Source organism: Arachis hypogaea, chromosome 18 (genome assembly GCF_003086295.3).
Source record: "Arachis hypogaea cultivar Tifrunner chromosome 18, arahy.Tifrunner.gnm2.J5K5, whole genome shotgun sequence".
Taxonomy (NCBI): domain Eukaryota; kingdom Viridiplantae; phylum Streptophyta; class Magnoliopsida; order Fabales; family Fabaceae; genus Arachis; species Arachis hypogaea.
This window is the reverse complement of record NC_092053.1, coordinates 133693915-133765315: the sequence shown is the minus strand read 5'-3', so window position 1 is coordinate 133765315 and position 71401 is coordinate 133693915. Positions and strand designations below refer to the sequence as shown.

The 71401-nt window shown below is 33.8% G+C and overlaps 8 protein-coding genes across 10 annotated transcripts in view; 5 read left to right on the top strand and 3 right to left on the bottom strand.

The window, feature by feature from the left end:
* Window positions 1-5184, top strand: part of LOC112773095 (ADP-ribosylation factor GTPase-activating protein AGD1) — a 10343-nt gene extending 5159 nt beyond the window's left edge. Inside the window, exons 13-20 of the mRNA XM_025818136.2 lie at window positions 155-370; window positions 466-552; window positions 1060-1395; window positions 1812-1951; window positions 2025-2118; window positions 3360-3528; window positions 3636-3885; window positions 4600-5184. Coding sequence (XP_025673921.1) covers window positions 155-370; window positions 466-552; window positions 1060-1395; window positions 1812-1951; window positions 2025-2118; window positions 3360-3528; window positions 3636-3885; window positions 4600-4699 — 1392 coding nt within the window. The 3' untranslated portion in view covers window positions 4700-5184. The remainder of the gene's footprint in view (window positions 1-154; window positions 371-465; window positions 553-1059; window positions 1396-1811; window positions 1952-2024; window positions 2119-3359; window positions 3529-3635; window positions 3886-4599) is intronic.
* Window positions 5185-23732: 18548 nt separating this feature from the next.
* Window positions 23733-24891, bottom strand: LOC112770613 (zinc finger BED domain-containing protein RICESLEEPER 1-like). Its single transcript, XM_025814943.3, has 3 exons — window positions 24331-24891; window positions 23927-24245; window positions 23733-23836 (listed from the first exon to the last, which is right to left on the bottom strand). The coding sequence occupies exons 1-3, from the start codon at window positions 24889-24891 to the stop codon at window positions 23733-23735; spliced, it is 984 nt and encodes a 327-aa protein (XP_025670728.1).
* A 14295-nt stretch (window positions 24892-39186) lies between these two features.
* Window positions 39187-41066, top strand: LOC112772530 (auxin response factor 2B). 2 transcript variants are annotated; one of them, XR_011876113.1, is made up of 6 exons: window positions 39187-39491; window positions 39561-39725; window positions 39824-39943; window positions 40040-40115; window positions 40201-40516; window positions 40700-41066. XR_011876113.1 is itself a non-coding variant. In XM_025817501.3 (5 exons), exons 2-5 carry the CDS (start codon window positions 39601-39603, stop codon window positions 40342-40344), a joined length of 465 nt encoding a protein of 154 aa, XP_025673286.1. In that variant the 5' UTR covers window positions 39187-39491; window positions 39561-39600; the 3' UTR covers window positions 40345-40924. The 2 variants fall into 2 exon arrangements, 1 of the variants encoding a protein (XP_025673286.1); XM_025817501.3 differs by having other exon boundaries at window positions 40201-40924.
* Window positions 41067-49565: 8499 nt separating this feature from the next.
* Window positions 49566-50351, bottom strand: LOC112770612 (protein MAIN-LIKE 1-like). The gene is made up of 2 exons (XM_025814942.1): window positions 49795-50351; window positions 49566-49677 (listed from the first exon to the last, which is right to left on the bottom strand). The coding sequence occupies exons 1-2, from the start codon at window positions 50349-50351 to the stop codon at window positions 49566-49568; spliced, it is 669 nt and encodes a 222-aa protein (XP_025670727.1).
* Window positions 50352-52008: 1657 nt separating this feature from the next.
* LOC112772238 (xylose isomerase-like) lies at window positions 52009-54152 on the top strand. The gene has a single exon (XM_025817141.3). It carries the CDS (start codon window positions 52426-52428, stop codon window positions 53854-53856), a length of 1431 nt encoding a protein of 476 aa, XP_025672926.1. The 5' UTR covers window positions 52009-52425; the 3' UTR covers window positions 53857-54152.
* Window positions 54153-54650: 498 nt separating this feature from the next.
* LOC112771471 (protein MHF1 homolog) lies at window positions 54651-56215 on the bottom strand. The gene is made up of 4 exons (XM_025816237.3): window positions 55935-56215; window positions 55741-55812; window positions 55022-55102; window positions 54651-54940 (listed from the first exon to the last, which is right to left on the bottom strand). Exons 1-4 carry the CDS (start codon window positions 56083-56085, stop codon window positions 54816-54818), a joined length of 429 nt encoding a protein of 142 aa, XP_025672022.1. The 5' UTR covers window positions 56086-56215; the 3' UTR covers window positions 54651-54815.
* Window positions 56216-62817: 6602 nt separating this feature from the next.
* Window positions 62818-66888, top strand: LOC112772526 (rhodanese-like domain-containing protein 8, chloroplastic). The gene is made up of 9 exons (XM_025817497.2): window positions 62818-63239; window positions 63459-63518; window positions 64141-64290; window positions 64561-64723; window positions 64875-64966; window positions 65580-65683; window positions 65971-66243; window positions 66362-66586; window positions 66729-66888. The coding sequence occupies exons 1-8, from the start codon at window positions 62925-62927 to the stop codon at window positions 66519-66521; spliced, it is 1317 nt and encodes a 438-aa protein (XP_025673282.1). The 5' UTR covers window positions 62818-62924; the 3' UTR covers window positions 66522-66586; window positions 66729-66888.
* Window positions 66889-68577: 1689 nt separating this feature from the next.
* On the top strand, window positions 68578-70276 carry LOC112771548 (protein MHF1 homolog). 2 transcript variants are annotated; one of them, XM_025816318.3, is made up of 5 exons: window positions 68594-68767; window positions 68891-68962; window positions 69592-69672; window positions 69794-69926; window positions 70139-70276. In XM_025816318.3, exons 1-4 carry the CDS (start codon window positions 68632-68634, stop codon window positions 69910-69912), a joined length of 408 nt encoding a protein of 135 aa, XP_025672103.1. In that variant the 5' UTR covers window positions 68594-68631; the 3' UTR covers window positions 69913-69926; window positions 70139-70276. The 2 variants fall into 2 exon arrangements, with proteins under 2 accessions (XP_025672104.1, XP_025672103.1); XM_025816319.3 differs by lacking the exon at window positions 70139-70276 and having other exon boundaries at window positions 68578-68767; window positions 69756-69888.
* Window positions 70277-71401: the final 1125 nt, after the last annotated feature.

Genomic DNA, 71401 nt, shown 5'->3' with positions numbered 1-71401 from the left:
AGATACATTGATTCTCTAGTATTCCACTTTATCCAAATTGATAATTATCTTGAAACTGTGGTAGTAATTATCAAGTATTTGTACTCTAAGCTTGATTATGCTTATCTCATTAATTGATCTTCTTAATAATTTTTTAGCATGAATACCATTTCAGGGTGCCAACTCACAGAAGAGTCATCATACCTTTGATAATTCTTCTGGCATTTTGAGTCGGTTGATATCTTCACATATTCATGGAGCCAATGATGAAAAGCCCGTTGCTCGTCATACGGTGAACTTGCTTACATCAACAATCAAGGTTGATGCGGAACAGACAGATTTAAGATTCTGCTTTAGGATTGTTTCTCCTTCAAAGGTTTATACATTGCAGGTAATCATACCAAAAATGTATTTAACGCATGTGTTTGGCTTTTGAGTTTTGATATTGTTACTATATTTTTTATAATACATAAGGAAACAATGTAGGCAGAAAATGCCCTGGACCAAAGGGATTGGATGGAAAAGATAACCGGAGTAATTGCATCCTTGCTCACTATACACACACTGGGAAAGGTACATAGTCATTTTATCAATTTTTCTTTTGGCTTTTTCAAACTACATCTCAAACTATAAATAAGCAGGGAGATGTCTCTGGTTTTGGATATAGCATTTGTAATATGGTGTTTTGTGATAATTTATCAGAATATGATCTCTCTCTCTCTCTCTCTCTCTCTCTCTCTCTCTCTCTCTCTCTCTCTCTCTCTTATATATTTTTATGTTAAAATCCACCATATTGCATTTTTGGGTCCTGGCACAAAAGAAAATGTGTCAAATTCAACATGCAGTGTAGTGCATCAAGGAACACCTTTTCTTTCGTATCATAATCTAATATGTAGTGCATCGGATTTTGACAAAAAAAAAAAAAAAAAACGGGGGAAAATTATAAGAGAGAAATTGTGGAAAGGATAGAGGTGACTTCCATATTTTGGCAAACATAGAACAATCCATATATTGATAGAGTTGCTTAAAAAAAATGCATGTAATTTAGATTATTATAATCGTTAAAGAATTATATTGCAGCCTCAGCCTGTAATTTCTCGCTCAGAAGGTGGTGACTGGGATTCTGCCAGCCCAACTGATTCAGTACAAAGTTCTTCTGATGATGAAATGGCAGTAAATTCAGGTTTGGCATGCAAGATCACCCCCAAGTCAAATAGGTCACCTAATGGCTTGCAGAAGCATAAACACAGTATAAAATGTGAAAAGCCAATCGATGTTCTTCGAAGGGTTAATGGGAATGACAAATGTGCTGATTGTGGTAAATCTGAACCAGACTGGGCATCCTTAAACCTTGGCATCCTTGTATGCATTGAATGTTCTGGTGTTCATCGAAATCTTGGTGTACATATATCCAAAGTAAGTAGTTGAGGTTGCTTGTTTAAGTTTTTACATCAGTATCATGGCTGCTAGACACCATGTCTGCTTATTGCTTTTATTATCATAGAAGTGAAAACTACCAGAACTGCATCTTCCCAAAGGATTATGTTGTTGGGTAGAGATATCCTAACATGCTCTCTCACACAAGCCTCCTTGGGCTTGGAAGAGTCAAGAGTGGATAATGCAGAAACTACATCTGCCTTGTGTCGAAATTCAATTTTTATTTAGAAGAATGGGGGTGAAGCATGTTTGAAATTCAGACCAGTTTGAAATTCTTGTTCTGTTGAATGGAGGCATATAAATGAATGATTTTATGTTCTAACCAAATAAATAAAATAAATCTGTTTTCAATATTCACTTTGCCTAAGGTATAAACTGGAAAACGTATTTTGCAGGTAAGATCACTGACACTTGATGTGAAAGTATGGGATTCCTCAGTTTTAAGCATGTTTCAATCACTTGGCAATCTCTTTGCAAACTCAGTTTGGGAGGAGTTATTGCATTCGAAAACTTCAACAGATGATACTCTTGATGGGTAAGTATTTCCAACACCAAGGGGATTTATTAGCTTTTAAGAACTTTTTCTGACATGCACCTTCGCAATTCAGATCATCTAAGGGCACCAGAACCAAATTATTTCATGCAAGAAAACCTGCATATGATGATCCCATTTCACTAAAGGAGAGGTTCATCCATGCAAAGGTAATAAACCATTAATCTAATGAAAATTTCAAGTTGCTTCCTAGTTGGAAAGAAATATATCTCTGGGAATTAAATGTATATTTTAAAATTTTCTGCTAAAGTTCTTTATTTAAGTTTTCCATCTTTAGAATACTGTGTAAAAGGAGAAATTCTTGCATGGCGAAGGAGTGCGAGATAGAATTAAGCTTGCACTAATCTATTGGATATTTTAAGGGACATTGAATTTATTTTTGAATTCCATGATGACTTTTGCATTTATTGGGATTAAGGATGTTGGATTCTAGCATTAGGCTTCGCTTTGGATTAAGCTCCTGACCAAAAGGTTAACCTTCATTTTATTCAAGTCCAAATACCCTCTTAATATATTTTTTTTCCTTGTTCAATGTATCCAATGTGTATTCTCTCAGACACATATCTATTCTCCAAACCAATTACTGGCTCACTGCATACAATTTGAGCTTAGTTAATGGGGAACTGCACCGTTAACTTGGTCTTTTTTAGTGGCCAGACCCACCACTAAGTTTAAATGACACGCATTAATTGATAAGAGTATAATCCTATATGTTGCTCCATAATCCTGAAAGAATTGATTGCCACACAGTTATATTCATTGCTAGAGAATGTAGGTTCCCATTTAACTTAGTATATAGTTAAAGTTTTGGTCAATGTTCAATATGTTCTTGAACTCCATTTTGTAAATTAAAATTTCAAACTCTGCTGGTTAGAAAGTATCATGCCATTTTGTCCATGTCACGTGAGTGTGAAGTTGGTGAATAGGTTCTTGAAAATATGCCATTTAAGCTTTTACCAGTACACTCTAGGCTAAGAGGATGGATGCTTATCCCTTGTTCCTTAATCTGTTAACCATTTCCTCTATCAGTTGTGTTATTTCAACAATACAATGTTGTTGGACAACTTTCACTGAAAGTAATTAATACATGGATCTCGCACATTGTCTTTTAACTTATTCTTTTCTCTTTTTATCTAAAGTTATAAGCCCCTTTTGAGTTCCAAACATTTTGAACTATAATTACAAACTAGTTATGTAAGTTATTAACTGAAAATTGTTCAATTTTGGACAACTTTTGGTAATTGTAAAAATATCATTTTCATTTACTTTTCTTTTACAGCAAAACAAGCAGTTTTCTCTTTAAATATAGATACATTTTCTTTTTCTTCCTCAATTAAAAACTTGGTACAAATATTTCTCAAATGAAACCTGATATTTTCTCCTATTGTAGTATTCTGAGAAAGTCTTCGTTCGCCGGATACCAAACAACAATCGTCTCCGTACAGTGGCACAACTGGTCTGGGAAAGCATCTTTGCCAATGACAAGAAATCAGTGTACCGGCATATTGTGAGATCCAGTGTGGATATCAATGCTTTAAATTTAAATGGTCAATTTGATGGTATATCTCTTTCTTAACCAACCATTCTCAAACTCATGGAATCTTATTGCTATTGACAATAGCATTGCTTGAAGTACTGTATAATTAATAATTGGTTTCTGTAATAGGAAATTCTTTTGCCACGCCTTCTTCAAGTCACTCAAGCATGTCATCTGAAACTGAAAGCCAACTAATGGAGGACATAAAAGATGGCTCAAGTGTGCTTCACTTGGCATGCCTTGTATCTGATGCTGGAATGGTGGAGCTGCTCCTACAGTATGGTGCAGATATAAATGCAGTTGATTCAATTGGTCGAACACCATTACATTACTGCATGTTTAGAGGGAAGATTGCAACTGCAAAATTACTTATTTTAAGGTAGTTATGTCAGTAGTTCTATCTGATATCCCTATCAAATATTCTTCTCTGAAGTTCAGCATCTGAACCGTTGATGAAAAAAAAAATAGTTTTAGATTACATCTGAAGTTTAGATGATGTACTTTATGCTCTAAAGTGCAACTTGCCACAGGCTGCACTTAAGAGGAGACAAACCCATTCTTCTTCATACTGTGTGTCCTATATATTATATGCCTTTGAAATTATCTATCCTAGCTATGAAGATGTACCCTGCCTCTTATTGTTATATTCTGCTTCTGCACTTGTAATCACATTTCTTATCTTACTTTATGTGCTAAGCATCTAGTTCATGAGAAACTTCATAGAATTAAGGCTAGTGAAACATTGTTATAATTGACTGGATAATGCATGTTTTTCTAAGTAATACATATACATTTGGTACTTTTCAAGTGAGTAACAACACTTAAGAGCATTATATTCATGCATGGTTTTTTTTTTTTTTTTTTTTTTATTGTTGGAATCAGCCACTCTCTGAGGTAGTTATTAAAGGAAAGGGCATTTATTCAGTTTCATTATGACTCATTTTATGTTCATTATTGAGATAATTGTTTGGTTGAATCAGACATTTTTGTGAATATGATAAACACATGATTTGATATGTGTATGAAGTATAAACTTTTTTTCCATTTCTAGTTACAGTACATACAATTAAATCCTTAATTTTATTATTTTCAGGGGGGCCAATACACATGTAGTAGATAAACAAGGAAAGACTCCTCTCATGCTTGCATCAGAACCTAGCAGTGAAATTGTTGGTCTCATATCAAGCAGATGACATGCTCACACACCCTCCTTTTCTTTTTGGGTCTGGTCCAACAAAAGCTTAAGCCTCAACTAAGATTGGGACAAAGAAAACATTGAGGACCACACTGGGCATGGATTTTGAATTAGGCAACAGAAAGCAACTAGCCCAAGAGGCCTTTTGGGTCACCTGTTCATAGTTATCTTCTTCTGTTGTATATAACTATATATAATATAATATATAGTATAATCTCACATTGTTGTAATGTCCATCCATCTTAAATTTTGAGATTGTATCATATGATCAAATCTCACCAAGAGTTGTACATAATATAAGTTACTTAAGTGATTAATCAACTAGGTTCAAGGAGGAAAAGGTGATTAATTTCTACTAAGGAATTAATAGGCACAATTGTTAAGCCTCTTTTTCCTTTTCGGTATTATACGTGAAAAGTTGGTTCACAATTTCATTTTTATTATTTATTTTTTATTTAATAATAGAAAATATCAATTTATATTTCAACATGATGAATAGTAAACAAAAAAGAGAATGAGAGATATGTAGATGTAATAGGACAAGAAAAGAAAAGAAAAGTATGTGTGTAGAAAAATTAAAAATATTTGAAGTAATCAGGTGTAATAGGACAAGACTGATTCTGATCCCCCAAAAAAGAAAAAAAAAATCTTGCCAAACATCAATATAACTCCTGATCCAATAAAATCATATATATTTGACAATTTCATAAATTCCATTAACAAGATTATAAATTAATCTGAAAATAAATAAATAGGGTTTCAGTTTCCATTTTGGCCACGTGAGTCACAGTGGAGTAACATGTGGATCAAGAAGATAAGAAGACCATGGACCGAAGTTTCACGAAACGTGGATCATAAAAAAGAAGATAAAAAATAAAAAAAATCTGAGTGATTATGACAGCACTTGTTAGATTCAGTGTTCACAACACTTTGATTTTCCATTTGCTTGATCAAGTCTTTGATGGTAACATTCCAAGCTTAATTCATGACTCACATTTTAGTCTTTGGTGGTGGCATGAAAATGGACACATTCTGATGTAACCTTCAATCCTTCATGATTACCTTTGTAACCTATTTTGGTGATTGTCATTAATTATTCATTAAATATTGCCCCTAAAATCCCAAACAAAATGCACTAGTAATTTAGATTTTACTTGATATATTTATAGATATTCGTGATTTCATTTAACACTATATTTTTAATAAATTTTCAAGTGTATTAGTACACTGGTATTTCAGTGATTTTTAATCGTTAATCTTAATTATAAAAAATATATATAATATATATAACTAAGATCAACAGTTAACATTTACTAAAATACCGGTATACGGATATATTTAAAAATTTTCTTATATTTTTATCGCGTGAAACTTTTCAAAATGAATATCATTGTTTTTATTTGTTCCAATGGGATACCTTAATTTAATTTTAAGAATAAATGATAAATAAGGTCCTTATTTTTTATCTCAAAAACAAATTAAATAAGTTTTCAATTAATTAAGAATGCAAAAATATCTTTTACTCTCTAAAATGCGAGACATCTAAATCTCTTCGATCGAGGAATTGATTTATCCTTATATATTTTGGACGAGGAGATTTAAGTATCTTATATTTTAGAAGATCAAGAATGTCTTTGTATTTTCAATTAGTCAAAAACTTATGTACCTTTCAATTAGAAAGCTAGAGACTTATTCGTCCTTTTTTCTAATTAATACAATAATGAAGATGTGTTATTTTTTCTGCAAAATTCAAGGATTTGTCATATATGTTTGTGAGATATTTATACACACACATGCACGTGAATACTTGATCGATTGTTGCTGCACATTCTACTCTATAGCAATTGATAAAACTATTTGCATGACATTGAAATTTATTGGGAGAAAAACAAGATAATGAAAATAAGAAAACATGCACACTAAATAATCTACTTAATTCTTAGTGATAATGGTGTATGCATAGCATTGTTGAGTTGATTGGTTGGTCTCTTTATAACGAGGAACTACCAACCTAAGCTACTATATATTGTCTCTCCTTAAAACATAATAAACTTCATGACCTCTCACTCTTATGTCATCACTATTTTACTTTCAAACATAATAAATTATTGTACACTAAAGTAATTTTGATGGTAAATTGGTAATAATAATGTTAATTAATGAACAGATTGAACAGCAACGTGCATTGGCAGCAGGAGTAAGGTATTCAAACTAGGACTTTTTCTTTTCTTTTCTTTTCTTTTTTCCTTTTTTTTTTAAAAATTTTATTTTTCCATTCCCATGCATATGGTTTTGTTACTTTGTAATGCTAAAACCGTGAAAGGCATGTCTTTCCGATTTTAGAGAAGCCAAGTCACACAAAACTTTTATAGTTGGTTAGTAGGGAATAGGAAAAAGGCTAAAAAATTTGGATATAGAAGTAGAATGAGTGTTATACCTTAACGTGGTAATTTTTGGTGTTTTTTAAAACTATGAAAGGTACACAAATCGGACCCTTCGATTTGTGTTTAAAAAATTTTAAAAGTTTGGAGTACACAAATCGGACAGTTCGAGTACAGAAATCGGACGGTCCAATTTGTGTATCTAAAAATCGGACAGTCCGATTTCTGTACCTCTTAAAAATCGGACGGTCCGATTTGTACTTCATACATTAAATTATCCCACATTTTAAAAAAATACCATAGTAGATTACAATTTAAAAAAACACCATTGTTAATCCAATATTAAAAATAAAAAAAGTGTAGAAAAAAGGGTTAAATCAAATATCACCACCTTTAATTTAGCATTTTGGATTCACTCATTGATCTTATGAATGAACGTAGTACGTACCTAGAATCTATCGTGCTATTATTCACTACATATATGCTTCGCTTTAAGCATGTTAACTTTAATGAAAGTTGGTCGTCTTTACATGTTTTCTATTTATAGAAACTATGCTCTGCTTTGTATCTTAGCTAGATTAATATTCATAAACCAATCAATGGAACCAAAATAGAATTCTTTTTCAATTTTTAGATGGTATACGTGGATTGTTAACATTACACATATTACTCATAAAGTTTGTAGTAATTAAACCCGTGATCACTACTAATATTATACTATAGCGAAATTGGCAAACAACATAATATATTCATATCAAATCATAATAAAAGCACAAATAAATTATTGTGTTATTATTATTATTAGGGTAATTTACATAAATAAAATAAATAAAAAAAAGTGTTATGCAAATACAATATTCTGAAAAATCAGGTGCAAATACAATAAACCTAATTATATGTAATTTGCGACATCCCAGTTTTTGATTACACGTAATCTGCTAAACTCTGTCAGCTGTCGCAGATTACGTTCAGAAGCTGCAAACCTCTTGTAACGGTTTATGAACAGATGGGCCCAAAGTGTATTCAGCGAGACCCTGTGAAATGTGGCTGCCTGAAAAATGTCTATGTGTGTGTTTGACAAACGCGTTGGAAAAAAGAGAAGTGATTCCACCTCTGAACACACGTTCACGTGAAGCTAAAATTTGTTGTTTCTGCGTTCATGTTCATGAGAAACTATTAATTTATCCATTAAGAACCAACTAAAATTAACAATTTTTTTTTGTTGGATGTCTTGTTGTCTTTTAAGGATAATTATCAATGTCGTTATTTATTTATTTTTTTATTATTGTTTTCAAATAATTAGCTAAATTTACTGTGTAAAATTAAAAAATATTAGTGATTTTAAATTATTTTTATTTATAAAAATTAAATAAATGATATATTAGTTATTAGCATGTCATGTAAATATATTTTGAAAAGAGATCATTAATAGAAGGTTAATAATCAGTCTCATAAAATTAAATATTAAAAATAAAAAAAGTTTTTTTTTTTTAAATTTCGTAACCCTTCAAAAAAATATTAAGAATCAGATCGGGTATTCACTCAAAAATCATATAGAGGAATACTAGGAGGTCAGCAACTTTTGTAATTTGTAGCTATCAAATAACTATCAATAATAATTTTAATAGTGTGAGATTGGTGTGAGATTTCATCTAATAACTCACTTTTTTTTGCTAGTTACATGCTGGTCAGAATTTAACCTACACTTTTCCAATCATATATATACAATACCTTTGATCAATCTTGTTTAACAATATCAAAGAAACCTAACCCTTAAAAATAGAAATGCATGACTAGAGAACAAAAGAAACCCACTTGTCACGCCTTGAATTCAAACAAAACAAAATAAATAGAATTTCTTAACTTTTATCCTAATCTTATTAATAATAGTTTAACGAACCCTAATGAACTCTGATAAGCACGATGTCATAAGGTGGAGGCAGCATAACTTTTATTATTTCAGCCAACATTTCATTAAACAATTGAACTAATCCACTTCTTCTATTTTGATAGGAGAGTGGGGGGTTACACAAAAAACTTTTTTCTTTTAAAAATAATGTTTATTATCTCCCACACTCCAACAACAGTTCTAAAGTCCTAATAAACAATAAAGTAATTATGATATATAAGACCAAAATTAATTAATTTTTTATAGAATCTAATTATTTTTGTAGGCCCACTCTAGTGCGTAACGTGGATACCCATCTGCTTGTATGGCCGGTTTTGATCAAATTCGATGGTATATATTTTATCCAAAATTTAAATTTTAAATTATAAAATTTATATTATTTTAATTTTTTAGTTATTTTTAGCTAATTTATTATTATTATTAAATATTTTTGTTTTTATTAAATCTTTCTTTGATACAAAAATAATATTATAATTAAAATTTAATTAATATATGTTTTAAGGACACGTATTAAACTTGTTAATAATAAAAATTTTAAATTATTTATTTTAATAAATACATAATATATAAAAAAATTAATTGGTAATTTAATCCTTATAATAATTATTATACTGTGATTTTGAAAAACAGGTTTAAGAACTCATTTAAATAAGTTTATAAATAATTTTTTTTAACTTTTTATTTATAAAAACTTATAACATTAATATTTGATGCAATTTTTAAAACTAAATAGTAACTTTTTAAAAAGATATTTAAGTGTTTATAAAAAAATTAAAAAAATAATTTTTTTATAATAAAAATTTTTTTATTATTTTTTTAAATAAATATTTTTATGATTAAAAAATTTAACATAAAAATAATTTATTAATAAAAAATTTTATTATTTAAATTTTCTTTAAAAGAATTTAATTAAGTAGTTTTTACCTGGAGAATTTCATGGACCTTGTACAACTATCATCATGATTTCTTGTTGCTATTGCATACAAATTCCACGCGGTATCATCATTCATCCCGTGCAGTAACTTGTCCTAGATTAAAACTTTAGCAGTCAAAAAGATGGGAAAAAATGACATCTTTTATAAAAGCAACACTTTATTGTATGAATGAGTAGACAAATATTGACGTTTGCGGGACTTTTAACTACCCTACTTTTTCTGTGAATATAAACAGTAGTCACACTTGTATGATGTGAACTTTCCTGTATTATTAGATTGGATGAGATGAATGATTTATTTTTCTTATAAGTTATACAACATATTAATTATTAAATGGAAAAAATGATTTTTTTTAGTTTTAACACATCGATTAATTGTTTGTTTGTATATATTTAGTATTTTAAAATTATTTATAAAATGTATTATGTTTTTATGAATAAAGTGATAAATAAATTCTTAAAAATTTATACTTTAAAGTTTAAACATATTAGTCTTTAAAAAAATATCAATAAAATCTTTTAAAATAACAAATATGAATACATTATCTTTAAATTAATTTCTATAATTAAAATAGTTTGTATTCATTTTTGAATTAATTTATCCATATTTATTACCGTTAAAGGCTTTCTTGATATTTTTTTTTCAAAAATTAATCTATCTAAAATATAAGGGCAAAACACTAAAATAAGCCAAGGGAAAGAAATTTTTACGCAAATCCACCAAACCAAAATCTGGTTCATGAATCAACCAATGCATGTTTATATGTAGTTCGAATTAACTATATTCGAACTTGATCTACACATAATTCGAATCATGTTAGCTTCGAATTATACACAAAACTCACACACACTAATTCGAATCAACCTGATTCGAATTACACACATACAATAATTCGAATCAGGTTGATTCGAATTACACCCTCATTTATTAAAAAAATTAATAATTTAAAATAAAAAAATATATATTTTATTTCATATATTAAAAAAACCTAACAAAATATTTAATTACGAGACTTCTTTAAAATATTAATGAGTTATCAATTCGAATTCCATACAATACTCTTTTGTCCATTTTTAATAGCTCATGAATATTTTTTAATAAATTTTTTTAAATTATATGGTGAGATATTACATGATTCGAATTACGCATGGAAAGTTCAATCACTCTGATTCGAATTATATGGTGAGCAATTCGAATTCTATACAATACTCTTCTGCCCATTTTTGATAGCTCATGAATATTTTTTAATAAATTTATTTTAACTATACCACAAAAAAAAATATTTTATTCTATGCAAAATAATTTAAAAAATTGATTAAAAAATGTTAGGAGTACTATAAAAATTTGTAATGTTCTAATGACTTAGGTAAATACATGCATGTACACAAATTTTAAATAAAATACTCTACATAGTCAATAATAATTTAGAAATTAAAGAAAATATTTTATTCCATCCAAAACAATTAAAAAATATATTTTATTCTATACAAAATAATTTAAAAAATGGCTTAAAAAATGTTATGAGTACTATAAAAGTTTGAAATATTCTAGTGATTTAGATAAATACATGATAAAAGTATATTTTCTTTAATTTCTAAATTATTATCGATTATGTAGAGTATTTCTTTAATGTCCTAAGTCATTACAAATTTTTATAGTACTCCTAACATCTTTTAAGTCATTTTTTAAATTATTTTGCATAGAATAAAATATTTTTTTGTCGTATGATTAAAATAAATTTATTAAAAAATATTCATGAGCTATCAAAAATGGGCAGGAGAGTATTGTATAGAATTTGAATTGCTCACCATATAATTCGAATCAGAGTGATTGAACTTCCCATGCGCAATTCGAATCATGTAATATCTCACCATATAATTTAAAAAAAAAATTATTAAAAAATATTCATTAACTATTAAAAATGGACAAAAGAGTATTGTATAGAATTCAAATTGATAGCTCATTAATATTTTAAAGAAGTCTCGTAATTAAATATTTTGTTAGCTTTTTTTAATGCATGAAATAAAATATATTTTTTTTAATTTTAAATTTTTTTTTTTTTAATAAATTTTTTAATAAATTATTAATTTTTTTAATAAATGAGGGTATAATTCAAATCAACATGATTCGAATTATTGTATGTGTGTAATTCGAATCAGGTTGATTCGAATTAGTGTGTGTGAGTTTTGTGTATAATTCGAAGCAACATGATTCGAATTATGTGTAGATTAAATTCGAATTTAATTGATTCGAACTACATATAAACATGCATTGGTTAATTCATGAAATAATTTTTGGTTTGGCGGATTTGTATAATTTTTTGCTCCCATTGGCTTAATACAGTGATTTGCCCAAAATATAATTCTTCAAAAATTTATTTGTCACCTTACCCTTCTCATATTAGATGCAATATTACTAAAGTCAATAAGAATATCCCTTTTTTCTAAGTTTCAAAGCATCACATATTTATTTAAAGTGTCCATTTTTATTATTCATTTGATGCTCTTGTAGGATCTATATTAGATTAGAATTTACTTTGTCTCAATAATTAAGATTCATACTTGGCATGGTTGAGCAAAATTTTTTTTTTTTTGAGATAATCCTTTTTACAAATTAAGATGCATATACTTTTGGTTTATTTATTTATATTCTTATTGTAACTTTAATATACTATTATTATTATATAATCATTTACTCAATATTATTAATTAGCTTATGAGTTTATAATAATATTTTCAGCCAATATCAATCTTTTTTTTATATTAAATTATTAATCCAAAATCTTAAATATTTAAATTTGGATTTTAAATTTTAAATTTTGAAAAAAAAAAAGAATTTTAAAGTTAAAAAAATTAATTAATATTAACTAATTAAAAAATAATTTCCTATACATGTTCTTAATTTGTTAGTAGCTTCTCAAATGAAAACTACCATAGATGGCAATGCCAAATTGCCAATAAAAAACTATGTAATTAATGCGATGCAATTTGCAAGAAATTGGAACCGAGCAAATTAAAAGGGGCGTGAAGTGTGAAATTACCAAAATTGTGCATTCCTGCTTTTAAAATGTTGGTCCAAAAAATGGGTTGATTACTTGATTGTTTTTCCCTCTTGAGTCTCTTCACTTGAAAATGGGATCTAAAGAAGGACAAGAGGATGTTTGCATGTGATGATAGAGAATCAAAGAAATGAGAATGAATGAATTGAATAAGCCACACACCTTCTTGGTATGAAATGAAAGCACATTCCAGCACATTTTTCATTGCTTCTTTAATTTCTGAATGCAAAATGGAATTTTGATCAGGATGTTACAAATATAAATTAAATGATATTTTTTTTAACATATTTAATGTATTGAAAAAAAATAAAACGCTATATATATCTTTTCTTTCATTTCTTTAATTAACCAATCATGTTATTAGGTCATCTTTAGCTAAATTCATACAAATTAGTGCTAATTTAGCTTTTGAAAATGTTTTATATTTTTATCTTTGAAATTGAAGGCAAAAAATGTAAAACAGAATTGTTTAATTTTTACCTATGATTGATAATTAATAAAAAAATCTTGTATTTATAAGAATATTGTGAGTGTAATTTTACCGCTTAGAATTATATTATTACTTAATGACCTATAAGTATTTAAATTGAAAGCATGTTCTAATCCTAAGAATTGCTATTATTTAAATTACTTAAATTCTTTTAATTTTGTTATAAAAGTTTAGATAGTTAATCTTTTTCTTTTTTTTTTTTGTTTCCCACGGTATCCCCCAACCCGACAGGCCAAGAACTAATCCGTCGCGGTACTGAGCTCCATTTAAGAGTTTGTCGCTGGCCAATGAGTTGCTGCATGCACAAGGCGGGATTCGAACCCCCGACACTTGCTTAAGCGGACTAGTGAGCTAACCACTATACCAACCCAACTTGGTTATCTTTTTCTTTTCAATCTAGTTAAGTGGGGCGGGGAAGCAAGAATCATGCTTAAAAGATCAATTCAAGTTGTTGATGTACCACTGCCACTTTTTCTTTACAAGGTAAATAATGAGAGGCTGGATTTCAGGTTACATAGGTTACCATATTCATGACTACCTACCTCTACTGCAATTTTAATGTTCTTGCTTTTATTTGTGTTTTCTTTTTTGTACTGTGTTATGGGTAAAACTTTAATTTGTCACAAGTTATCATCTATATGGTTGAAATCTGAGACAGTACTACTTTCTAGAGAGGAGGAGGAATGAAGTTTGGTAAAACAAAAATCGTGCAACACAAGGTCCCAGCAGAGGCTTTTTACCTAAAAATTTAAAATAGATTAAAGAGGAGGTTTTTTAAAAGTTAGAAAGGAGGGGAATATACATTTATAAAATAGAAGAGAGAAAAGTGTCATTTTAATATCTCGCATGAGAGAGTGAAATTTTCTCTATTAATTACTAACTCATCATTTAAAAATAGTTGACACAGTTAAGATTATATTGTTGAAGCTCATTACATTCTTCTTTTTTCATATTTATTATTCAATATTTTTTTACTAGTTTATATTTTGAGTTATTTGAATATTTAATTTAATTTATGTATTTTCAACTTTATTTTAATTAGTTAGTGGATTAAATTTTATATGATCTTAGGTTTTTCTTTAAGCTCATATAGAGGATATGGATAACTCTTAAACAAATTATTTTAATCATAATTTTTTTTATGAATAATTTTTTATATTTTAATTCTGTATCATCATATTAATAAAGCAAATTAAAATAGCTTTTTGTCATCGCGTCAGCAACGTCTATTGAAAAAGACAACCTCCTTTTCCATTAACAGTGCAATGATATTATTTTCTTTTACCGTAATCAATCCTCATTCAAACCTATATTTAATTATCAGTTAACATCTTGATTCACTTTCTTATCTTACCAATTTTTAAAGAATCTCTTCTCTTTAATTTTTTAAGAAGCAAATAGTAATTTTTCGCACCACCTTTTTCATATAATTTTAAATATTAGATTATTTCATTATTTCTTATGATAGAAAAATTTTATAATTTTGCATGATGAATATTTTAAAAAATTATAATTTATACATAAACATCCAACAAAATCTTAAAATTCATATAATTTAATTTTTATATTTTTTATCATTCTTCTCTATATAAAAAAAAATTTCTAAGTCTGATAACTCATCTTTTATTTTAACAAATATCTTTTAGTTAATTATACATGCATATAAATATTTTTTAATATATATACTTAATTAATTATAAAGACACAGCTTACTGACAATAAGACATTAATAGATTGAAAATTGCAACAAATGCAATTTTTTGTGAAAATCAAACCAAGTTGTTTGTGTTTATTGTCTAGTTGTGAATCATGTATTAACATAATTAAAAATCTTAACACGTCTTTTCATATTTTTCATACTTTAAATTATTGGATGACTTAAATTTAAAAAAAGAAAACGACTTACAAATGAAAAGAATGTTTATTTTAAAAAAAATAAAAGAAAAAGAAAAAATTTTTCGTTTCTTTGTCTATTCTATTTTTAACTACTTTCTATTTAAAATACATCATACATACATGTATCTTTTTAATTTGAACGATGTATACAGCTGATGTAATGTATATGCTTGACTGGTTGACTTTCTACCGAAAAGATAATATAGTAAGTGAGTACGTAACAATGTACGGTTGTTTAGTTTTCATGTAAACATGCACTCCCCTACAATAGTAGGACATTTTTAAGGTACAGATGCAATTTTAAAGATTTGTCTATGTGGCAAAATCTTAACCACACATTCTAAAGCTACACTTTTCACCTAAAACCGTAACTCTTCACAAAGAAAAGCGTCACCTAATGGAAAAAAGTAAATTAGAAGATTTAAGAGAAGAAATAATTAAATTCTATAGTAGACATGCTTGAAGAAATTTTAGTATCCATAAAATTTCAGAGAAATAAGGAAAAAGAGAATCCCAAAGAAGAAAAATTCCAAAATATAATCAACATAACAGATTTAAAAGTAAAACCACCACTAAAATTATGAATATTGAAGAAAAATTAGAAGAAGTTACAATGCTTTTTAAACAATTAAAAATGGCTAAAGAAAATAATATTATGGAACAGGGATTTCAAATAGAAGAGGAATTAAATCCTGAAAATATAGAAAATGAAGAACACATCCTAGATTATTCAAGTGACGAAGAACCAGCAATTCCAATACAAGTAAAAAATGAAGCTGGAACATCTAAGGATAATCAATCTCAATTTAAATGGGAAACAGGTTTTGATAATTATGCTTTTAAAAAAGGATTTATAAATAAAGATTCAAAATATACAAAAATACCATCAAAATATGTTCCTAAAATCCAGGAAATGGAAGGAGATAGAATGCTCGATTTAGACTGTAAAAAGAATGAAAAAGAAATTTTCGAAAACTGGTTAAATTCCTTTTTATTAGAAGCCTTTACCAACCCAAGACTTAGTGAATTGTCTGGAAGAGACATTTGGAATTACATAGGGTTTCATACTAAAGGAACTATAAGAGATTATATGACATCAATAGAAAACCAAATAATAGAAGAATTAGCAACAAAAACAACAGCTTATGATAAGATATTATATATAATGATGATTCTATATAAAGAATTTTTTGGAAAAAATATTATAGATCATAAACAAGAAGTCTATAATAAAGAATATCAAGAAGCAAAAAACCATTTAGCTAATATTCAGATATATGATTTATGTAATGTGGAGTCTTATATATGTGAATATAGAATACATTATTACAAATTAAAAGAAGAAGATAAAAATCATTATCTTAGTATGTATATAACAAAACTTCCATATCCTGCTAATGAGTTTATAATGGGAAGATTTATAAGAGAAATAAATAGAGGAACAATTGAAAATAATTTTGGTGGGGCAACCTCTGCAATAAGAGAGGAAATAAAAGAACGTTGTATGCAAGAAGCAACTCAAAAAAGATTTGCAAATATAATTAGAATTTGCTGTCAGGATAATGAAGAGATACCTCAAAAATATGGTCTTAATAAAAATTTTCAAAGAAAAAGAAAATATCAATTTAGAAAAAGAAAATACTATCCAAACTGGAGAAAAAAGAGGTATTTTAGAAATAACAATAAAAATAAGAGACAAAAAAGTGATTATTGCCCAAATAAAAAAGAAAATTGTAAGTGTTGGTATTGCCAAGAAGAAGGACACTATGCAAATGAATGTCCGAAAAAGAAAGATAAAAAGGATCTTACTAAACAAATAGAAATTGCTAAGTCTTGTTTCATGGAACCTTTAGAAGAATCTGATGATAACTTAGACTATATTTTTGAATATGTCTCGGAAACAGACTCAGAGACTGAGTAATAATGCTACATTTATTACTATAAAAATAACAGAAAAATTTATAAATGCTTTCATAGATTCTGGAGCAACACAATGCTTTGCTAGTTCAAATATAAAACTTGATTGGAAAAAATTAAAGAAACCATTAAGAGTTAGAATAGCTGACAAATCAATACATAAAATTGACCAAAAGGCAGAGATGGTTGAAATTTTTATTCAAAATTATAGGTTCATTGTTCCATCTATATACATGTTAGATTCTGGAATGGATTTTATCATAGGAAATAACTTTTTAAAGCTATATCATCCATTCATTCAAGAACTAACATATATAGTTTTAAAAGCTCCATACGATTCTTCAATAAATCAAAAAACAAAACGTATAAAAATACCGACTACTACTATAGATAAGATCTTAAAATTTAAAATATTTTCTATATTAGAGACATGTTATTTAAATTTATACTTTCAAATAAATATCCCAAAAAATAATCTTGAAATAAAGATAGAAGAACTTTTGGATGAAATTTGTGCTGAAAATCCTTTAGATATTAAAAATACAAATAACGAATTAGTAAGCATTAAATTAAAAGATCCAACAAAAGAGATAAATGTTCCAAATAAAATCCCTTATTCCGCAAGAGATAGAGAAGAGTTTTCATTAGAATGTAGAGATCTTTTGGAAAAAGGAATTATAAGATTAAGTAAAAGTCCTCATGCGGCTCCAGCCTTTTATGTCGAAAACAATAATGAAATTAAAAGGGGAAAACGAAGAATGGTTATTAACTATAAGAAGATGAATGAAGCAACTATTGGTGATGCTCATAAACTTCCAAGAAAAGATTCTATTTTAGAAAAAATCAAAGGAGCAACTTGGTTTTCCTCTCTTGATGCAAAATCAGGATATTGGCAACTTCGTTTAGACGAAGAAACAAAGAAACTAACTGCTTTTACTTGTCCAACAAAAGAATCAACAAGTGTATTGCTCTATGAATGGAATGTATTGCCATTCGGATTAAAACAAGCTCCAGGTATTTATCAAAGATTTATGGAAGAAAATCTAAAAGAGTTAAATGAATTTGTTTTAGTGTACATTGATGATATACTAATTTTTACAAAACAGGATAGAGAAGATCATCTTCAAAAGTTATTAATAGTTTTAGAAAGATGTAAAGAAAAAGGATTAGTTCTTAGCAGAAAGAAAGCAAGAATAGCAAAACAAGAAATAGAGTTTCTTGGATTAATTCTATCCACTCAAGGAAAGCTAAAACTTCAGCCAAATGTCCTAGAAAAGGTAAATTTATTTCCTAATAAAATAGAAGATAGAAAACAATTACAAAGATTTTTAGGGTGTATAAATTATATTTCTGATCAAGGATTCTTAAAGAATATAACAGAATACACTAAAAGCTTATTTCCAAAAATAAGTACTAAAAAAGAATGGAAATGGGATGAAAAAGATAGTATGCAAATTCAAAAGATTAAAGAATTATGTGAAAAACTTCCAGAACTTTATATTCCAGAAGAAAATGACTACTTAATAGTAGAAACAGATGCTTCAGACATAACCTGGTCAGGATGTCTAAAAGCTAAGAAAGCTATAAAAAGTTTGGAGCAAGGAAAAGAATCACTAGATTCTAAAAATTCCCCAAAGGAACTACTTTGCAGGTATATTTCAGGGACTTTTACTCCAACAGAACAGAGATATACCACTCATGAAAAGGAAACTCTAGCAGCAATTAAATCTCTTAAGAAATGGAAAATTGATTTACTACCCAGAGAATTTACATTAAGGACAGATTCAAGCTACCTAACAGGTTTCATACGATATAATTTAAAAGTTGATTATAATCATGGACGATTGGTAAGATGGCAATTATTTTTATTACAATATCCAATAAAAATTGAATATATTAAGGGTGACAAAAATGTTATTGCAGATACATTAACAAGAGAATGGAGTTCGTCTACAACGCATTAGATCAAGAAATTCAGAAATACGAACAAGAACTCGAAAAATGCGAGCATTGTCAGCAAATAAGGACACAGATCCAATCCCTCAAGAAGGCCATCGAAGCAATGAAATCAACACAACAACCAAAACCATCAGAGCTCAGCCAGCTAAGCGTGGTGGACAAATCAGGTGAAGAAAAAATTCCAGAAAATAAAACAATTGCTGAAATTATCAAAAAATCCACCCAAGATAAAAAATATTATGTAATTTATAATGGCCCCATGAAAGGAGTATATGATGCCTGGGAAAAAGCAGCACCATTTACACATCAATCAAGGATAATTCATAAAGGAGGGTTTTTAACACTGGAAGAAGCAAAGGAATCTTTCAGGGAATATGAAGCTCTTCATCCAGAGCAAACCCTAAAAAGAGCAGATAAAGCTCCAATTCAAACCCAGAGAACAGGGATAATAAGAAACATTCCTACAAGGGCTGAAATCAAAGAAAAGAAAAGGGTCTGTAGATCAAATCTCAGAGAAACTCTTAATATAGTCCTAAACTGGACTGAAGAAAGAAGAGCAATTTTGGGATATTATCCTATTGCCAAAGAACAGCTAACAAAGCTGGTTATATTTCCAGATGCATCCCCATCGGACACCTATCAGTTTTTCCAGTATGGATTAATTGATACAATTTTAATTTTTAATGATCTAAAAATTATTAGTGAGTTTCCTGCAGGATTCGTTGATGCAGTGAAGAGATTTAAAAATATGATTGACAACGTAAATCCAAGGGATATATCCCTAAAATTTACGAACAGTCAACCTATTTTTAATGAAGAAGAAGAATGCTTGGTTCCAGCACACCAAGTAATATTCATGTCCGTCTTCCCAGGAAATTTTCAACCAATTGATCAAGTTCAAGATTTAACAATCTACAGTCATGAAGGAAGGCTAGCCAGCACACTAGCAAGGGTCTTCGAAAGAACTCAAAAGATAACAAGGGAATCTCACACAAGAATTAATTATAAAAGCAGAAATACTTTGCTTGTGTCTAGTAAAAGGAATGAAATTGAAGAAAGAGAGATGAGACTCTTAGTAGAATTTGAATCAGCATTCTACAACTTATCTGGACTCTTAGAAAAGCTCCCTGAAGGGATAAAGAGGAATCTCTGCTATTTGATAAAAGACAGAGAAGACCACAAGTGCCAGCTATGCGTCTCAGAGCTATCTGAAGAAAGCAATAATAAAACGGAATCAACCCACATGATAAAGGAAGAAGACAACGCATCTGAAGGTCACATAATGAAAGAGGAAGACTGCACATCTGAAGCATCTCTCAACATTATTGCATAGTGACGTAAGCGCTTAGGTCATAGAGCACCAACAATGTAGCTGGTGCAAGATAATAAACAATGACGTAAGCAATGACGTCATAAGAAGGGTAAGGATGGGAATTGTCCATCAGACCCAACCATTATAAATAGGTTGCTTAGGCAATTGTAGAAAGCATCAGAAAATAGAAAGCAGGAGGCAAAGAGTACTCACATGCTAGGAGAGCAAGGAGGAAGTTGCCAAGGCGATTCTATGGTCTGAGGAAGAATTCCCTTAGGAAAAATAGTTCTAAACTCCCCTCTGGAGTTAGTATTTACAATCTCCCCTCTGGAGATAAGAACACCTTATGTAAAATATACTAAATAAAGGAAGTTTTTCTCCAGAAAGGTACATCTTCATCCTAGTCTTTCAATTATGAATTATTTAGAAAGTTTAGAATTAACAGAAGAATCAGATTATTATAGATTAACTGCTTTATTAGATAATGAAAAACAGGCTGTTCTAAAAACAGAATTAAATCTCAAATCAAATGAAAATTTTAATAAACAGAACCTTTTAAAAGAAGTTTTTAATAGGAAAAATATAATATACTATGGAAAAATTCAACTTGAAGCCCCTATAAAGATAAAATCCGCCAATGGAGAACTTGAAATAGCTTTGATAAATGATGAAGAAATAAGTAAACAGATCGAGAAAATTAAGGATCAACAAAAAAGATCTAAAATTGGATGGATTCATATTAGTACTATACAAGTCTTAATCAAATCTACATATATGAAAGGAATTAATTCACCAATAAGCCTAGCAATCTGTGACAAAAGAATTACTGATGACCCAATAGACCAAATAATTGGAATTGTTCATGGAAACTTGGCAAATGTAAATGTTAAATTCAACGCCCATCTTGGATATGCTATACCTTTATCAACTGAAAATCTTGGAAGATCTATAAGTTTGGCTTATAAATTTCACAGAAAAAATCTAATGGAACAAGATGATGAACCATTTTCAATTACATATGCAATAAATTATGCTTTAACAAATAGCCATCATAGTATAATATTTAAAAACAGAGAAAGAATTTATGTCGATGAATTATTTCAGAAAATTGTAAAAACAGAAATACCAAAATATAAAGCTATTGAAAACCCAGTTCTATTATTAAAAGAACCATCAGGAAAATTATTTTCATCAAATTTTCAAATAAGAAAATCTAAAATTAATAGCCCTTTAAGTCTATCTAAGTTAAAAATTAAGGAAGAAAATTCTGAAATAAAAGAATTAACAAAAAAGGTCGAAAAATTAAATGAAACTCTAAACACTAAATTATGACAATAAATAAAGAAGAAATATATGTAACTTATCAAGACAAGAAACAAGAGCTCTTTGAAAGAGAAAATCGGTTGAATTATTTACAGTTTTCTGAAATAAATCAAAGAGCATTCGAAGCTCTAAAAATAATTTATGACAAGTTAAAAAGAGAAGTTGAAGAACTAGAGAAATTAATAGAATCTCTGAAAAAAAGTGATGAATCGATGATAGAGTTTGCAGAAATTCTAAAATAAATAATGAAGTATAAAAAGATTGAAAAAACCAGAAAATAAAATAAAAAGAAAAAGGGCGGAAAAATTAAAAAGTAAAATAAAGGAACATAAAAGAGAATTAAATAATATTCAGATCGAAATTAATGACCTTATAATAAAAAGGATAGAAATAAGAATAAACATAAACAAGTTGGAATTAAACTTAAAAAATTTATAAATGCCTGGAAAACCATATTATGACTTAAAAGAATTAAAACTTTTGAAAGAAAAAATGGAGTATGAAGTTGAAAAATTAAAAAGATATTTAGAAACAACAGAAAATGTAGAAATAAAAGAAGTTCTTGAGGATTTGAAAAATTATATTAAAGAAAAAAACAAACAGATAAAAGATTTTATATACAATAATCCATGCAAAAAAGAATATTATAAACTAAAACAAGATTGAAAAACTATAAATCAGAGTTATAAATCAAGGACTAATAATAAATAATCACACAAGAAAAATAATGGTAAATACTTTAAATTATAATTTTGCACCACCAATTGAATCTATACAAATTATAATCTTATTTGAGAAATTAATTTCGAAAAAGAAAGAAAAGTCGAATGTTAAAATTGAAATTAAAGAAAAGTCGAATGTTAAAATTGGTATCAGAGCCAAGTTAACGATTAAGGGTAACACTTTCTCTTTAAGTAACACTTTTAGTGACACGCTTTTCAGCCACAAAAAGACAAAAATCTGTACACCCACATCTGTACACTATAAGGTCCCACAATAGTAATGGCATCATCTTTTATTCTTATTCTAATATTTTACAAAACCTTAACCTAGCCATACTGTTCACACACACTTTTAGTTAATTGAGTACAATAAAAATCATAAAATATGAACATGATGAAGAAATTACTAAATAAAAACATTTTAAGCAATATACTTGTAACTATTAAAATACTTAATATAATCCATATAAAATATTAAATTAAAAATATTATAAATAGAAAAAATATGAAACAATTATAAAAAAACAAATCTATCATTAAAAAATTAAATATTTAGTCAAAATTCAACCAAAATTAATTTAAATATAAAATATATTAGGGGTGGCAAAACGGGCTGGTTCGCCCCGCCCCGCCCCGCCCCGCCAAAACCCGCCCAAATATGGGGCGGGCCACCAAACTGATATGGGCTCAACTTGCTACTCCGCCCCGCCAAAGAGCGGACTGGCGGGTTGGCGGGCCGGCCCGCCTCTTTTTTTTTTAACCAAATTTTTTTTATGATAAAATTAAATTTAACGCACTAAAAACTAACAATTATTTTATTTTATAATAAAATTATTTCATCGAATTAGTTTTTTAATATATAGAGTAATATTCTAAATTAATTATTAATCCATAAAAAAATTATAATTAAGCATAATAATTTTTTTGATTGAAATTAACAATAATAAAAATAACCTAACAAATAATAAGTCTCAACTCTCAAAGTCTCAAACTGTCAAACATAAGTGCATAATAATAACAAAACAAACATATAATCCACACATAAATCCTACTATAATTCAAACAAAACACAACATAATTCATAAATCAACAAGATACCCAAAAAAAACCTTAAATCAACACACATAAATCAATTATCAACTTCTAAATCAACAAAATTTGAATCTGATCCAGAAGTTGAAACACCGCCTCGCCTAGCACCTTGAGGATTCACATCTTCACCTTCGCCTTCACCTACAATTAGAAGAATACCCGAATTTAGAACAAGATATAAATACTTATATGTCATATAAATATTAAATTAGTAACTAACAATGTAATTACCATCAACAAAGCCTTTATTCCAATTGCGAGTACAAATCACAGCCTCAACATTTTCTGGCAACATTTGACTTCTATATTTGTTAATGACATGAGCTCCAATACTAAAGGCAGATTCCGATGCAACCGTAGTAATTGGAATACTCAATAAGTCACGTGCCATGATTGATAACTTCGGATAACGACTCTCATATAATTTCCACCATTCCAAAACATCTAAATCTTCAAAGCAATCCTTTGACAAAAGTGGCTCCTCCAAGTATGTATCAAGTGGATTCTTTCCACTAGAGACCTCAGCTTGATGGTTTCGTTTCATCAATTTCTATCAAAATAGAAATAATCACATCTTGTTAGGATAGAATAATGACAATTAATAAGAGAATTTAAATATGTTAGACATTACTTACGCCAACAATCGCAAGTCGCTTCTTGCTTGCACTTTCAGGGGTATGGGCCATGGATGAAGATTGATTACTAGGTCCTTGTGCTTGAACAGTTGGAAGAGAATTTTTGTCATATTTTTCAAAAAGCTTATATAATTTCTTTTTCACATGTTCCACCTTCCCTTTTGCAGTCTCAACATCAATCTTTTCATACATAAGCTCTAAAGTAGAAATCTTAAGTCTAGGATCAAGAATAGCACCAAATGCAAGAATGACACTATACTTTTTCCAATACTTCTTAAATTTGTTCATCATCTTTTCTCCCATGCTCCTTAGAAGCTCATCTTCACTTCTCAAACTACCCATCAAAACACATTGAATATGATAGACTTGTAGAAAATACAAATTTGAAGTAGGGTAAGATGTGCCAGAAATCAAATTAGTAGTTTCATAAAAGGGGTATAAAAATTCACATATCTTTTCAGCTCTCCCCCATTCATCAACCGAAGGACAATACTTATAAGCATGGTCGGTTGCCTTCAAATACTCAAAGGCCTTCCGATACTTGATAGCACTTTCGAGCATAATGTACGTAGAATTCCATCAAGTAGTAACATCTAGATGCAACCCACTTGTAAAAGTCAAACCCTGAATCGCTGAAACACATTCTTTAAACCTTATCATTCTACTCTCCGATCCCCTTACATATTTCACACTTTCCCTAATCTTATCCAATGCATCATGAGCAATTTTTAATCCATCTTGCACAATAAGATTCAAGATATGAGCAGAACAACGAATATGAAAGAACTCCCCATCACACAACAACCAATCATGCATATTTAATGTACTTTTCAAATGATCTTGGCATGTATCATTAGCAGATGCGTTATCTAGTGTAAGAGTCATAATCTTCTTTTCAATTCCCCATTCATTTAAAAGCTCAAAAATCTTGGAAGACAATTCAAATCCCGTGTGAGGAGGAGGCATATGACAAAAACTCAAAATTTTACTTTGCAATTTCCAATTCAAATCAACAAAGTGAGCAGTTAGGCATAAATAACCCTCTGTAGTGATGGATGTCCACAAATCAGAAGTCAAACAAACTCTATTAGGAATGGCTAATAAAGTACTTTTAAGCTTATCTTTTTCCCTTAAGTAAATTTTCAGCACATCATCCTTAAGAGTATTTCTAGTAATTAGGCCTAGAGTTGGACTGATGTATTTTACCCAATTCCTAAATTTCTGATTATCAACAATAGAAAAGGGAACATCACAATCAATCACAAAGGCAGCAAACATCTCACGCGATACATGATTATCTATCTTGAGAGCCCCCATTTTATTTTGCATTTCTATCAAAGTTTGACCAATATCCTCGAAGTCTATTTTCACGCACATGTCCAAATGACGCTTAAGTGTCGATGTCCCATATTGTTTACCACCAGCCTTAAACTTCTGTTTGCATCCATCACATTGAGCACGATCTATTCCATCATCACCAGGTCCAAGCTTTGTGAAATATCTCCACACATCAGATGTTGTTGCCTTCGTCTTTTTCTTTTTAATATCTTCAGTCGTTTCAGATCTTTCCATATTTTCAGGATTTTGTGTTGCATTACCACCATCAACTTCCATAGAGATAGAATTATCCATTGCAGAATCAACAGCTCAATCTAAATAATCTCAATACATAAAAATATTTAAATCAGTAAAAAATATTCAAACAATAATCAAACATAATCAATAAGTAATTTAGTACTAACTAAATAATACCCAGTTGCAGAAACATAATCAAATCAGGCTGAAAAGCAATATTCAAACATAATCAAACAATAATACCCAGTTGCAGAAAACTCAAATCAGGCTGAAAAACAATATTCAAACATAATCAAACAATAATACCCAGTTGCAGAAAACTCAAATCAGGCAGAAAAACAATATTCAAACATAATCAAACAATAATACCCAGTTGCAGAAAACTCAAATCAGGTTGAACAAATTGACATGGAAAAAATAATAACAATAATAAGTAATAACAGTAACTGATCTTGACTCTTGAGAATGACAATGTGAAGAATCAGAAAATCATTTTTGCTAAGATAAACATCATCATCAGATTTGTCACATACATATTCACTTATTCAGCAACTGTAAAATGTAAATCACTTACTAATAGTAATGGCAGAGCCGTCGAGCAGGAAGAGGAGGAGAGAGGAGCGATTCCAAGAGTCCGCCAGTCACAGAACCGCCGAGCAGAGGCGCCGACGAGACAAAGCTGCCGACGACGACAGGAGGAGAGAAAGGAAGGCAAAAGGCAGAGGCGCCAGAGAGGAGCGAGTGAGGAGGGAGCCGAGCTGCTGAGGAGTTAGGAGGAGCGAGTGAGAAGGGAGTGGGTCAGCGAACGCCAAAAGGGATGAAGGTCAAAGGTCTGGCCGTCTGGGGTGTGGGTGTGGCTGAGCTGAGTGACCGGCGTTACTGCGTTAGGTCGGGTGTGGCCGTGTGGGTGTGGCTGAGCAGGAGGCACCGAGGCGAGGCAGTTCCGCAGTCCGCAGTAGCACCGTGTGGGTGTGGGTGTCACGGGTGTGGGTCTGCCGAGGAGTGAGAACAGATGAGGGAGCTGAGCTGTTGAAGGATGAAGCCGGGAGTCAGGGTCCGTCGGTCTGAGGTCTCGCCGTCTCTGGCATCTCAGGGAGTCAGGGTCAGCCGGTCAGGGAAGCTGGGAGTGGGAAGGAGGAGAAGGAAAACCTAATTTTCCTATTTATATATCACTTGCAAATTTACGGAATTACCCTAAAAAAAACAATATGTCAGCCCGCCGGGCCAGCCCGCCCCGCCCCGCCTTGGCCCGCGGTTTTGGCGGGTTTTTAAAATTTGGCAGGTTCAAAATCTCACCCGCCCCGCCGTTTTTGGCGGTTTGACCCGGCGGATTTGGCCCGTTTCGTCAGCCCTAAAATATATATTCTTTTCAAAAAAATTAACCGATTTTTTTTATAAAATTTAATCGGTTCATCTAGTTCATTGAGTTTTTTATTTTTATTTTTATCGATTTTACTATTTTTTGAAATTGATTTTTTTTATAACCGGTTCATTAATACGTCCAATAATAATACGACACATAAATGTTTTTACAAAAAGACGTTTTACGCGTCTTTGTGGGAGCATCCTCCTTTTTTTATAGGTTCTAGTTAAAAAAAAAAAGTTGAACGCCAATTCTTCTCATATTTTCATTACATATAGCATAAATTAATATTAATTAATAAAAAACTTTTGCTAATCTTCAACGTTGAATTCAATACTAGCTAGGAATAGGATAGATATATATGTAGTTTTACAAGATGCATGTGACGTTTATATATGTTAGAATATGCAAAAATATTTGGGATATACTAAAAATTTACTATTAAATTAGTTATTATATATTTATACATATTTATATATATTGATTATTTTTTAATTGAATAAATAATTATCAAAATAGTTAAACTGACATATTAGAATAATCAAACTTGTAACAAACTAATAATTAAATTTATTTTTAAAAGTATAATAAAAATTTTATGAGATACTAAATATTTGTTTTTATATACGATGATTTATTAGTGACTAATTTTTTATATATGCATAATATAATTGTAGAATATGTAATTAGAGATTAAATTTAGCTAATGTCATATTAACCTCTTCTTTGTATTAATTGCATAGGTAACCTCAAACCTAGCCATCTTATTTTAAGAGTTATTAGTGATGATTATTGATCAGTGATTACATATATCTAATATGCAGATGCGAAATTTAAGCCTATAAAACTTCTCTCGTTCTGTATATTTGAGAGTTTGTACGCAAGAATTGAATATGTATATATGGCTTCAATGGGAGGACAATCCTGCCAGTATACATGTGTAGAACAAAAGTAACAAATTATAGTTGGGCTGTTTTACTTATTCTTAATTAAGGATTTTAAGCACGGCTGAAAAATATTATTAGTGATTAGATACAAGCGCCTTAGTTTGGTTCCCTTTTTTTGTTTTTTGTTTTTTTTTTTTTCAATATTATATCTTTACTAAGCTTAAACAAATATATTTAACAATATTTTTTAAAATATTAGTTTAAAAACCAAAAGTTATGATAATCTTAACATTTGAGACAATCATCAGGTGTGGAAGTTCCTGTTTAATCTTGGTTTTCCTAATGAAAATTTGACCCATGACATACACATTATATGAGATTATCTACATTTCTTTTTAAACCAATTTTTCGAACTTTCATGGAAGAATTGAAAATGAGATAGAGCAATTGAATTCATAATTTTCATGTCATGACCATCTATGGACCAAGTCAAGTGAATAAGGAACACAATAAGTTTAGTGGACTTTGGAGTTGACTGACATTGTCATCATATCATCATTCAACATTCTTGGAAAGTACCTTATTGTTTGGTTTGATGACTTTCATCAAACACAAGGTCTCGTAGACCTTGACTTATAAAAAATTCATTCACATCGTGTGTTCCTTTTCACACACCAAAAGCATAAAGCAAAGATAAGTAAATAAATAAAAATAAAAAGGATTCTCAAAGCTTATTTTATTATTAAAATTCTAAACTTCTAATAACCTTGCCACTGGACCATAATTAGTGTGTGCATGGCATATAAGTAATTAAGAAGGCATGGAAGGGCTAAGAAGTAAAAGGGTCCTCTATAAGTAGCTCAAGTCTGCAACTTCAACTTGGCACTACCTTAGCTGGGTTAAAGAAGCTTGCTTTGTGCACAGCTGATACATGAGAAAAGATAAGAATAAAAGTCTCTTAAGGTTTGTTCTTATGTTATCTTGGGGTTCTTGCAACTGCTTGGCATGCCATCTTGACAGGAACCATATTCACTGTTTATTATATTTTTTATTTTAAATATATTTTATTTAAATAATTAATTTAGTAACTGATTTTTAGTATATATGTAATATAATTGATTTGGTAACTAATTTTTATTAAATAGAATAAGAAAAATGATTAATGAATTATTAAGTAAATTACAATATAAGATTAGATATTTATATAAAATATTTTTACATTGGCAACCCATAAAAATAACCTAAATTTGAATAGTTGCAAATTATTCAAATAATGTAAGAGGGATGATAGAAGCACCAGGCTTGTTGAACTTTGAAAAAAGGGAAAGAAAATGAAAAGGAAGAAAGTAAGAGGGGGGGGGGGGGGGGTTTAATTAAATAAGTAATAAATGAAGGGAAAAGATAGGGTTTGGTCTGTGGGTTAGGGGTCAAAGGAAAAGAGTGAGGAAATGGAGTGGGGAATTGTGGAATTTTGCTAAGGACAGAGGAGGCATACCCTATTTGGGTCCCACAAATTTTAATCATCCCCTAGTATTCTATTCTATGCATGACAATGCCATGTAACGTACCAACATAACAATAAGAATGTTTTTGCCACTTTTGTGTAATTAGTACATGTCAATTATTACGGTTTTCTCTTTCGAAATCAAAGAATAAATTAATTTTTTTATATATATTTTTGCATAATAAATATATGATTATTTTTTGGTTTATTACGGTTTTCATTCAAACTTTAACTTTGTATTGAATTAATTAAATATATTATTTTTTGGTTTTTTAGTGTTTTCTAACTTGATCAACTAAAAATTAATTCGTTATGAATTTAAGTCTTTTAAAAATTAAGTAAAATATTATTTTAGTCTCTAACATTTGACCAAAATCTTAATTTAGTTCTTAACATTTTAAACATCTTATTTCTGTCCTAATAAATTTTAAACAAGTTTAATCTACACCCTATTCTCTTTATTTCGTTGTTGTTGTTGTTTGTTAAGTTTTATATAAATATTTATAGTAAATTGTTTGTAGAAAGACTTAAAAATAGAAAACAACTTAATTTATATCATCTACAAATACCTTTTGTAGTAATTCATAACTTTATTGTATATTTTTTTTAGAAAGAAAAAAGAAAAGATAAATAGGCAAAGAAAGATATGATGAACAAAGTGGGTTAATCTCATTTTGGGAGTTGTCATAGTCATAAAATCTTTTCCCCCAACACATCTATATCCTAGTCCTTTGCTCTATCAACTCAGAAGATAGTTGAAACAATTGCACGTTTCTATGTAATTAGAGATTACATTTTTACATAATGTTAGCATAAAAATCGAAATTCTACACAAATATTAAAGTATGAGAAAGTCTAAGGACCAGCATTTCTGATAAAATTTGACCAGCACTTAACCATTAAAAGGAAAATAATTAATCCTACATTATTAGATGTCATCTCACACTATTAAAAATATTAATAATGGCTAATTAATGACTAAACATCACAAATTCTGCTGGTCTCCTACTACTCCTCTTAAAGTATATATTATCATATTAAAAAAGTAATTTTTTTAAATAAATTATTTAAAATTTTATTTAAACACATAATATTTAATTGAATTACAGTATTAAAAAGCCTTTTACATTGTCAACTTATTTTCAATATTAAATTCAAATTAAATAATTCATTAAAAACAAAGAAAAACGTAACGTGCAGGTTACATCTCTTAATAGACAAAAACAACGCGTTTATTTATTTATTCATACATAAGGTTCATTCGAGTGTGAAAATAAGATTGAGAAAAAGATTGCTTCTTAATATTTTTTTTTTTCCTAAAAAGAAATGTTGATAAGAATTGTGCTACGTAGAAAGTAACTTATTGCTTTGCATTGCATGGTTCATAATCATATCAACATGAATATGCATAAATAGAGTTTAGCAACCACTTTTTGTATAGTTCAAAACTCCAACTTATTAACCAATATCCACAAATACAACATTATTACAATATTTTATATCAAAATTGGCAAAATAGTATACGTGTAAAAAGAAAAAAATATTGGTATTAAAAAAAGGTAGAAACTCAGGTCTTAATTAAGGCTCATCGTTTGCTTTTTATTTTATGAGTGGAATTACTTAAAAAAATTAAAATAAATGTAAGATTAAATATTTAATTTAGTTTCCAATAAAATTTAGCTTGAATCTTTTAGTCTTATATATTTAACAATATTTTTTAAAATATTAGTTTAAAAACCGAAAGTTATGATAATCTTAACATTTGAGATAATCATCAGGTCTCGAAGTTCCTGTTTAATCTTGGTTTTTCTAATGAAAATTTGACCCTTGACACATTAATTATAGGGCAAAAAACCATATTAAGCCACATGCAGAAAAGTTTAACCAAAATACGCCAAACAGAAATTTGTTTCAGCAATAAGCCAGGAGGCATTTTTATATAAATCGAACCAACAAGGTTCGAACTCTATTAGCAAGTAATTCGAACCACATTGGTTCGAACTACCACTAAAAAAATGTGAATAATTCGAACCGGTCAGGTTCGAACCAGGAGAGCATGTAATTCGAACCGGTTGAGTTCGAATTATGTGAAGATTAGTCAAGTGTAATAAATCGAACCAGGCTGGTTCGAATTATGGGAAGAGAGGTCGACTGAAGTAATTCGAACCAAGCTGGTTCGAATTACATGTACCTGGTTCGAACCAAAGAGTGGCTGATTGTTATAATTCGAACCAGCCTGGTTCGAATTACATGTATCATGGTTCGAACCAGGTTAGTTCGAATTAGTAGGAGTCAGAGCTCTATATAAACGCTGTAAACGTGATTTGCTCTCATTAGAGGACTTAAGATGGCTAGCGAAGAGGAGAGTTTTGCTGTTTTGGTACACCACAGAGGGTCCATCAAGAGGAAAACTCGGTCCGGAGTGAAGTTCACAGATAAGAATCCTCTCTATATTGTGGTGAATCGAACGACAAGCTATGATGACCTGGTTAGAGCTGTGCTGATGAAACTTGGCCTGGAAGGTGCGAAGCGGATTAAGAAGTTTTTCTATCGCATTCCAGTCACGATCCTGCACGATACGGTGAAGTATGATTGTCTCACGATTGGTAGTGATGAGGACCTCCAAGTCATGTTTCTTTGTCGGAGGCAGTTTCCGGAGGTCCGCACACCAGAGTTGCTGGCAAAGCTGGTTGATGTGGTATCCAGCTCAGGCGGTTCGAACCGGAATACCGCCAATGTAGCCAATGCAGCTGGCTCCAGTTCGATGGCTGCTGTGGCTTCTTCCTCCGTCCCAGTTTACGAGCCAGCGGCCCAACTTGTCGCCTCTCCGTCATTTGCTGTTGATTTGAATGACGGCGTCCGCGACGAGGTAGGATCCTTTGATGTTCTGCCAAACGCTTTACACGGCGTTCCACCGGTTGGCGTCGGAGACGGAGAATTGGGTGATCCTGATGAGGACGACGTTGAGCCCGAAACGATTGAGGAAGATAGCGGGGACGAGCTTGTAGCGGCTGGGCCTGCATTGGCTGGCGGTGGTTCTAGCTCTGGCACACAGCAGTATCCACCATATTTTTCTTCGCTGGACCTGGACGCCATGACGCATGAGGGTGCGCTAGGGCACCCTGTTGGATTCGGAGCTAGAGATGCGGAAGGGAATGCTGGTCTCACAGAGTTCCAAGTTGGTCAGCAATTCCAGGATAAAGATGAGGCCCTGTTAAGTGTGAAGACTTACAGCATCCGGCGAGGGGTACAGTACAAGGTGGTGGAGTCCGATCACCGCCGGTATGTGGGTAAGTGTTCCGAGTTCGGGAATGGTTGCACATGGTTGATTCGGCTAAGTCTCCGGAAGCGCAAGGGCCTTTGGGAGGTCAAACGGTACAATGGCCCTCACACTTGCCTAGCCACATCCATATCAAGTGATCACAGAAGTTTGGATCATTCTGTGATTTCGGCGTTCATTATGCCAATGGTTAGGGCTGACGCATCGGTTAGCATCAAGGTGCTCCTGAACGCCACGGCAGCGCATTTTGGTTTTAGGCCGACTTACAGGAGGGTTTGGATGGCGAAGCAGAAGGCCGTTGGCCTCATCTACGGTGACTGGGATGAGTCATACAGCGAGATACCTAGGTGGGTGTTGGGTGTCCAGCTGACGATGCCTGGTACTGTTGCGGTCCTCAGGACGAGCCCGGTTATAGTTGGAGGACAGGTGGACGACTCTCAAGCTTATTTCCACAGACTTTTCTGGACTTTCCCTCCGTGCATCGAGGCATTCCGGCATTGCAAGCCGCTAGTCAGCATTGACGGCACACATCTATATGGTAAGTATGGGGGAACGTTGCTCATTGCGATTGCACAGGACGGGAACTCCAACATTCTACCTGTCGCATTCGCACTAGTAGAGGGTGAGAATGCGGAGTCGTGGACCTTCTTTCTCTCGCACCTTCGGCAGCACGTGACCCCGCAGCCCGGTCTGCTGGTTATATCGGATAGGCACAACGGCATCAAATCTGCGCTTGAGGCCCCGGACGGAGGTTGGTTACCACCATCTGCGTACCGTGCATTCTGCATACGACACGTAGCTGCTAATTTCGCCCTTACCTTCAAGGGCAAAGACGCTAGGAGGCTTCTCGTGAATGCAGCGTACGCGAAGACTGAGGTTGAGTTTGATTACTGGTTTGATATACTGCGGTCTGAAGACCCGGCGATGTGTGATTGGGCGAACCGTATTGATTACTCCTTGTGGACGCAGCATCGCGATGAAGGGAGGAGATTCGGTCACATGACGACGAATATCTCCGAGTGTGTGAACTCAATCCTCAAGGGTGTAAGAAATCTTCCTGTAGCATCCCTGGTGAAGGCAACATATGGCAGGCTGGCCGAACTCTTTGTTCGCAAGGGGCGAGAGGCTGAGGCCCAGATGGGCACCGGACAGCAGTTCAGTCAGCATTTGGTGAAGTGTATCGAGGCCAACTTGAAGACGGCCAGGTGCTTCACTGTGACGTTGTATGACCGTGATAACTCCGAGTTCACCGTAGCGGAGACCACTCCGACTGGTACTTTCTCCTTGGGTACTTACCGAGTATCGCTTGCCTCCCGGACATGTGACTGTGGGTACTTTCAGGCGCTTCATTTCCCGTGTCAGCACGCACTTGCATGTTGTGCCTACGCACGTGTGAGTTGGAGCTCCTATGTTCACAGCGTCTATCAGATTAGCTCGGTGTTCAATGTCTATCGGATGGGATTCACACCACCAATCCCGGAGGGCTACTGGCCACCCTACGATGGGCCCACGGTGATTCCGGACCCAAACAGAAGGCGTGCGAGAGAGGGGAGGCCTAGATCCACAAGGATACGGACGAATATGGATGAGTCAGATCCAAACAGGCCAAAACGGTGTGGCCTTTGTCGCCAACCCGGACACACTAGACGTAGATGCCCACAGGTAGTAGGATCGTCTCAGACAGGGCGAAATTAGTTTCCATGATGTTATTGTTAGTGTTATTTACATTTAAGTTGTCTTGTTAGATGCATTGCTTGACCACGTATGTAACTTGTTGAGATTAATGCATTGAACTTTGGTATTTGTGAGTAGTAATGAATATGTTGTATTCCATTACAACTTATGCTACAGGACTCGTTGATCCTCATTTTAATAACTAAACGAAATCATTATACCTTATCATGTTTCATTTAATACATAAACAGACATAAACAGAGCACTACATAACAAGAGAACTACACCTAACTATCATACACGACTGGAATAGAGGAAAACAAATACATGAAATGTGACTCATCTAAACAGGTGCGAACCAGTACCACAGCAACGTGCTATCCGTGCCCTCTGACCTCGACGGACAAGCGGCTCCTCATCCTCTATCTCGTCATCCTCCTCCTGCGGAGTAGGCTGTACTAGTGGCGCAACACGCAACGGTGCTGCAGACGATGCTGCGATAGAATCTGATGCAGCGGTGAAGGCGGATGTAGGGGTACCTCCAAGACGAAACTGCTGACCAGCGGATGAGGATGGAGGCTCGTTCAGATCAACATCTAAGGGGGCCTGGATCCCTGAGGTCTGGCCAGCTCTGCGGGGGGTCACCTCACCCTGCATGATGGCGGTGATCTCATCTAGGAAGCGTGGACTCCCGAAGTCTCCAACAAACGAGTCTGACCCAACAAAGTCTGCCCACTGTGATCCTGATATGCGCCAAGGTGTACCACCCTGCTCAGCCTGATCATCCGCTGGCACACCAACGAAGTAATCTCCAAGCGGGCCCGCTCCAGGTCCAGGTCCAGCGTCACCAGTGTCAGCCCCGTCACCGAGCCCTGTGCCATACCACTCACCTCCATGACCGCCATCGTGTGTACTAGTACCTCCATCGTGTGTGCATCCTCCAACGTGGCCAGGCTGGTCGTCATCGTCGTCCCCATGGTCAGAACCACTCCTCGCCGTCTGATCCGGCCACCTCCACTGACGCTGGCTCCTCCGTGTCCCTACACCCATCCTCCTCTCAACCCTGCGCCTGTCAGGCACGTCATCCGGCCGATCCATGTCAGGCACACGCCCCGGACCCCGCTGTGAGGCCTCAACTGGTATAGGAACTGATCTCGGATCCCCCAGCTGAGTGTCCGGTGCCAGGAACCTCTTCCCATGCTGACTCCACCACTGAAGGAACTGATGAGACGGTCCAGGGTCGGCAACAACATCGAACCTCAATACACTGTCCTGACGAGCGTCCCAGTATGCATGCCACTTCGGCATGGAAGAGGGGAACCATCGATCGCCGCCTCTCCCGTCCTTGGACATCAGAAAGTCGATGTTCAAGGCGGGACGCGGAGGGGCCTGTACCCCTCCAAACTGAGGAAGAACACGATCTATCTGATGCCACTCTATGACAGCAAAGTAGATCAGCGCGGTCACAGAGCGCCACACCGCCATGTGCCGAGGCTCCAAAACCTCCGGGTGCAACACCTGAAGTACGTCGGGGCTACTGTACGGCATCCATATAAACTGCAGAACAAACCCACAATTATCAGGGCAACTGTACGAGCCAAGTGTAAAATATTTAACTAAAAGAGCATCAGTTATTAATTAGCATACTAACCTCCCTGGACTGTAACCGGTCTATCCTAAGCCTCCATGCCCGCACTCTCGGACCCTTCTCGCTACCGGAAGGGTTGTAACCTGCCCATCTGCACCATACATATGAGTTACATATACTGATATATGTGTTTACATTATGCAACAGAGTATTAACATACACGCAATTCTGTAAGTCATATTGAAAAAGAATAGGCCCAGTATAGTACCTCGACGCCAAAGGCCAGCTGAAGGCCTCATATCCTGTAGGCCTAAACTGAGGAAACCGCCAAAAGATCCAAGACTGCAGTAGCTGGAGCGGGCCCGCTAACTTCACAACATGTCTGTTTGCCACCCTGCACATGCACCGGTACAACCAGGCCAGTGCTGCCGAACCCCAGCTGTACGTACCCAGCTCCTCCAGCCTCGCTACATATGGAAGCCATCTAATGTGAATCCGGTTGCCAGACTTGTCCGCAAACAGCTGCGTGCCCAGCAACATCATGATGTACGCCCGGACATATCGGCGAACAGTCTCATCATCTGCATCCTCAGGGCACTCACCAAAGGTCTCCTGAAACCAGGTGCAGTTCACTGCATACTTCTGAACCTGACTGGGAGGAGGTATAACTCCTAGCAACTCCTGGAACCAGACCCAGGGTGGACGGCCGCCATCGATGTATATATGAAACTCTGACAGGCACCCGCTCACGTAACGGCCATCGACAGGCAAACCCAGCTGGTATGCCACGTCCTGGAGTGTGATCGTGCACTCTCCGAACGGCATATGAAATGTGTGCGTCTCGGGACGCCATCTCTCCACGAATGCACTGACGAGCGCCTCGTCTAGCCGGAACCACCGGTCGTTCAGCCTTGCAAGATGGTATAGCCCTGCCATCTGCAAGTATGGAACGTATCTATCATCAAGACGCATGCCCTGCTGCCGCCTCATGCTCCTAATGCATCGCTCGGGCTGCGCATGAAAAGAAACGCATACTGAGATATATAACTACACAGGTTTTACAGTAAACCGGTTCACATAAACCGGTTTACAGTTAACCGGTTCACATAAACCGGTTTAAAGTAAACCGGTTTACATAAACGGGTTTACATAAAACGGTTTCCATAATCCGGTTTACATTAACCATTTCGCTAAATTAAACAGCATAACATCACATGAAAGATAACTAACTGGAAAACAAACCCTAAACCACACAACTAAACCGCTAGCATATACCACAATTAACGAGAGCCATTAACAAGAAAGAAATTCAATAAACCGGCTTACTTAAACCACCTAGCATTAAACAACTACCCTAAACCACATATAAAAACCGCTTGCAAAAACCGCTAACAAAAACCGCTAACATAAACCACCAACATAAACCACTACCAAAAACCACTGACTTAAACCACTAACAAAAACCACTACCCTAAACCACTAACATAAACCACTAACTAATACCACTAGCTTAAACCACTATCATAAACCACCTATATAATCCCCTCACCTAAACCACCTACATAAACCACTAACATAAAGTACCGTCTAACCAGGATACAAAACCACTAAAGCACAACTAACGCTTGAATCAAAAATATTTCCGTACTAACCTCGTCGTTGATGACCCCGGCTATATGAGCGACTCCGTCCAACCGATATAACTGTGCCGGATCGTCCCCCATCAGCAGAGTAGTCCGTTCAGGTCTTCCTCGGAGAGAATCTGGGTCGTTTTCTCTGAGATTTTGTGGGGTAGGGGTGAAGGGATAATGGTTCGAATGAGGGTGATTCGAACTCCTTATATACTCGAATCACACCTAATTCGAACCAGCCTGGTTCGAATTATGAAGGAGTGCATTAGGAGTAATTCGAACCGGCCCGGTTCGAATTACATGGAATCGATTTCAAAGCATAATTCGAACTAACCTGGTTCGAATTATGTATGAGAGAAGTTCGAACCAGGGTGGTTCGAATTATGTATGGGAGGAGTTCGAACCTTACTGGTTCGAATTATTCAAATACCTACAACACTAAATCGAACCAGGATGGTTCGAATTATGAAGGAGAGAAATTCGAACCAGCTTGGTTCGAATTATATTAAAATACACTTTGGCTCATTGCTGAAACGAAATTGGATTTGGCGCATTTTGGTTACACGATTCTTGCTTTGGCTCATTATGGTTTTTTGCCCTTAATTATATGTGATTATCTACATTTCTTTTTGAGATAATATTCAATTTGGTCTCTGAACTTACACGCGAGTCTCAATTTAGTCCCTGAAATTTCAATTGCCTCTATTTAGTCCCCAAACTTTGTGAACATAACTCATGTTAGTCCTTGAAACAATTTTCAACGTACAAACGTGAACGAAACACTGTTGTGACAGCCGGATGCCACACTAAACTTTGTAAAATGATGTCGTTTTGGTTTTGGCACTCAAATAACTTAAAAACAACATCCTAAATGGTGTTTATTAAAATTTTACCTAACAAAGTAAGTAATACGATGTAGTTTTTGAGCTATTTAAATGTCAAAACCAAAACTGCATCATTTTACAAGTTTTAACGTGACATGTGATAGTCTACAACACCGTTCTATTAACATTTTTATACTAAAAATGGTTTCAGGGACTAATATGAGACACGTTTATAAACTTCAGGGACTAAATAGAGGCAATTGAAACCTCAGGGACTAAATTGAGACTCGCATGTAAGTTCAGGACCAAATTGAGTATTATCTCTTTATTTTTAAACCAATTTTTCGAACTTTCATCGAAGAATTGAAAATGAGATAGAGCAATTGAATTCATAATTTTCATGGACTTTGGAGTTGACTGACATTGTCATCATATCATCATTGAACATTCTAACGCGCCCCTTCTTGGAAAGTACCTTATTAACCTTTTTCTCTCTTTGCCTTATTGTTTGGTTTGATGACTTTCAAGGTCTCGTAGACCTTGACTTATAAAAAATTCATTCACATCGTGTGTTCCTGTTCACACACCAAAAGCGGCATAAAGCAAATAAATAAAAATAAAAAAGATTCTCAAAGCTTATTTTGTATTAGCTTTATTCTTAAAGCTCTATCTATAAGTAGCTCAAGTCTGCAACGAACTTGGCACTACCCAACTTCAACTTGAACTTGCTGTTTTGACCACTCTCTCTCTCTCTGGTTAAAGTTAAACTCCCAAAGATCTGTGTTTTTGTTAGCTCCAAGAGGCTAGTTGCTGGGGATGCCTTCATATTCTTAAGGTTTGTTCTTATGTTAATTGGCTTTTTGTGTTTTCCATTTGGGGGTGGTACTAATTTAAGAACTTCCAGAGGTGAGAATGGGGAGCTTCGTGTGGGCGTACGGAGAGCGATGAGACAGCAGGGGAATGTCCCATCCTCGGTTATTTCTAGCCACAGTATGCATCTTGGGGTTCTTGCAACTGCTTGGCATGCCATCTTGACAGGAACCATATTCACTGTTTATTATAAACCGAGGTTTGCGACTTCAAATTATGTCTATTCATGAGTGTAATCTTTGTATTTTCATTTCCCAGAGCAGGGTCAACTGAAGTTCGATTGGTACTTTTTTGCAGGACTAGTCCTGCTGAGTTCATTGTTCCATACGACCAATATATGGAATCTCTAAAGAATAATTACACCATAGGAATGCGGTTTAAAATGAGGTTTGAAGGTGAAGAGGCTCCGGAACAGAGGTATGAATTCCTGGATAACTGAGGAGTATGTTTGGTTGATTAAGATACAATTTGAATGGGCAAAGATTCCTTACATGTCTTGTTATATAATTGTAGGTTTACTGGTACCATTGTTGGAATAGAAGATGCTGACTCAAAAAGGTGGCCTGAATCAAAATGGAGATGCCTCAAGGTGTGCATCTCTAGTATTATATTATATGCATGATTGTTAAAATTAATTGAAGCATGCTTTAACGAAGTTGCTATGTTATGTTCAGGTGAGATGGGATGAAACATCTAACATTCCCCGTCCAGAGAGGGTTTCCCCTTGGAAAATAGAGCCTGCTCTTGCTCCTCCAGCTCTGAACCCTCTTTCCTATATTCAGATCTTCTTTCAGGCTTTGTTTTTTGGTGGCTACTGATGTTTTTTGTTTTGTTCAGTTTCTTGAAAAGTTGAAGTACTTAAATCGTTGCTCAGTCTTCAAACTCTTGCGAGTAAATTGGGGATGAATTTCTGCGATTTATTGGCAAGAGTTTCAAGACTGAACAAAAGAAACATCACACCGTTACTGTCCTTGCAAACCTTTTTTCCATGCCAGACTTCTACAATGCTGGAGCTATGCTCATAGCCTTGGTTGATAAATGGGAGAGTTTCCATTGGACAACATCTCCAACGTAACACTCTCAATGAATAAGGGCTATGAGAGTTTTGCGTTGGAGATGTTGTCCAATGGAAACTCTCCCATTTATCAACCAAGGCTATGAGCATAGCTCCAGCATTGTACAAGTATGGCATGGAAAAAAGGTGACGTTTGCAAGGACAGTAACGGTGTGATGTTTGTTTTGTTCAGTTTCTTGAAAAGCTGAAGTACTTATATGAGTTCCCTACACAACAAATCAAGGAGAAGTCATTTAATTATACTTAATTGATAGAATAATAGATGCATTATCAAATTCATATTTTTGTTTGATCAATAAACCTATTCTTGGGGTTTTACCAAATTCTTCTTTGATGAAATGATGTCCAAGTGTTGTTTGATCAATCATGTCAATGTAATGTGTAGTAGCCTCATCATGCATAACCATACCCCCATTTCTGCAAATTTGAAAATAATCAATAGTTTATTAGAATAACTTAATGTCATTGGAACCACAAGTGTTATCATATTAATCTCAGGCAACATATCAAATGGGTAAAATTGTTTAAATACATGAACTCCAATTGACCAGAGTTGACCAGCTGTTTGACTATGTTCTGAACAACTTCACTTTGTTCTCTCCACCAACGCTGGAAAAATGCCTACAAATTCCAATCCACCAACAAATTTCAACCAAGAGTTGTAAATTGTAACACAGCAATTTCCACAATAATATCATAATGATCATGATGATTCAGATAAATAAAAATAGATAGAGCCTTAGCTTGCCTGTTCAACATATATAAGCCTGCGATTCTTGTCCGCCAACAATGCTGGCACAAGCGAATCCAGCACATTTTGAACGCACGCATCCTGAAATCAATAAGGAACTGCATTTAGCATAAAGAGTTGTATATTTTGCAAATAATATCCTGAATTGAGATTTGAAGTGAAAATATTAAATTTATAATTTTTATTATATATTAGTTTTATTATCCTAATTTAAGAATGATTATATTTCTATTTTCTTATTTTACTAATTTTATTTGTGTTTGTTTGGATTTTTTATTAAAAAAATATTTTTAAACAAAATATTTTTATTAACTTTTAAATATATTTAGATACATCTTTTTTCAAAAATATTTTTATTAGAAAAACAAAGCCAACAATATTTTGTTTCTAAAAGAAGCATAACCAAAAGAAATGTTTAATATTTTAAATTTTTAAAAAAAATTCAAATATAAAATAATTTTTTATTAATTTTTTAAAGAAATAAAAAGATAAAGTCATTTTTTCAAAAGAGAATTTAAACTAATTCTTGTTTTAGAAAATTCATTTGATCTATCAAAACTTTAACTTCAAATCAAAAGAGTAATACTAAATAATACTAAGTATTACGTATATGTAAAAAAATCAATTATTAAATTAATTATTTATATAAATATATATTAAAACAATTCAATTAGGTATCCTTTAAAAGTTGTACAATATTTAGCCTTTTATTACAATAATTTAAAAAAAAAATAAAACAAACACATCTAAAAATTATAAATAGACTTCGTGTCTTTTTAAAATTAAATACACATTCAAAATATAAACTAAATAAAACTGAAATTTAAAATTTCAATTTCAATTTTAAATTTCTATTTCAGATTTAATATATTTAATTATTAATATATTACAATTTAAATATACATCCAAAAATCAAATTAGTTAGAATTCATAATTTCGAATTTAAAATTCTAAAATAAATCTTAAACCATCTTATCACTAGTCAAATCTTCGCTCCGTAAAAATTCAGAGCTGCAGCGCCTCCCCCTCCTCGGCCGCTTTCGTCTTCTCCCGCGTTGCGCACTCCTCTGTGACGATCTCCTCATTCGGCGACGCGATCCTCCGCGCGACGCGCACTTCTCCTGCGCATACCCCCGCGCCTCCTCCATCAATTGGCTCCTCCCTGTCCCTGATCTCCTCCCTCGCGCCACGCACAACCGCCCCCTTCTCCCGCGTCTCCCCTGTCTTCTCCCCTACGTCGCACTCCTTCCGTCTCTAATAGTTCTGCTTGCAAAATTCTAAAAAAATTTGGTTGAGTTTATTCAAAAAGATATGTTATCCTTTTTTTTCGCTTAATAAAAAGTTCTATTTTTTTAAATTTATGTATAATATTGAAAGTGTCGGTGTTTATTTTCTTTTTTTTTTTAATGTATTTGTAATTATAATTTTTTTTGCACTCATATGTTTGATTTGGAAGTTGTAATGTTAACCTAATTTGGATGTGTCAATACTTAATTTCGGATGTGTTTATGTTGTTCATTATGTGTTGATAAAATATTTAGAGTGCATTCTTATAATTTTGGATGTGTATTTGAGTTTAATTTTTCCTGTGTTCAATATGTAATTTGAAACTACAATGACAATAATTTAGATGTGTTAATACATAATTTTAAATGTGTTTATGTTGTTTATTTAATTTTAGATGTGTTTTTTACATGAGTTTTGAATGTTTTGAATCAAAAAAATAATTGAAGTGAGTTTAATTGATTTTGAAAACTTTATTGATTTTTTAAAAATTAATATACGAAAAAGTGTTACAAATTTTATGGTTTAGTTTGCAAAAAATTAATGTATTACAAGTGGTTACAAATTTTACGGTGATAAGTATTCGAAATAAAGGTGGTTCCTTAAAAATAGAAAGTATGATTAATTAAAAAATTAAAATAATAAAATATTAGATTTAAAGATGGAATAAAGACTGAATTTCACTATTAATAAAACCGAAAAACTGATGAACCGAATTCTAAGCCGGTCAGATCATAATGAACCGGTCAAATTCGGAGTAAACCGGTCAAACTCGATAAGATCGATTTGACCGAACCGCTTCAGTTTCAAGATTTTTCCAAAATGTTAAAGTTGGGGTTCGAACCCCCATCCTCAAAGAAAAACATAATACTCACAACCACAAGCTTGTTTTCAATATATATGCAAATTATATATATATATATATATCTTTCAGCAAATAATATACTTCTATTTAATTTATTTTAATTTTAGTTATAAACTCATTTATTTTTTTTATAATTATATAATATCTATTAATATTATTTTTCAATAAATACTTGTAGTATATAATAGTATAATAGATATAAACTAATTAATAAATTATTAAAATTCAAAAATAATAGTTATTTTAATATAAAAAATAAAAATATTTATGATAGAGTAAAATTAACAAAATACTTATTGTTCCTGTTTCATATTGTTTTAGAATAGTTAGATATTTTTAAAATATTAGTGAAAATATGTATTTTAAATTTTAATTTTAAATTTTTGACTATATTTTATTTTTTATTTACATAAGATTGGGTCAATCGGTTCAACCAGTAACTCACCAGTTAAACCAATGATCCAGTGACTCAATAATCTGACCGGTTCGATCACCGGTTCGATGCTGACAACTATGCTGAATTTTATTATACAAGTAGCATTTTCTATATTAAAATATAAAATATATATTAAAAATAAATTAATCAAATAGATATGCAAAATGTACATAGTATTTTTTTTTAATATCTACATATCATTGTTTAACTAATATATATACATGTGAAATCGAAATATATAGTTGAGTTTTTAAAATATTATATAAATTATACATGTTATAACACTTTATAACAAAATAATTTAATAAAAAAAATAAACATCAACATTCCAAGGCGGGCTGGAGAAAGAGGACAAATACACACCTCCATGGAGCCATATCCCGCTCAAGTAAGAGACAAGTCAAAACAAAGCATTGAAGCTTAGCTTTATTCATCAAGTGAGAAAATTTAAATATAATTCTGTGTTGTAAAATAAATAAATAAAATAAAATAAATATAAAAATAAAATAAAAAGAATAAAATAATTTATTAATATTTTCTAATATTCATATCTCATTGTAATTAAAATTTTATAACCTACTTATAATAAATAATACACTCATTGTAATAATATCGTATTAATCGCTCTTGGTAAATTCAAAACATGTTGATTTGCTACTTATCTCAGTTGATATCAAATGTACAACCTATTTATAGGCATAAATTGGTTGTCAAAATTGACAAATTATGAATAGTTTAGTTTGTAATATATAAATAACAATAATATAGTAATAAATTTGAGAGAATACATAATAAAATTAAGAGAGTATGTAAAAATAATTATATTTTTTAATTAAAAATAAAAAAATAACTAACCGGATATATACACAAAAATAAAATAAATGACAAAATTTTAAATTTTAAACCACACTAACAAATAACGGAATTTTGAATTTTAAACTTCATATTTTTAAGGTGGTTGATTTTCCACGAAGCAAAAGATGGTATACATTGGTATTTGAGAATCCTAACCTTACGTGTTTTCAATCTCCATCTAGTTTTGTCAATTTACCTCTTCCTCTTGTTGCCTATTTTTTTGGATATGCAAATTTTGTGTGTGTTGTGCCTGAATATGGAGGTGGGGTGGTGCTAGATATAAATGTGTGATAATTTTTTTTGAACCATAAAGTAGTCCGATTTCTTTGTTAAAAAAATTATGAACACAAATCCGATTTATGTGGGAAGGAAAATCGGAGGGTCCGATTTTAATATTAAATTTTTTTTAATTGTTTAAAATACAAATTGGACGGTCCGATTTGTGTAATACAATTTTTTTTAATTTTTTAAACACAAATCGGAGGGTTCGATTTGCTCTTGACACCACAACTGCGTAAAACGTCCATACACTCTATAACTGTGTCCTACATCATTCTTCCACCCATGTCTAAATTAAAAAGTGCTCTCTTGCTTTCTTTTGCAGCTGAGTCACTCGCTCTCTCTCTCCTCATCAGACGCCTCGCATTGCTTAGTTTGGTAAAGTTTTTACTTTTCAAAAGTAGCTTATAAAAACTAACTTTTAAAAGATGACTTTATAAAAGTTGTAGCATTTATGTTTGGTAAATCAAATTAAAAATAACTTTCAATAAACACAAGTAACAACAATTGTGTTTAGTAAAATAGTTTTTAAAATTTAAAAATACTATAATAGACATAAATCAAATTAAAAATAACTTTCAATAAACACAAGTAACAACAATTGTGTTTGGTAAAATAGTTTTTAAAATTTAAAAATACTATAATAGACATAAATACAAGCATTAAATTTGAAAATTAGTTAACATATGAAGTTATATTAGACTTTTAAATTTTAAAAAGTACAAGCCAACTTTAAAAAGCTCATTGTTAGGTGCTTTCAAAAGCACTCCTAACTTTTAAAAACAGTAGGCACAAGCACTTGGACTTTTTAATTTATCAAACGTAAAATGAGGTACTTATGCTTTTTAAAAGCACACGCACCTCTCCAAAAAGCTTTACCAAATCAAGCCTCTATGGTGGTTGTCAAAATTGACAAATGATGAATAGTTTGGTTTGTGATACGCAAATAGCAATAACACATTAATAAAATAAAAAAAAAAATACGTAATAAAATTAAAAGAATACATAAAAATAATTATATTTTTTGTTCAATTAAAAAAATGACTAATTGTATATATACACAAAAATAAAACAAATAATAAAATTTTAAATTTTAAACTATGCTAACAAATAACAAAATTTTAAATTTTTTTAAACTTTTTCATATTTCTAAGGGCAAAAAACCATATTAAGCCACATGCAGAAAAGTTTAACCAAAATACGCCAAACAGAAATTTGTTTCAGCAATAAGCCAAGAGGCATTTTTATATAAATCGAACCACCAAGGTTCGAACTGTATTAACTAGTAATTCGAACCAACTTGGTTCGAACTACTACTGGAAAAGTTTGAATAATTCGAACCAGATAGGTTCGAACCAAGAAAGCATGTAAATCGAACCTGGTTGGTTCGAATTATGGGGAGAGAGCTTGGTTGTAGTAATTCGAACCAGGCTGGTTCGAATTACATGCTTTCTTGGTTCGAACCAACCTGGTTCGAACCAAAGAGAGGTTGATTGTAGTAATTCGAACCAGCTTGGTTCGAATTACATGTATCATGGTTCGAACCAGGTTAGTTCGAATTAGTAGGAATCAGAGCTCTATATAAACGCTGTAAACGTGAATTGCTCTCATTAGAGGACGTAAGATGGCTAGTGAGGAGGAGAGTTTTGCTGTTTTGGTACACCACAAAGGATCCATCAAGAGGAAAACTCGGTCCGGAGTGAAGTTCACAGATAAGAATCCTCTCTATATTGTGGTGAATTGAACGACAAGCTATGATGACCTGGTTAGAGCTGTGCTGATGAAACTTGGCCTGGAAGGTGCGAAGCGGATTAAGAAGTTTTTCTATCGCATTCCAGTCACGATCCTGCACGATACGGTGAAGTATGATTGTCTGACGATTGGTAGTGATGAGGACCTCCAAGTCATGTTTCTTTGTCGGAGGCAGTTTCCGGAGGTCCGCACACCAGAGTTGCTGGCAAAGCTGGTTGATGTGGTATCCAGCTCAGGGGGTTCGAACCGGAATACCGCCAATGTAGCCACGGCAGCTGGCTCCAGTTCGATGGCTGCTGTGGCTTCTTCCTCCGTCCCAGTTTACGAGCCAGCGGCCCAACTTGTCGCCTCTCCGTCATTTGCTGTTGATTTGAATGACGGCGTCCGCGACGAGGTAGGATCCTTTGATGTTCTGGCAAACGCTTTACAGGGCGTTCCACCGGTTGGCGTCGGAGACGGAGAATTGGGTGATCCTGATGAGGACGACGTTGAGCCCGAAACGATTGAGGATGATAGCGGGGACGAGGTTCAAGCGGCTGGGCCTGCATTGGCTGGCGGTGGTTCTAGCTCGGGCACACAGCAGTATCCACCATATTTTTCTTCTCTGGACCTGGACGCCATGACGCATGAGGGTGCGCTAGGTCACCCTGTTGGATTCGGAGCTAGAGATGCGGAAGGAAATGCTGGTCTCACAGAGTTCCAGGTTGGTCAGCAATTCCAGGATAAAGATGAGGCCCTGTTAAGTGTGAAGACTTACAGCATCCGGCGAGGGGTACAGTACAAGGTGGTGGAGTCCGATCACCGCCGGTATGTGGGCAAGTGTTCCGAGTTCGAGAATGGGTGCACATGGTTGATTCGGCTCAGTCTCCGGAAGCGCAAGGGCATTTGGGAGGTCAAACGGTACAATGGCCCTCACACTTGCCTGGCCACATCCATATCAAGTGATCACAGAAGTTTGGATCATTCTGTGATTTCGGCGTTCATTATGCCAATGGTTAGGGCTGACGCATCGGTTAGCATCAAGGTGCTCCTGAACGCCACGGCAGCGCATTTTGGTTTTAGGCCGACTTACAGGAGGGTTTGGATGGCGAAGCAGAAGGCCGTTGGCCTCATCTACGGTGACTGGGATGAGTCATACAGCGAGATACCTAGGTGGGTGTTGGGTGTCCAGCTGACGATGCCTGGTACTGTTGCGGTCCTCAGAACGAGCCCGGTTCTAGTTGGAGGACAGGTGGACGAGTCTCAAGCTTATTTCCACAGACTTTTCTGGACTTTCCCTCCATGCATCGAGGCATTCCGGCATTGCAAGCCGCTAGTCAGCATTGACGGCACACATCTATATGGTAAGTATGGTGGAACGTTGCTAATTGCGATTGCACAGGACGGGAACTCCAACATTCTACCTGTCGCATTCGCACTAGTAGAGGGTGAGAATGCGGAGTCGTGGACATTCTTTCTCTCGCACCTTCGGCAGCACGTGACCCCGCTTCCCGGTCTGCTGGTTATATCGGATAGGCACAACGGCATCAAGTCTGCGCTTGAGGCCCCGGACGGAGGTTGGTTACCACCTTCTGCGTACCGTGCATTCTGCATACGACACGTAGCGGCCAATTTCGCCCTTACCTTCAAGGGCAAAGACGCTAGGAGGCTTCTCGTGAATGCAGCGTACGCGAAGACTGAGGTTGAGTTTGATTACTGGTTTGATATACTGAGGTCTGAAGACCCGGCGATGTGTGAGTGGGCGAACCGTATTGATTAATCCTTGTGGACGCAGCATCGCGATGAGGGGAGGAGATTCGGTCACATGACGACGAATATCTCCGAGTGTGTAAACTCAATCCTCAAGGGTGTAAGAAATCTTCCTGTAGCATCCCTGGTGAAGGCAACATATGGTAGGCTGGCCGAACTCTTTGTTCGCAAGGGGCGAGAGGCTGAGGCCCAGATGGGCACCGGACAGCGGTTCAGTCAGCATTTGGTGAAGTGTATTGAGGCCAACTTGAAGACGGCCAGGTGCTTCACGGTGACGTTGTATGACCGTGATAACTCCGAGTTCACCGTAGCGGAGACCACTCCGACTGGTACTTTCTCATTGGGTACTTACCGAGTATCGCTTGCCTCCCGGACATGTGACTGCGGGTACTTTCAGGCTCTTCATTTCCCGTGTCAGCACGCACTTGCATGCTGTGCCTACGCACGTGTGAGCTGGAGCTCCTATGTTCATAGCGTCTATCAGATTAGCTCGGTGTTCAATGTCTATCGGATGGGATTCACACCTCCAATCCCGGAGGGCTTCTGGCCACCCTACGATGGGCCCACGGTGATTCCGGACCCAAACAGAAGGCGTGCGAGAGAGGGGAGGCCTAGATCCACAAGGATACGGACGAATATGGATGAGGCAGATCCAAACAGGCCAAAACGGTGTGGCCTTTGTCGCCAACCCGGTCACACTAGACGTAGATGCCCACAGGTAGTAGGATCGTCTCAGACAGGGCGAAATTAGTTTCCATGATGTTATTGTTAGTGTTATTTACATTTAAGTTGTCTTGTTATATGCATTGCTTGAGCACGAATGTAACTTGTTGAGATTAATTCTTTGAACTTTGGTATTTGTGAGTAGTAATGAATATGTTGTCTTTCATTTGAAGTTATGCTACTGTACGGCATCCATATAAACTGCAGAACAAACCGACCCTTATCAGGGCAACTGTACGACCCAAGTGTAAAATATTTAACTAAAATGCCTCAGTTATTAATTAGCAGACTAACCTCCCTGGACTGTAACCGGTCTATCCTAAGCCTCCACGACCGCACTCTCGGACCCTTCTCGCTACCGGAAGGGTTGTAACCTGCCCATCTGCACCATACACATGAGTTACATATACTAATATCTGTGTTTACATTATGCAATAGAGTATTAACATACACGCAATTCTCTAAGTCATATTGAAAAAGAATAGGCCCAGTATAGTACCTCGACGCCAACGGCCAGCTAAACGTCTCATGTCCTGCAGGCCTAAACTGAGGAAACCGCCAAAAGATCCAAGACTGCAGTAGCTGGAGCGGGCCCGCTAACTTCACAACATGTCTGTTTGCCACTCTGCACATGCACCGGTACAACCAGGCCAGTGCTGCCGAACCCCAGATGTACGTACCCAGCTCCTCCAGCCTCGCTACATATGGAAGCCATCTAATGTGAATCCGGTTGCCAGACTTGTCCGCAAACAACTGCGTGCCTAGCAACATCATGATGTACGCACGGACATATCGGCGAACAGTGTCATCATCTGCATCCTCAGGGCACTCACCAAAGGTCTCCTGAAACCAGCTGCAGTTCACTGCGTACTTCTGAACCTGACTGGGAGGAGGTATAACTCCTAGCAACTCCTGGAACCAGACCCAGGGTGGACGGCCTCCATCGATGTATATATGGAACTCTGACAGGCACCCGCTCACGTAACGGCCATCGACTGGCAAACCCAGCTGGTATGCCACATCCTGGAGTGTGATCGTGCACTCTCCGAACGGCATATGAAAAGTGTGCGTCTCGGGACGCCATCTCTCCACGAATGCACTGACGAGCGCCTCGTCTAGCCGGAACCACCGGTCGTTCAGCCTTGCAAGATGGTATAGCCCTGCCATCTGCAAGTATGGAACGTATCTGTCATCAAGACGCATGCCCTGCTGCCGCCTCATGCTCCTAATGCATCGCTCGGGCTGCGCATGAAAAGAACCGCATACTGAGATATATAACTACACAGGTTTTACAGTAAACCGGTTCACATAAACCGGTTCACAGTAAACCGGTCTACGTAAACGGGTTTACATAAAACGGTTTCCATAAACAGGTTTACATTAACCATTTTTCTAAATTAAACAGCATAACATTACATGAAAGATAACTAACTAGAAAACAAACCCTAAACCACACAACTAAACCGCTAGCATATACCACAATTAACGAGACCCATTAACAAGAAACAAATTCAATAAACCGGCTTACTTAAACCACCTAGCATTAAACAACTACCATAAACCACATAAAAAAACCGCTTGCGAAAACCGCTAACAAAAACCGCTAACATAAACCACCAACATAAACCACTACCAAAAACCACTGACTTAAACCACTAACAAAAACCACTACCCTAAACCACCACCCTAAACCACTTACATAAACCACTAACTTATACCGCTAGCTTAAACCACTATGAAAAACCATCTACATAATCCCCTCACCTAAACCACCTACATAAACCACTAACATAAAGTACCGTCTAACCAAGATACAAAACCACTAAGGCACAACTAACGCTTGAATCAAAAAAAATTTCCGTACTAACCTCGTCGTTGATGACCCCGGCTATATGAACGACTCCGTCCAACCGATATAACCGTGCCGGATCGTCCCCCATCAGCAGAGTAGTCCGTTCAGGTCTTTCTCGGAGATAATCTGGGTCGTTTTCTCTGAGATTTTGTGGGGTAGGGGGGAGGGATAATGGTTCGAATGAGGGTGATTCGAACTCCTTATATAGTCGAATCACACATAATTCGAACCAGCCTGGTTCGAATTATGAAGGAGTGCATTAGGAGTAATTCGAACCGACCTGGTTCGAATTACATGGACTCGAATACAAAGCATAATTCGAACCACCCTGGTTCGAATTATGCATGAGAGAAGTTCGAACCTTATTGGTTCGAATTATGTGTGGGAAAAGTTCGAACCATCTTGGTTCGAATTATTCAAAAACGTAGAACACTAAATTGAACCATCTTGGTTCGAATTATGAAGGAGTGCAATTCGAACCAGCTTGGTTCGAATTGTATTAAAATACACTTTGGCTCATTGCTGAAACGAAATTGGATTTGGCGCATTTTGATTACAAATTTCTTGCTCTGGCTCAATATAGTTTTTTGCCCTATTTCTAAAGGTGATTGATTACCCGCAAACCAAAAGATGGTATATATACCCAAAAACTAGGATAGAGCTTAATTGAGAAAATGTTAGGCCATGTCCCTCTAAACTGTTTATAAAAAAAATTAATAATATTTTTTTAAAAAATAAAAAATAATTTAATTGATTCAAATATTTTATTATGACTTAAAATATTTAAATTTAATTTTTATTTTTTATTTTTATTACACAATAATTTTTAATTTTAAAAATTAAAAACACGGTAAATTTAAACTGAATTGGGTAAGTTTTTATTGATTTTCATAACACATCAAAATTAAAAGATAAAATCAAATCAAATAAAAATTTACCTAACAAAATAAGATAAGAATAAAAAAAAATCATCTAACAATCAAATCAAATCAAAAAATTATCTAATAAAAAAAAGATAAGAATAAAAAAAACCATATAACAAAATAAAAGATAAAAATCATCGTTATAAAAACACGCTGCTAACAACTTCTCTATTCACATCTCCGAGTTCTCTTTTCAACAAACAACACGCTGTTTTGCTTCTGATAGCTCAGTTCTCTCTTGCTCTCTTTCGCAGCTGAGTCCTCACTCGCTCTCTCTCCCCTCAAACACCTCCCTACTTGCTGCATCATTCTCTACACCGTCTTCCTGCAAGGTATTTGCTTGAAATCCATCAAAATGAAAACGTGGGGAATATTGCTGCTCCTCCTTTGCTTACAAGCCGTCACTTATGCAGTGATTGGTGAATCTCAAACTTGCCCTGCTGAAAGTGTCGGTAAATGTGACAATTCAGATTGGGAGGGTGAATTCTTTCCTGGCATTAACAAAATCAAATATGAGGGTCCCTCTAGCAAGAATCCGCTTTCATTTAAATGGTATAACGCAGAAGAAGAAATTCTTGGGAAGAAAATGAAGGATTGGTTCAGATTTAGTGTTGCATTTTGGCATACATTCCGTGGAACAGGTGCAGACCCGTTTGGTGCACCTACCAAGTACTGGCCATGGGAAGATGGTACCAATTCTTTGAAAATGGCTAAAAGAAGAATGCGAGCAAACTTTGAGTTTATAAACAAACTTGGAGTTGATTGGTGGTGCTTCCATGACCGTGATATAGCCCCTGATGGAGAAACTCTGGAGGAAGCTAATGCAAACTTGGATGAAGTGGTTGCCCTTGCCAAAGAGCTTCAGATGCAGAGTAATAAAAAAGTTCTATGGGGAACTGCTCAATTGTTTATGCATCCTCGTTACATGCATGGTGCTGCTACTAGCTCTGAGTTAGGTGTATATGCATATGCTGCTGCACAAGTGAAGAAAGCCTTGGAGGTCACACATTATTTGGGGGGAGAAAATTATGTTTTCTGGGGTGGCCGTGAGGGTTATCAATCCCTATTGAACACTGATATGGAACGAGAACTTAATCATTTGGCTAGGTTCTTTGAAGCTGCTGTTGCATACAAGAAGAAGATTGGATTCAATGGGACACTGCTGATTGAACCCAAGCCACAAGAACCTACAAAACACCAGTATGACTGGGATGCTGCAACCACTGCTAATTTCTTGCGCAAGTATGGACTTATAGGGGAATTCAAACTCAACATTGAGTGCAACCATGCCACCTTAGCGGGACATAGTTGTCACCATGAACTTGAAACTGCAAGGATTAATGGACTATTGGGTAATATTGATGCAAACACTGGCGATCCTCAAGTTGGTTGGGACACAGATCAGTTTCTTGTGGATATTCAAGAAGCAACAATGATTATGCTCAGTGTCATTAGAAATGGTGGAATTGCACCAGGCGGATTCAACTTTGATGCCAAATTGCGGAGGGAGAGCACAGATGTTGAAGACTTGTTCATTGCCCACATCATCGGTATGGATACAATGGCCCGCGGCCTCAAGAATGCTGCTACGCTAATTGAGGACGGTACTCTAGCTGAGCTTGTTCGGAAGAGATACCAGAGTTTTGACACTGAAATTGGTGCTCAAATAGAGGCTGGTAAAGCTGACTTTGACTTCTTGGAGAAGAAAGCTAAGGAATGGGGAGAACCCAAGGTTGCTTCAGCCAAACAAGAGCTAGCTGAGATGATTCTCCAGTCTGCGTTGTGAGAATAAAATCGTTAGCATCCTCCTCGGTTGGCAAAACCTGCTAGTTTCCGCAGGGGACGACAGACGAGACGTTACGTTAGCGAATTTATGTGAATCCTAGTCGGCTTGTCCTAGACTCCTAGTAATAATTAAGTCCATTAGGTATCTGTTTTATTTTATATCTATTAAATATTATCTATTGTGCATATATAGCGAGGACAACCCTTTCTGTGTCCAGTTCTCTCGAATATTTTTTATTTAAATTAAATAAATATAATATTTACGAAAATAAATAAATATTTAAGTAATTACGAAAATACAATTTTAGTCACATCTTGGATGTTGAAAGAGTGTCGATGAGTCATATCTTGGATGCACTCAGCATCCGAGGTAAGCGCATTAGCTATATATAAGTCACAGCATTCATCCGTGACTAATGTGCATTTGAACCATTTTTTCAAGTTTTGTGAGTTTCTGGACGTGTGAAATCGAGTTTCTTCACAGAAATATGACCTCCCGACAATATGTCTGTGAAAAAGACAACAACAAACTCTAATACTTGGCACGTAATTGGAGCGTTAAAGTTTGAGATTAGTAATTTAACCTTTTTCATTGTTGGTTAATAATAGATTTAGATGTTTAGTCTTGTGACTTAGTTAGTGGAGTAGGGTACAGTGAGTTGATAAAATTAACAGAATTACATTGGTTTGTTTGGTATATCTGAAATTGTTGTATAATTGATTATAATTATTTAAGTTAAATAGATAAAATAGGTGCCTAATTGTGAGTTAAGTTAAAGAAATAAAATAAGAAACTTTGGTTGAACCTGTTAGAACAATAAATTCCATTGTACAAGAACAAGAAGAACATGTAGAGGAAAGAGATAGAGTACCAAAAATTACGTGAAATTTGAGGCCAAGATTTAAAAAAAGAATACCAAATATGTTCAACGTACTATATATTTATATCAGACGTGTGCACTAGATGGTTGCTTTATCATTCTTCTTGGCCTCTTTCTTTCGCTTCCTCTCAGATGAAGGATCTCTCGCTTTTAAATCGTTGGAGAATGTCCTCAAATAGCTAGACACATGTTCATTTCGATGTGCTGAATGAAACCAAAATACATGAGATTAAAGAACAAGGACAGTTCACCCTGAAATCAGTCATAGAAGATGATGATACTTACCAGAAAGTATGACATCTTCTATGTTCACACATTTACGATTTGCATGCTGTGCAAATAGCTGAAGATCCTTGGCTAGCCCCTCTGCACACAGAACATATTCTCTAACTCAATTCATCAATTCAAGTAAAATATCAATATTGTGTATCCTTGAACAACAAGCGTAAAGGTAATTTTAAAAAAGCTAAGAAAATTTAATAACCTGAGTCCCCAATCCTGCCTAATAATGTGAATTACTTGTTCCAAATTAAAGAGACTCTTCGCACCTCAATATACATTATATAGCACTGAATATGAACTTAATTTTGACATTTTATCTAGGTATCTTACAATGTGAAGTAGTTCTTCTAAAAGTTCAACAGTTTTCAGTAACATATAATTAATTGAATAACCATAAATTTTGTGAAGTGATTGTGCATAACAACTGAATCCTCGTCTCATCTCTCAAAAGTTACTAATCAAGAAAAATTCAAAAGCACATTTCAGATTCCGGAGTCCATTGCAGCCATCCCTAACAGTTATTTAGTTAGTCCTGAATCTGATTACCTATAACTGCATGAAATGAATCTCGTGGATAACTCAAAATCTCTAATGATAAAAAACTAACTGTATAACATTGAGTTATTTATTCACTCTTTCAATTTTCAAAGGTACCAATATAACGTGGATTATTATGCAGAAAATCATAATTAGTGAAAGCAATACTGATAAAAGTTACTCACCGGTGAATTTGTATGCCAAATCAGCGATGCAAGAGACTAGTACTTTAGATATTTCCATGCCGTACTTACTTGCTGCAAATCGACGTTTATGAATTATCAGGAACTCGAATTTTCCGAAAATTCGTTGAAATAAAGTAACAAAGATTCAATTGAAGAGATGGCGTAGTGTGTGGAAACTGAATTGAAGGTTTTACCTTCGGATTCAGCGATGGAGATGGCGGAGAGTCTGAACCTATCGCGCAAGAGCTTCGCTTCGGAGTCATGTTCTTGTTGTTGTTGTTGTTCTTCTTCTTCTCCTCTTTCGATTTCGCTGCTGCTACCACACAGTACGCGATCCGTTGCCATTTGCTTCTTCGAGTTTCGATTTCTGGGATTTGTTTTCTTTTCTGGCGCTCTTTCTGTTTTGGAATGGAGGGAAATGAAAAGATGAGATATTTTTAGTGATTTAGTGATTTTTTGTTAAGCATATGTTTTTTTTTTTGTGACAACCAATAACACTTATAAAAAATTATAAAAAATATATACTTAGTAAAAAATTATCAAAATTTAAGAATATTAATATCTCATTTTTTAAATTATATTTGTGAAAAATTGTATCAAATTTCAATCTTTAGAGTATTTTTTGAAAAATATATTTTTATTGTTAGATAATGTTGTCTCATTTTTTAGAAATATAATATTGAATAGTCTTAAAGACATTTTTGTCAATAACAAAATTCAAGTACATTTTTGTCAATAACAAAATTATTCGAATATATTTTTAGTAATTTATTCTTTAAAAAAATGACAAAAGATAAATATTTTTATATGTTCTTAAATCTTAACTAAAAAATTAATTCATGTTATTAAAACTTTTTTTTATGTTTGAACTACTTTTTAAAATTAAAATAAAAAATAATTCAATACTATATCAGTTTCAAAGTATGTCATCTTTAGATAGGGTGTCTTTTTCTTTTGAAAGTTATTAAGTTGAGATTAACCCTAATCGATTTAAAATATGGGTTAATTGAAGAAATGTCCTTAATTTATGTTTTAGGTTATTTACAAAGATAAAACTCTCAAAGTGACTTGATAAAAGTCATAAAACTCTTAATTTATGTTTTATGATGGAGGATATAAATTATAAATAGATAGATAATGAGAATTTTTTTATATTTAAGTTATAATTTATTTATATAAAATTATAAATTATATTCATATTATTTGTATCAACTCGTGAACTCGAAGTCGAAATAACTCAGCAAGTTTTTGTTAAATTAAATTTTTTTTATAAATACACTCAATTATTAACGAGTTGAATTATAAATCAAACTTAATTTTTATAAGTCGAGTTTAAATTTGACCTGACTCATTTTAGTTCGGCTCACTTCTAGGTCCCAGCCTCTATGATTCGAACCATAAGGGGATGATAATACCACCCGAACTTGCGAGTACGGGGTGCTCACTCTGCCCCAACCCACTCGGGGCGGGTAATTATCCTTCCCGCACCGGAAGCTAGTTTTTTGTGGGATGGGTTTTTGTGCGGGGCGGGGTCGGGTCGGGTTTGGATAATACCCACCCCGGTGTATATATAATATATAATTTTAACATATAATATGTGTAATATATGTAAAATAATTAGTAAAATGATTGATAATATTATATCATATTTAAAATTTTACTTTAATTTATGTGATGTATATGATTATGGTTATATAAATTTTAAAATTTTATTTTATTTATTGAATTTTAATAATTTTGGGACAGGTCAGAGCAGATATCCACGGAACGGATTAAGGTTCAACTTTTTACTACTCGCGGATAATAGCGAGCGGATTCTATGCAAATTATTGTAAAGTGAAACAGGATCGGATAGAGTAAAAATCTGCCCTTATCCACATCGTTGCCATCCCTAAAACATGCAGTTTGAAATTTTTTTTTTCTTCGTCATCAAGTAGTTGCTACTCTTTTTTTTGGTATTAAAATGGGGTGATTGTCCAAAAAAGAAAAAGCTAAGTACAAACTACTCGGGATAAAAAACTAAGTACTTGCCAATGAGTCATAGCTCACACGGCATTCCGTCCCTTCTCCATCTCAAAAGTCTCGGGTTCGAGTCCTGCCAACTGCAGCCGAAAAGAAAAAATTGGTAAATATGAGAGGAGTGTGTGGATGTGTATTGTGTACTTAAAATTAGGAGTTGTCTAATCCATTAGCCTACCTAAAATTAGGAATTGTCTAATCTATTGATAAAAAAAAAAAAAAAAAAAAAACTTAGTACTTGAAACTATTTCTATTAGTTTATTATTATTATAGAGAGTACACGGATAGATTGACAAAACTAATAGAGCAGTCAACAAAAAAAACAAAGAAAAACTCAGGGCAAAAGGGCAATGAGTTTCTTCATTTTTGTCGAACATGAAATAGGCTTGAATAATTAATTTTATTTTCTGGACGTAACAACAAAAGCCCAGAGCAAACCACAAAAAACTCTCTATTCCCCTGTAACCACTTTTAAATTCGGCAAATTCTTGCCAATGAACCTCATCTCAAATAGCATATCTCTTCCTCTTCATTTCAAAAGTCTTGGATTCAAACTCTAGAAATTATAATTGAAGAAAAATATGGTAAAAAGTGTGAGAAGTGTGTAAATGTATTGTATACTTAAAATTAGGGGTTGTCCAATTCAATGACCCAAAAAAAAAAAATCGGCAAATTTGTTAGTATACATTATCTAAAAAGTAAAAACATCTATATATATAAATTTGTATTGGATAAATTTCTAATTCTAACGAACTATAATTTAAATAGTATAGTCTTTTCATCTTTATTTAAATATTTCGAATTCGAGTCTCATTTTTAATTTAAAAAAAAGACCACTTGAACTGTAGAATTATCGACATAATTCTTGTGATAGTGATAAGACACCTTTTATAACTTTAGAATTGTTAATAATCATTATTCAGACAAATTATTTTTATTTTTCGTTAGATTTATTTTCACTTATGTCTTTTTTTTTAGGGATCAAGATGAATAAATAAATTCACCAATTATTTTATGTGAAAAAAAAAACTTTTTAAATACAGGAATAATCTAATTCTATATGGTGATACTTCTACAACTACTACCACTACTAATGATTTTCACAGCAATATATACTTATTATTAATATTTATAATATTTATAATATTAATAATAATCATAAATATTACTACTTTAACAATAACAATTTTAATAATAGTACAGATAACAAAATTTATAACAACCCTAATAATAATAATAATAATAATAATAATAATAATAATAATACTTAAAAGATAAATTACATTATTCATATTATTAACATTATGATTTAGTAATTGTTTACGATAATAATTAATCTAAAAGAAATAAATTATGCTGTCTAATCTACTAATAAGTATCATTGTTCTAAGGTGAATTTGTATTAGTACCATATGTATCAGCGTTATGTTATTGGATGTGTTGAGATTAAAAAAAAAAAGTGTCAACATTAATTAAGTATGTGCAATTGTATAATAATATGGGCCCTCAAAGTGATTTATGGCATGGATGCTTTTATTGGGTTTGGGAAAGTATGAAAAATCTAAAGTCCGTATTTTAGAGAGTAGTTAGTTATTGTTCTCTTTGGGTCTTGGCCCTTTAATTTCACTGGAAAAAAATAGAGTCTTCACTTTCTTGCTGGTTTTATTCGTTTGAACCGAAAGCTCGTCAATGAGCCATAACTCACACGGCATTTCGCCTTCTCCCCATCTCAAAGGTCTCGGATTCGAGTTTTACTAGCTACAACCGAGAAGCAAAAAAAAAAAAAAATTGGTAAGTATGTGAGGAGTGTGTGAGTCAGTGGGTGTGTATTATGTACCTAAAATTAGAGGTTGTCCAATCCATTAGGATACCTAAAATTGAAAGTTATCCAATTTACCAACCAAAAAAAAAAAAAAACAAACCGAAAGCTCTATTAGCCGTTGACTAATTTACTATGGAGTAGTGGTTGTAGTTGTAACATGAACTACTATATAGAACTAGATCATTTTTCCATTAAAAAAAAATTTACACAAAATAATTTGAGTCCGTTTACCCATCTTAATCTCACAAAAAAATATAAGTGAGAACAAATCCAACCAAAAAAAAATTCAGCTTGCTAATTAGTCTTAATAATAGTCATTAACAATTCTAAAGTTATAAAAGCGTCTTACCATTATCATAAGAATCACGCTGTTAATTTTGAGGTTCTCGTAGTCTTTGTCTTCTACAAGGGACCGTTGTCGTACAAGAAATTTATCCAATACAAATCTACATATGTAGATATTTTTAGACAATCTACACCTAAAAATTGACTTTCAAATTAAATTAGATAAAATTTCATACACTGAAACGAACTGGGACGTGAACACCAAAGAGAATAGGGACGCAAAGAAAATAAATACGCACTACTTAGTTAAGAGATGAACTCCATGAATAATTAATTATTTGAGTTAAGTAAGATTTAGTCTTAGGTTTAATTTGTAGAATCTTCACTAACTCATTTCTCTCATTCAAAATCTTAGTTTAGCGCAATAGTTTTTATACTTTGCAACGAGTGTATTTGAGTTCAAAATTTTGTTAGTATTAACTACCAAATAATAGATAGAATCCTTAATATTATATGTATAAGTGTGACATAAAATAAACTTATAATATTTAACATTAAAAACTATCCAATCTATCTAACTAAAAAAATGTATTTTATATAGCCTTCGTCATTGATGCATCTCCTCTACCTCCAACACTGATAAAACAATGTGACAATTCAAATAAAATACCAATTAGTTTGCATATATAAGGTGTAGATGATATATTTCCATAAATAAAGTAGTGATGAAACAACTGAAACTTAAAATATCATAGAAATCGGAAAAATAAAGCTGTAATCAAAGTTTCCTAATATTTGTGAAACAAGTTATGCAATAATTCATGTTTTGAAGCGTTACTAAGTCACTTTAAGAACTTTATAATGGTGAATAACGAGTTAATAATCAAAATCGTCTCTAAAAGATACTTCGATCTCCATTTCAGTTTTCGAAAGATAAAGTTAATCAAAATAATCCATGAAAGATATGCGAGTTAATCGCGTTCGTCCTTCCATCATCTCCTTCGCTGAATTGGCTAACGTTTGCTGACGTGTGACGTTAACTGCTACCGTGGCAGATCAAGGAAAACGACGCAGTTTTGATTGAATGCCCTCCTAGCCCTAATGCGTCGTCGTTTTGGGTCTAGAAGAGATTCAAAACGTTGCAAAGTCTCACCCCATCTCATAACAACTATCTCTTTATGTTTGGCTCCAAAATGTTTCGTCTCCCTCAAGCTATGTCCTAAGCCTTTCACCTTGCATTTGAACCACGCCATCAACCTCTGTCAGTGTTGGTTGACAATTAAAGCAGAGTAGGTATTGCTACTGAAAACAGAGTTCATCGTCTCTTGGAGCAACATTGATTGCGGAAGAAGCAATCGCGATGGTTAGAGGTAAGGATGAAAGCTTTTTTATAGGACTAGTTCAGACTTAGGTCCTCTCCTAAACCTACTGCAGCTGCACCAGTGGCTAACTCTGTTGAGACAATCAAGGAGACTAGTTCAGCCACTGCTAAAAAGCTGGTCAACTTTATGACCTTCGTGCCTACTCCAGGCTTCAAGCTCCCAAGAAAGACTGATAAATGACTTTGATTAGAAAGAAATGTATTCTGCTTGACTTTTTTTTTTGTTGTGTGGAAGTACTTTATGTTTTTTGCACAGGGCAATTGAAGTTTCATTATAAACACTGTGGTTATCTGTGTAATTGAAAGTTGTATTTTGTCCTTTTATTTTGGTCTAACCTTCTTTTTAGGTTTGTATCCTCATGTAAAATCTTATAAATTTGCTGTGGTATTTATCTTTAAGATAATTTGACATTTAGCCTTCTATGGCAACATAATGCTTAGGAGTAATTTGACTACTGATTATGTTCATGGCTTAATATATCTTATTGTAACAGTGATTCTGATTAATTTGGAACATTTGATGGATAGTTTGGTCTTAATCTTAAAAAACTAAATGCAAACATCTATATTCAATCAATGCATTCAATTCACTACACTATGACATATCAACAGAATTTGGTTTATTTGGAACTACATAACAAACAACAAAGGATCACATTAATGACAACTACCACAAACATAAAAATTATTAGTAGTTTCAATGCTTTAACTTCAGCTTCCAAACTGTCCAGTCTCTATGCCACCTTCAACCTGCATTCATCATAGTCACTTTCGACCTGCAAATCAGTCCCATAATTTTTCTTTGTTTCACCTTCAGCCACCCCTTGATAGTCATCATCATCGACCCACTTAAAGTAATTGCAATGACTGCCCTTCTGCAAATTCAAAAATCAGAAAACAAAAAATTGAAAAATACCCAACAACACAAAACAAGATAGAAAACCTTTAGCTTTTTCTACAACACTCACCCGGTACCTTGGACATGCATGGAATAGTCTATCTGGGTTATCTACTGTCCCAGATTTTTTTTTATCACAGCCTTCAACCCACAGAAACATGATTCCTTGTGAGTTTTCCTCCTGGTTCGCATTGAAGCGCTGGAACCATTACTGCCGTTCGACGGAAACGACACACCACCGCTACGACCTCCATTTCCTGCCTCCATCCTCGCCACAAACCAGCAATTTCAAGGTCTACCCAGGCATATGGCCCTTTGATTGTTGAACGCGACTTATTTATCGTCGAATTTATGATTAAGATTCAAATACTAAGGGACTGATTTGAACTGTTTTAATATAGTTACCTTCTCAGCAATAGCAGGGCACACGTAGGTGTCTGCCACGGTGGCAGTTAACGTCACACGCCAGTAAACGTTAGCTAACTCAGCGAAGGAGATGACGGAAAGACAAACATGATTAACTCGCATATCTTTTGGGACTATTTTGATTAACTTTATCTTTTGGAGACTGAAATGAAAATTAAAGTATCTTTCGGAGACGATTTTGACTATTAACTCGGTGAATAACCTAAAAGTCTAAAACATAACCTAAGGACATTTACGTCTTATCCAAAATTGGTTAACGAACTATTATGTGAACGGAACTTTCTTATAGTGTTAACTGTTAACTAGAAATAGTCCAATTACTCAATTAGCCTCAATTGCACCGGAAAAGAAGGATGGGGTGGTTGAGCTCTTACGCCGGTGCAGTCGCACTAGCTCTTGCTCCCACAATCGCTCCTTCTTTTCACTCCACACACACTCTTTTCTTCCAACAATTCCCAAACCCTCTCTTCAAATGCCACACCTTTTCAACTCTCTCTCTTACTTATCGCAAGCTGTTGCTGGCTCCTCCGTGCCACGCGCTACGCGCTGCTGCACAACCGTCAAGGGATGATTATGATGATTCTGATTTCGTGGTTGTCAATTTCTACCATTTTGTGTTTATCAAAGATCCTCAAGCTGAGGTCACTAAACACCTTTCGTTCTTGGAGGTTCCATTTCATTTCCTTTTCTTCTTATTGTTACTATTATTTTTCTCTTTTACATTGTTTAAACCGCTTTAGTTTTATCTTAAATTGGAACATAGAAAATGTAGAATAATGATTAGCAGCACGATACACAATGTATTAGTTAATAATGATGAGAAACGCAGCATGAAATTTCTAGTTATTTAGTTTTAGTCCCAAAATTCATTGTAAGTCTGTTGACAGGGTCTCAATCTTGACATCAATGGAAGAGTTTATTTGAATGAACAAGGGATTAATGCGCAGGTTAGTTTTAATGCTTTATTTTACACAAATGCTGCTCTGTGCTTACTAATTTCTTCCAAGGGTTAAATTTTTCTTTTTGTTTCCTCACCAATGAACTTTGGCTGTCTCTTTTGAAAGCGGGGCTTTATTCGTCTATATGGAGGGACCGAGGGATTGATATGAGGATTTAAAAAGTTTTTAGGGACTGTATGTCTTTATTGAATAACAATAGAGACTGATTTGTGTAACTGCTTACCAAAATTTGAGGTAAGGATTGATTTCTCTAACAAAATAAAAAGTTAAGGACTGATTTGGTGATTAAATTTGTTGAGGATTAAATTGTTCGACTAAAATTTTCTTGGGAAGTGATTTGGGATATTACTCTTTTCTTTCTGTTTCCTCATCAATGAACTTTGGGTGCCCCTTTTGAAAGTGGAGCTTTACCACATTTTGGGTCTATCTCTTTTCATACAATTGTTTGAGCTATTTTATTGATTGAAAATACATGCGATGGTTCTAACTATGTTGCACCATAAAAATTTAGTTGGCTTATTTCAGTGTTTACACAGTACCCATTAGGCTTCCTTCAGTGTAACAGAGTCTGAGTATGTCATTCAATTCCACTGATGTAATATGATTACAGTTTAGTGGACCATCAAAAGATGCACTGAAATATGTCAACTGGTTGAGAGAGGATAAGAGGTTTTCAGATATCCTGGTTCAGATATCTCCATCACAAAATGGACATGCCTTTCCAAAATTGAAGTTGCGGTATAAGCCCTCATTAGTACAGGTAAGGGGATATATGCACTGCATAGAAATTTTCTTACAGTTTAAACTCATATTTGTGTTACCATTTATTTTATGCAAGTATCATTGATTTTTTCTTTTTCATTTTATTATTATTGTTTTGAAATCTCATCTACTTGGGGTTTCCCTGTGTTGAAGCTTTAAAACAACTCTGTATGCTTCTCTTCCCCAAGTGTCCCTATGTTTGGGATGAGTTAGGTGGCAGTGGTTTTAAAACACTACTATCAACTTATGACTTCTCATTTGTTTACAGGTTGAAGGTGGCGTATCACATCTTCCATTGCTTGATCCTTCAATGCGGGCAATACCTTTAGAACCTTCAGAATGGAGAAATAGATTGGAACCAACCAATAAAAATGATCTTACATCAAAAGAATATCTAAAGAGGAATTACATTCTATTGGATGTAAGAAATGGTACGGTTCTACAGCACTTTGATGAGTATACCTGTATTTCTCATTGGAATTTTTAACTACCTGTATTTGCCATTCTTTACATACTATCTGAAATATTTATAGTTTTTATGGTTATATTTTTGAGGATGAATAAATTAGTGCTGTTAATCAGGTTATGAGTGGGATATTGGACATTTTAATGGGGCCCAACGACCTAATGTGGACTGCTTTAGGAGTACTTCATTTGGTATGTCTCAACAAGAGGTAGGATCATTATTTGATGTCCTAATCACCTAATGTCAATGATTTAGTATTGATATGTTATCATGGTATAAGAGTTTTTTATTCATTAATCAGAGAAATAATATAATTTTTCTTTCCTAAGCTTTATCTAGCATAGTTCAAATTCATAAAATCTTTTTGTGCTAAGAGTTTGTGATTTGATTAGAACTGGATTAGAATCACTCACGAATACGATAGGGATTGAGGTACATTCACCTCACTGAATCAACATCAAGGTAATGTTCAAAACATGATGGAAATATTAAATGAATATAAAACATTATAGGACAAATATTACCACCCTCTCTTAATTGACAACCTTTTTCAGTCTCATAGGTTCAGGTCCATAAATAAAAAATTGTCACATAACCGTTGTCGGACTGATCTATGCTGTACTAACTACTGAGTTGAATTTTAGCTCTACATCCTCAGTGTAATAAACAGTTGAGGGCAGTATATAAATGCTGGGAAATGTATCTAAGGTAGCTTAACCAGTTGGTATCATATGAAGCACTGGTTAAAACTTAAAAGGTTTCTATATCTATCTGTCCATTGATACGTATTAATGTAATACACTTTCATATGCCTCTTTCAGATCTCTGCATCAGATCCTTTATCAAATGTAGATAAAGAAAACACAAACATATTGATGTATTGCACTGGAGGGATTCGCTGTGATGTATATTCTACAATACTAAGGTAATTATTATTTCATAGTTTCTATTCTTAATGTGCTTCTTTTTCAATATTTTTAACCTTTTATACGCACAATTTTTCCGCCTTTTTTTTGTGTGGAACAATTCTTCCGCTTTGGTATCCCTCTTTATACAATTCTACCTCTTTATACTAGTAATAGTATGTGAGCCCTGCCTGCTATATCTCCTTTGGATTAGGAAAACAATTTTACTTACGAAATTGATATTTCATCTTTGTTTCCCCATCTTTTCATGTTAATTTCGGCCTTTTGGTTTGATGCTGTTTGGCAGGCAGCAAGGATTTCAGAATTTGTATACCTTGAAAGGAGGTGTTTCTCACTATTTAAAGAATGAAGGTCCTGCAAAATGGGTAGGAAACTTATTTGTATTTGACTCTCGTCTCTCTCTCCCTCCGTCTGTGTACTATCCCCAGGCCACAACTGAAGCAGACATGACCCAAATTTCTGGAGTTGATAAGTTTGCAAAATGCTACCTATGTAGTTCAGAAGTCAGCGAATTGAGACACAGGAATTGTGCAAATCTTGACTGTAATTTGCTGTTTTTGTAAGACTCCTCTTTAACACAGCATTAGCCTGCCATTTTCCTTTGGTTGTTTATGTTTTACCTTCAATTCAAAATACAACTCATCCATGTTTAAGAATTTTAACCTTTTCTGTTGCAGATGCTGCAGTCAATGTGTAAAGGACCTAAGGGGATGTTGTTGTTTGAGTTGCACTACTGCCCCGCGGCTTAGACCTGTTCTAATCGGAGATTCGAGATACAAAAAGTGGCACATTTATCGCGATATGGATTTGCAACACAGCATGAAAATTTCAGCTTGAATAGACATTTTTTTTATTAACCACAGCAGCATGCCATCATATAATTTCATAAGGCCAGTTATCTGGTGAGGATTTCTCGGCACTTCTATCTAGTTTCTCTTTATTCTTATTTAATTTGGTAATCTAGTAGGAACAACGCAAGTTAAACCAGTCAATATATTATGTGTATTTATCTGTTTTACCTCTTTTATTTTTTTCTTTTTACAGGATTATAACTGTTTATGAAGCGTGCAGTGAAAAGCCATACTGCAGTAAGCTAATGTTGTAACATTATTGAAATTTAACCATGTAAGTATTCAACGGAATTTTGTTCATGTAAACGTGCTCTATTTTTGCTCAATCAAGTTAGTCTTTACAAAGTTTCCAATTCGTTGTGCGATCTTTTTTAGCGTTGGACAGTTTTAAATCCCCCAGAATAAACCATTTTCTGGGTTATTTTCATTTGCAATGAAAATAAAACTATACTTCATTTACAGAAAGTAATTATAGAAAATGAAAATGAAAACCTAAAACCTAAATCCTACGACGATCAACATGCCAGTACTATCGTATATCCTTGTACTCATTGGTCGCTTCCTTACGTCCTATTTAGATGGAAAATTAAATGAACCACTGCATGATATAAAAGGATCTTAGTATTATTCTAGAAAAGATAATTTCTCAATTCCTAGACATTAACTTGAAACACTAGAAGTTAATTTGAGCATTGAAAATGGTCTCTTGTTTGCTGATAGGTTGTTACATATATATTACGGAATTTGAATCTCTAATAATTATTTAAGGACAGATGATAAGACGGAATTTAAATTTTTAATAATTATTTAAACAGATAGGTAAACTAATGTCTGAGTTTGATTAGTGTCTTTGAGACACATAAATACATACACAAATATATAAAGATATATAGACATAAAGATACACAAATTTAGTAATGTGTTTGATAATAATGTACAAGACACATATGTATAAATCAAATGTCAATTTTACCTTCTGTGTCTTATGTATTGGTAATTTTAAAAGTAATTAGGGATAGAAGGGTAATTTTGTGTCTTATGCATTGTGTCTCCCTGTCTCATGAAGAACACTAAATACATGTATTTTGTGTGTATCTGTGTACCACCGTATCTATTTAAATCCGTGTCTCAACAAACAAACGGTAAATATATACTATCGCAACTAATAATTAGTGTCCATATCTCAACAAACAAAAACAACCTAATTACTCGATGAACTCATGTTGGTTTACAGTATCAATTTATTTATTACTTTTTCTTCTTCGTTTAGAGCATTGTTTGTAGGGCTGCATATGGATCGGATCGGATCGGATACGATATCCGCATTTTTTTAGGCCGGATCCGATCCGCATACTTGCGGATCGGATCGGATCGGATATCGGGTATATCCGCGTAATTAAAAAAAAAAAAACTATTTTAAGATTCTATTTGACTATTTTTACAAAAAAATTCAAAAAATTCATTTTTTATCTGTTTAAACCTATTTACTTCTAAAATATTATCAATAATAGTTCTTTTGAATAACAAAAATAAAATAATAACACAAGATTTAAGTTTAATTATTCTAAGTTGAAGTACAACATAAATAATTAAAAACAAAATATCATAAAATTCATAAATAACACACTAAAATTCATATCACATTAGGGTTTATTTTCTTAAACTATGCTATTTATATGTGATGTGCGGATATGCGGATTTGCGGATTGGATCCGCGGATATCACTGCCAAATCCGCAATCCGATCCGACCATAGTGCGGATCCGATCCGATCCGATGGCTCTGCAGATCGGATAATATCCGCAAAATTCGGATCGGATGCGGATAATTACCGCGGATATGTGGATATTATCCGATCCATGTGCAGCCCTAATTGTTTGCACGGAAAAATTGTAGAATCAAGTGAACATTTTATGAGCCGAATCCCCGAATTGCTTTGGACCGGTTAACTGTTCATTGGTTCGAGGCCCAATAATCAGGCCCATAGTTTAAACAGAAGCTCAGTACCCTTTCTCTTAGTCCGGGACTATTTTCATTTCCCTCCATTCCAAAACAAAAGAGCGCCACAATTGAAAGAGAATCCGAAAATAGAAGCAAATGGCAATGGATCGCGTAGTGTGTGGTAGCAGCAGCGAAATCGAAAGAGGAGAAGAACAAGAAGAACATGACTCCGAAGCGAGGCTCTTGCGCGATAGGTTCAGACTCTCCGCAATCTCCATCGCCGAATCCGAAGGTAAAACCTTCAATTCAGTTTCCACGCACTTCAATTACACCACTGTTACTTTGTTTCAACGAATTTTCAACAGTTGAAACAGAAAATTTGAGTTCCTAATGATTCCCAAACTTTGCTTCGCAGCACGTAAGAGTGGCATGGAAATATCGAAAGTCGTAGTCTCTTGCGTCGCTGATTTGGCATTCAAGTTTACAGGTAACCTTTTATCAGTTTTTTCCTTAACCGATTTTGTTTTAGCGGTTTATAACCAATTTCTGTTGCTACATCTTACCTTTAGTTAGATATATATGCACCGTCGCTTTACAAATTTCACGGTTATTCAGTTGTATGCAAGGTCGAGAGATTTACATAAAACATGAAATGTAACCTGATTTGAATCTTAAAATCATCTGATTTTGTCTCAGCATGATTGACTTATTCAAGTTTTTAATATCGAAAAATTTTAAATCTAAAAGCTTAACCCACTTTTAATTGAGATGGATGCAAGAATCAACCACTAAGTCGTATGTTGTTGTTAATAGCAGTTCAACCCTTACAATAACTACTTTATATCATAGGATAGCATTACCATCAGATACTTAGAATAACAGAATATCAGGAGTGTCCGTAAATATACAACAAAGAGTACTGAGGTGAGGAAAGTTTCTTTTAGTTCATTACAAATAAAATAATTCACATTATTAGGCGGGTTGAAGCCTCAATTATCAATTTTTTTTATTTGCTTTTTGAGATCTTATAGTTCAAGGTCATTCAATATTTCAGCTAATAACTGTCTAGCAACTCTCACTTGAACTAATGAATTAAGCTAATATGTTTATGAGCAGAGGGGCTGGCCAAGGATCTTCAGATATTTGCACAGCATGCGAATCGTAAATGTGTGAACATGGAAGATGTCATACTTTCTGGTGAGTTTCATCATCTGTGACTGGTTTTCTGGGTGGTTGACTTGTCCTTTTTCTAAAACACAAAAAATTGTTTTTGTTTGCAGCTGTATTCTTTAATCTCATATATTTTGGTTTCATTCAGCTCACCGAAATGAACATATCTCTAGCTATTTGAGGACCTTCTCCAATGATTTAAAGGCCAACGCATCTGAAAGGAAAAGAACGAAAGAGACCAAGAAGAATGACAAAACACCCATCTAATGCACATGTCTGAAGTAAATATATAGTACCATGAACATATTTGATATTCTTTTTGTAAATTTTGGCCCCAAATTCTGCATAACTCTGTTCTTGTGTTAGTACAAGAACATAGCTGCTTTTTCTTCTTCCCTCTCCTTTTCTTACCCTTTTCCTCTTTCATCTTCATGCTCTTGTACTTCTATTAGTACAATGGAATCTACAAGTTTCACTTTTAATATTTCTGCAGGAAGTGGATGCTCTAGAAGGCTAGAACATCATCATATTAACCACTATGTAAAAGGTACATAGCCTCTCCTTGGTAGTAGGCAATGTACTTAATGAGCTTAAGATTCGATTGCATAAATACTAAGATTTTTCCTGGAAACTTAGTGTACGTCTAAATTTTTTGGTGCTTTTAACTGACACTGACAATTGCACATAAGGACAATGCAATGATGCACAAAGATAAACTTGGTGTATCATGCATTAAAGTAAATTAATGGTATAGATCTTAGCATATATATTATATATAATAACTTCTAATTCTACACCATCACATTATCTTGATTCATGGTGAACCTGGTTTAGCTTGATGCATTAAAGTTATTACCAATATAAAATTAGTTGATAGTATCATTACATCCGTGTTAGGTAGACAGAATAACCTTCTACAAGATGCTTCAAAATGTAGCTAGGGCCTGGTTGGTACTAATAATATATGGGAAGATTTTCAAGTGTACCGTCATACCGGTGTATCAGTGATTTTTAAGCGTTGATCTTAATTATATATATTATATATATATTTTTATAATTAAGATCGACGGTTAAAAATGACTGAATGGTACACTTCAAAATTTTCCTAATATATGAAGGAAGAGTAAAAGAAAGAAATACAACCGAGACATAAGAAAAAGGTCAAAGATTTATCTCCTTGTTTAGTATCATCAAATAGAAAAAGGAAGGACATGAAGGTCATTAAATACAGAGTGATGTTAATATTGATATGCATATATAAGCATATTCCTAATCTTCCTCCTAACTTTTAAACAAAGAAAATAAGCACAAGTCTTTTTTGTTTAGAAATTAGGAGAAGAATAAGGAGGATGTATAAGGAGAATTTAACATTGTTGTTAACTAAATTGTATCTATGTTGCGAGTAGCAAAAGAAAGGAGATTCCTTCCTTTCCACCCAAGAAGAGAATGATGGAAAAAAATGTTACCCTATGAATAATACCTTCATCCTCTTTATTTTTTCCCCCTTATTCCAATGTGCTTTCCTGCTTCACTTTTCATCCAAAACATACGATGCCGTATGCTAAACAGAACCTTAAGCACAACCACTTATCACATAATCATTATTTCTTTTTGCTTCTTTTAAAAAATGACATAGATTGTTAAATTGATGTAATAGTCTGTGAAACACTTTTTGGATGGTGGAAGACATGTTTGTCTAATGGAGCTTTCTCGTGTGTCTCCATTTTGTTTATATTTTTCTTAATGCAAATGTACT

Excerpts from the sequence above, each read along its gene's own strand:
- LOC112770613 (XM_025814943.3), bottom strand. The coding sequence starts at position 24,891 with ATGCTCGAAAGTGCTATCAAGTATCGGAAGGCCTTTGAGTATTTGAAG. Across the intron at positions 24,246-24,330 it reads AGCGACTTGCGATTGTTGGC|AAATTGATGAAACGAAACCA; the intron begins GTAAGTAATGTC and ends CTATTTTGATAG. Across the intron at positions 23,837-23,926 it reads GAATAAAGGCTTTGTTGATG|GTGAAGGCGAAGGTGAAGAT; the intron begins GTAATTACATTG and ends TTCTAATTGTAG.
- LOC112772530 (XM_025817501.3), top strand. The coding sequence starts at position 39,601 with ATGAGACAGCAGGGGAATGTCCCATCCTCGGTTATTTCTAGCCACAGT. Across the intron at positions 39,726-39,823 it reads ACTGTTTATTATAAACCGAG|GACTAGTCCTGCTGAGTTCA; the intron begins GTTTGCGACTTC and ends ACTTTTTTGCAG. Across the intron at positions 40,116-40,200 it reads CAAAATGGAGATGCCTCAAG|GTGAGATGGGATGAAACATC; the intron begins GTGTGCATCTCT and ends TGTTATGTTCAG.
- LOC112770612 (XM_025814942.1), bottom strand. The coding sequence starts at position 50,351 with ATGCCGTTCGGAGAGTGCACGATCACACTCCAGGATGTGGCATACCAG. Across the intron at positions 49,678-49,794 it reads AGCTGGCCGTTGGCGTCGAG|ATGGGCAGGTTACAACCCTT; the intron begins GTACTATACTGG and ends TGTATGGTGCAG.
- LOC112772238 (XM_025817141.3), top strand. The coding sequence starts at position 52,426 with ATGAAAACGTGGGGAATATTGCTGCTCCTCCTTTGCTTACAAGCCGTC.
- LOC112771471 (XM_025816237.3), bottom strand. The coding sequence starts at position 56,085 with ATGGCAACGGATCGCGTACTGTGTGGTAGCAGCAGCGAAATCGAAAGA. Across the intron at positions 55,813-55,934 it reads CTCCATCGCTGAATCCGAAG|CAAGTAAGTACGGCATGGAA; the intron begins GTAAAACCTTCA and ends GTCGATTTGCAG. Across the intron at positions 55,103-55,740 it reads TTTGGCATACAAATTCACCG|AGGGGCTAGCCAAGGATCTT; the intron begins GTGAGTAACTTT and ends TTCTGTGTGCAG.
- LOC112772526 (XM_025817497.2), top strand. The coding sequence starts at position 62,925 with ATGGGGTGGTTGAGCTCTTACGCCGGTGCAGTCGCACTAGCTCTTGCT. Across the intron at positions 64,291-64,560 it reads ATAAGCCCTCATTAGTACAG|GTTGAAGGTGGCGTATCACA; the intron begins GTAAGGGGATAT and ends ATTTGTTTACAG. Across the intron at positions 64,967-65,579 it reads TTGGTATGTCTCAACAAGAG|ATCTCTGCATCAGATCCTTT; the intron begins GTAGGATCATTA and ends TGCCTCTTTCAG.
- LOC112771548 (XM_025816318.3), top strand. The coding sequence starts at position 68,632 with ATGGCAATGGATCGCGTAGTGTGTGGTAGCAGCAGCGAAATCGAAAGA. Across the intron at positions 68,768-68,890 it reads CTCCATCGCCGAATCCGAAG|CACGTAAGAGTGGCATGGAA; the intron begins GTAAAACCTTCA and ends TTTGCTTCGCAG. Across the intron at positions 68,963-69,591 it reads TTTGGCATTCAAGTTTACAG|AGGGGCTGGCCAAGGATCTT; the intron begins GTAACCTTTTAT and ends GTTTATGAGCAG.